The following is a 68632-nucleotide window of genomic DNA, read 5'->3' as shown; positions in this document are numbered from 1 at the left end:
AGGTCAGCTGGGGGCTTGTTCATCACACAGGCTCAGTCTCCTCGCTCTGGATGTCTTCTGGATCCTGCCTGTCCCCACAGCCTGCCATTGCCTAGTAAGTCCATTCCATCCCCTGAAGGAAGAAGGAATTATCCAAAGATAGTTTGGATTTGGCCCTCCTTCCTAGGCTGCAGCTCCCCTTGAAAAGCACTGAAGTGGCTACTTTAATCCTCTTTAGGGCCTGTTGGGATTCCATGAATAGGTTTCAGCTGGGTTCAGAACTTGGAAAAACAGTAGGATTAAGTAGCATCCCCGAAACAACACAGGCTGTGTTCCTTCACGTGTCAAGAAAATATAATACTTAACTCTGGAGTCCCACCACCATGGCTTCTGTCCTTGGAGAGAATGACCATCTTCCTCAGTTCCAGTTAGAAATCCTAGGGAAACCACCTCACACCCATTAGAATGGCTACTCTAACAAACCAACAAACTCCAGAAAGTACCAACAGTTGGTCAGGACGTGGAGAAAGAGGAAGCCTTGTGCCCTGTTCGTGGGAATGTGACATGGTGCAGCCACTACTAAAAACAGTATGGAGTTTGCCCCAAGATTACAAATAGAACTATTATATGACCCAGCAACTCTACTTCTGAATATATACCTCAAAGAACTGAAAGCTGGGTCTCAAATATGTACTTGCACACCCATGTTCATGGCAACATTAGTCACAGTAGCCAAAATGTGGAAGGCACCCAAGCATCCACTGATGGATGAATGGATAAACAGAATGTGGTATATACATATATGAGGTAATAGAAAATAGATATATTGGTCTCTAAAATACATATATTTAAAATCTATATACATGGGCTCCTGAATCCTGGCATCCTAAAACCCTTGTGATTTTCTAAGTGATAAGAGCACTAGAAGCATCTCTTGTTCTGAAGAGGGGACTCTGGGTGGGCTTCCAGATGGCCCCTGGTTGGGGGCTGGTCACCAAAGAAACAAGACATAATTAGTAGCTTGGAGTTTTCAGCTCGGCTCCTCCTTCTCTAAAGAGAAGAGAGGGGCTGGAAATGGAGTTAATAATTGATCATGCCTACGTGAGAAAACCTCAAAATAAGTTCCAGTAGTATAGGCTTCTGAGAACTTCTAGGTCGGTGAACACATCCATGTACCAGGAGGGGGTCACGGGCCATACAGGGGACAGGATCTCCTGCCCTTAGAACCCTCCCAGACCTCACCCTATGTATTTTTTTTTTAAAGATTTTATTTATTTATTTGACAGAGAGAGATTACAAGTAGGCAGAGAGGCAGGCAGAGAGAGAGAGGAGGAAGCAGGCTCCCTGCTGAGCAGAGAGCCCGATGCGGGACTCGATCCCAGGACCCTGAGATCATGACCTGAGCCGAAGGCAGCGGCTTAACCCACTGACCCACCCAGGCGCCCACCCTATGTATTTTTTTAACCTGGCTGTTCTTCCGTATCCTTTGTTATATCCTGGTAGATAGAAATAAGTGTCCCTGAGTTCTGTGAGCTGTTCCAGCAAACAATTGAATCCAGTGGGGGAGGTCATGCGAACCTCTAGCTGTAGCCAAGTCAGACAGAAGACGAGGGTAAACTGGGGACCTACTCCTTGCTGTTGGCATCGAAAGTCTTGAGGGACTGAGCCCTTGCCCTGTGGGATCTGACGCTAACATGAGGCAGAGAGGTCAGAAGCAAGTTAAATTGCAGGATTCTCAGCTGGTGTAGCAGAATTGCTTGGTGGGGGAAAGCGCTCACCCCTCCCGTGTCAGAAGTGTGGTGAGCGTGTTAGTCCTGTGGGAGTAAATACTGGTTTTTTTCTTATGCGATGTACAAGAGAGTAGTCACATGCACAGAGACAGGAAGCAGAATGACAGCAGCCAGAGCTGGGAGGAGGGGAAGTTGTTTAACGGGGTGAAGAGTTGCAGTTTTGCAAGCTGGACACCTTCTGGTGGTTGGTTGCACAACAGTATGAATGTACTTAATACTACTGAACTGTCCATATAAAAATGAGTAAGATGGTAGAGTTTTTGGTTATTTGTATTTTACCACAATTTTTTTAAAATCCTGGGGGAGATTGTGATGAACGCCCCTTGCATCGGGGGCTCACTCTCGAAGCCATCAATTGTGGCCAGTGGGCAGCGTCCGCGCAGAACATCTGAGCCTCCACTCCTATGAAGAAAGGAGTCCTGAGTGTCTGCTGCCGCTGCCGGCCTTCATATAATTTGAGACTAGTGAGATGCTGGAAAGTTCTGGAATCCTGTGGCTGAAAAATGTCTGTGGTAAAGAAAATCATAAATGAAATTGAAGAGTCATTGGAATTTTTGCAGAAGAAACAATTCTGTATATATATATATATATATATATATATATATATTTTTTTTTACCAGTAAAAGAAAGGGGTGAAGTATTTCTTCTCTCCGAGTTGTCTAAGCCGAGAAGAATGAAATTAATAAATCTCAGAAGTTCAATCTGAGATGCCAGGACAGGAAGGGCAAGAGAGGCAGTCTTTTTTTTTTCTTTCTTTCTTTGCTGAAGCCTTAGGATACAGTGTTCTTACACGATCAGTATTTCCCAATGATATATGATCTTCTGAGTTCATTTAAGGTCATGTGCAATTTGCAGCAATAAGGATTTAGTGGTTTTAAAATAAAAATGTCTTTCTTTTGTAATGTCACCTAGCACTTGGTTCAGGATAAAAATGTTAATCATTGATTTTCTGTTGAAACTTGGTTTTCCACTGGGCCAATACCTCATACTGAGTAGTCTTACCCGCATGGGTGATGAACTGGAACGTCTGACAGACAGTGCACATCAGCAAAACAGCTAAGAGTTCTGATTATTGACAGAATTTGAGATGAGGTCATCAAGCCAAACTAAGCAAAGGAGGGGAAGGACAGGGAATATATAGTGTTTGCTTTCTCAGCCCTCTGCCTTTCCTCTGTGAAGACTATCCCACTGTGGGATTAAGCTGATCCCACCTCACTTTAGTATTGGGGTGCTGCCAGTCCTACTGCTCCACACCCCTGGGTGCAGGAGTAGGTGTGTTACCCAAAGGCCCCAGAGTCCTTTCAAGGTGATTTTGAACTAGAAGCAAGGGAAGACAGTCCCTTCTCTCATGGCAAAGATGGGACAGTCCCTGGCCATGGTTTCAGGCCTGAGAAGAAAGCCAGTCTGAGAGAACAAAATGGTGTGAAAAGAAAATAAAAAATGGGGGACAAAGACATGTGCAAAATCACAGCTTACAGTGCGTGGGTGTTTTGTCCAGGTTGTCCATGAAGCAAAGCCTCCCCCTTGTCTACCGCCTTGAGGTTTGGCTCCCAGTTCCATGAATGGCTTCATTTCCCCACTGCCTGAGTTGGTCAGAGTTGAGTTTCTGTCATTTTTAGTGGAAAGAGTCCAGGGATGCAGCCCAGCGCAGATCTGCATGGGACACCCAGCACCATAGGACAAGCAGAGTCCCTCGAAGATAAGCCAGTGAAACATTAGGCTATGACTTCCCTTCCTGAGAAAACAAGGAGTCACAGGAAGTAGGCTTGAACACTGGACTCTGCCTTCTGCTCCATCACTAACTGCACCATCTTAGATGATTTCTCTTCTAGAATTCCATAAAACGAGGGAGCTAGACAATACCATCCAAAGGGCATTTCAGCTTATATTCTTTCAATTATCGAAATGTCAGTTTGATTTATGCTACTGAGTCTTCTCTTGGTTTTGACCCCAACTCTGCCTTTAATTCTTTGCCCGAGTCTTGCTCATTGTTTAAAAAGATTTTATTTATTTATTTGTCAGAGAGAAGGAGAGAGAGAGAGAGAGCACACAAGCAGGCAGAGAGGCAGGCAGAGGCAGAAAGAGAAGCAAGCTCCCTGCCGAGCAAGGAGCCCGAGGCGGGACTCAATCTCGCAGGACCCTGGGATCATAACCTGAGCCGAAGGCAGCAGCTTAACCCACTGAGCCACCCAGGCGTCCCAAGTCTTGCTCATTTTAACAGGGTTTAAACGTTAGTCCTTCCTGTGTTGGCTAGAGGGAGTAAGACATGAAGAGATGGTGCACCCTGTATCTCCCCAGCTGAGATATCAGATATTTACTAAAGAGAGGATACCTGTTATTGACATTATAGGGCATAAAAAGAAGGCAGAAGAAAGAAGAATCACCAACTGTGCTTGGCATTTTCTGCTCCTGAGGCTCAATGCTACTATGCACGGGCTGATGTTTTCTTGCAGGACAGAAGTGGCCGAAAATGCGGGGGATATGCAGACAGAGTTGAGTTCTGCTGTTTGGGCAGTGGTTAGAGTTGCTACTTTGGAAGGCTTGGAAAAACTCCCGGTGTAGGTGTGATTTCCCCCAGCCTAACTATGTAAGAGCCTCTCAACAGCCTGGGATTGTTGTTCTTAAACAAAACACTTTGGGATTTCTCTTATCTTTTCAGGAAATATCTTGTCTGTGTTGTGAGGAAGGGGAGTAGTGTCGTGTCTCTTGAATAGGGTATGTCCCTCTGCAAAATATGCTTGCTTGTTCCTTTGAAGCGTGTGTGTGTGTGTGTGTGTGTGTGTGTGTGTGTTTGTGTGTGCGCGCGCTCAAAAAGTTAAAGATTATCGTTGATTGACCCATGAAGTTTCAGTTTTTGTTTGTGCTGGGAGAAATTAAAAAATGGGTCAGAGGATTCCTTACAATAATTCTGCTTTCAGAGAGTTGGCTGAACTTCATAGCAAAAAGCCTTTGTTGGCTGCCTGCTAAGGAGTGAACTCTCCACCAGTTCCGGGCCCTGAGGCTATCTGGACTGTGGGGAAGTCTTATTCTCAGACAGATGGGGGAGGTCTGTATTTATATTGACATTGTATTTAATAAAGAGTAAAGAAGAAGAAACCCATTCTCTAGTTTCTCTCTCTTGGTGTACTCTAATTTTCGTTTCCTGGTGATAGAAAGAATCAAAGGGTAGAATGGTTCCAAGTAGAGAGACATCTACAAATTTGGTTGTCCCTAAAGTAGCTGGATCTCACAGTTTCTTCTGAGCAAGGAAGACAGGAACTGGAGCAGTTCTGGCCCCTCCATGGGCTCACCTACTCCCACTTTCTGCTACGACCCATCAAACAGAATCTTCTCGTCAGATCTTATCCCTGGTCTATTTCTTCCTCTGGCCCATGGAGAGGAGTAGGTTGAACAATCATCAGTTCAATTCATTTATCTTGCTTAGTTATACAAAAGAAAGAAAGAAAGGGAGAACAAAAGTGTGTGTGTGTGTGTGTGGCACACAGACCCGTGTGTATGCATGTGCACATATATGCATATGGCTTTTATTTCTGGTTTTTTTTTACATTCTGAATCAAAATTTGCTTAATATCTATTATGTAGAATAAAAAAGCAAGATATAAAACAGTGCTAACAGTTACCTTATGTGTAATAGAGAGAAAGGGAATAATTATATATTTATATTTGCCTGTATTTGCTGAAGAAACTTGAAAAGACACAAAAGGAAATGACAAAAGTATCTACTAGTGGAGTTGAGATAGGAGCTAGCTGGGTGGAGGATGAGGAAATGTTCACTGTACATCTTTTATATGTTTGATTTTTGAACCATCTGAATGTATTACCAATTCAAAAAATAGACTCAGTACCTAAAGTAAAAGTGTCTCAAAGTTGGACATTCTCTGCCTATGCTCTGAATTTCTATAATGTTTGAACACTTTATTTTTGTTTTTTAAAATATTTTATTTTTTTATTTGAGAGAAACAGAGAGAACATGAGCAGGGGTGGGGCAGAGGGAGAAGCAGGCTCCTCACTGGACAGGGAGCCCAAGACGGGGCTCAGTCCCAGAATCCTGGGATCCTGACCTGAGCGTAAGGCAGATGCTTAACTAAGCCACTCAGGCGCCCATGTTTGAACATTTTAAAAGCAATCATGTTTAAATAAGCCTCGGGAAAACTTCACATGCTGTTAACATTTTTCCTAGGTACAGAGATCCAAGAAGACAAAGGCAAAGTGCCAGATATTTCCCTGAGGATCAAGACTGTGTATAAATGCACCGAGTTCAAAAAGTAGGGAAGAAGAGGGACTCTTCCAGCCACTGGGTTTCTAACACAAATGTCTCTAAATTTAGATCACCGGTGCTTCTCCTCTGACTCACCCTCTGCCAACCTGCTCCTCTACTCCGCAATTCCAGAAGAACTGAAGATCAGCCTAACAGCAGCAGCTAACTTGCTGGTAAGTGGATGAAATCAGGTAATAATGAGCTTGGGATGGAAAGGGACCACAGATCTACAGAAAAAAATGGGGGAAGGGTAACCAAGGCTGTTGGGGATACCTTGGATGAGTTCCAGGGCTGGCAGAACAGGGGAGCAATGCCTGTCAAAAGGCATGGGAACACTCTATGAAGTTCTTGCCTGCACTTTGGAGAGGTCACAGCATTTTCCTGGAGGAGCGGAGGTGGGGCTAAGTGGGGTGAGCGCAACTCCCTCCCCAGCCCATGCCCTTTCCTTTCTAGATCTCAGATCGCCCAGGGTTCAGTTTGTATTTTCTGAGCTTGTGCTCTTCTGGAAGAATTTAAATAATCTTGCTGACACCTCGAAGTGATCTTTATTTATTTATTTTTAATTTTAACTTTTAAAAATTTACTTCTATTATCATATAATGTATTCTTTCAAGAGTACAGGCCTGTGATTCATCAGTCTTCTGTAATACCCAGTGCTTGTTAGAACACATACCCTCCCCAATGTCCATCACCCAGTATTTTTGAAGTTTTCCTTTATTTATTTGAGAGAGAGAGAGAGAGTGCACAAATAGGGGCAGCAGCAGGCAGAGGCAGAGGGAGAAGCAGATTCCCTGCTGAACAGGGAGCCCAAAATGGGGCTCGATCTCAGGACCCTGAGATCATGACCCGAACTGAAGTCAGACATTTCACCAACTGAGCCACCCAGGTGCCCCCTGAAGTCACTTTTGAAAGCAAGGAAATGTGTATAAGAGTAAGGGTATGTTCTGGGGCCTCAGAACGCAATGGTCTGTTATCTTCTTGGGTTGATTGACCAGATTCTTGGTGACCCTAGACAAATCCTTGATCTGGGTTTCGGTTCTCCTTCTGCCAGGTGGGACCAGGTGTTAGTCCTCAGCAAGAGGTAGCAGCCGTGGAGCCACAGAGGGCAGGACCAACCCCAACCATCCCTTTTCCTCATCAGAAGCTGGAGGAGTTGCAGTAAATGCCTGAGATCTACGATGTGAATGCTGTAAACAGTCCAAGACAGATGTAAGACACACCAGAAGTATCCCTTAATGTTTGAAAGAGGACAGGTGCTTTTCATTTTATTCTTCAGAAGCACACTTGGTCATTTTCTTCCATCTGTAACCTTCGCGTTTAGAGTGCAGACAGTTTCCTGCGACCCCTGAGTTCCAAAGGGTCAGTCTACCTGGTTAGTAATGCAAGGAAGTTTAGTCATGCTTAGAGATTGGAGACTCGGGGCCAGCCTGGCACCAGGCCATCCCGTGTAACCTGAGGATTTTTGGCGATATGAGTTCCAGGGATGCCAGAACCGACATCATCAATGTAAAGATGGTTATCAATGAAAAAGTCTTCAATTTTTCATCCCCTTCCTCAGTTCTGTAAACCTCCACCCCAATCCTCAGGCAGTCAAAGGGGAGGGACTTCATGGGATTAGAGGGGGAAGATCTTTTCCTCCCCGCTGCCCCAGGACAATGCTGGGAGAGGCCGGCTCTGAGAATGTGTGGGTGGATGATTCGAGATGACATTCCAAGATTCCTTGCGGCTCTGCAGGCACTCTGTCTCCACCCCCTGCCCCCTGCTCCTCTATCGACCCCTTCTTCCCTGACAAATGCATCGTTTCCACAACCTGCAACTCACCGAGGGCTGCCGTGAACTCTGGGGGTTGCGCCAGGTCAGGGTAGTGCGGACAGGTCCAGTGCCAGCGAGAGGTTTGCTGAATCCCCCTTGCAGCCTCCCTTACCAGTGAAAACACGTGCCTAGAGTTCTAATTGCACGGCGACGTGTTCATACTCGATGCAGAAGGAAGCCTTCCAGTCTTGGCACATGCCCTGGGCAGGACGGGCCCCAGCAGTCCCCATGTGGCAAAGTGGTAGGCCAGGATCACCAGACTTTCTCAGGGTCGAATGTCTGTCCCCACCTACTCTTTAAAAATAATCAACTTAAAAAAAATTAACTTATCTATTTGAGAGAGAGAGAGCGTACATAGGGGAGGGGTGGGGGGAGGGGCAGAGGCCAAAGCAGACTCCCCGCTGAGCAAGGAGCCCGATGTAGGACTTGATCCCAGGACCCTGAGATCATGACCTGAGCCAAAGGCAGATGCTTAACCAACTGAGCCACCCAGATACCCCTAAAAATAACCGACTTTTAAAAAATGATTATTGTTTTTAATATTCACTATAGAAAATTCTGGAGCATTAGGAGATGCAAGTTCTTTTTCCTAGCAACAAAGACTGTCAGCCTTGTTAATTCCTTCTTCCTGCCCTGGACATTCGCTCAAAAAGTATTACCAAGCGCGCACGGTGCTGATGCTCGGGGGACGGCGTGAATAGGGCAGGTGTGGTCTCAGTCCTCAGAGCACGCGTGTTCTAGTGAGAGGGTGGACAGTGACTAAGTATACGAGTATTTCAGAGACTGGCAGGTTCTGAGAGAAATAACGTAGGAAATATGGTAAGGAGCCGAAGTGTCTGCTGGGCCTCTGTGGCTGAGGTGACCAGGCAAGACGTGGGAGGTGGTGTGAACGGCAGACTGTGGGATGGGCAGAGCCAGCCTTGGGGAGGCCAGAGAATGCCAGGGAGGGAAAGAGCTTGAGAGGCTTCCAGGGCTGACAGAGTAAAAGGGAGCCAAGAGGGGGACCAAGGGCCAGACCAGGTATTATCCTGTGGGCCTGTTAGGAATTTGGGTCTTTTTCTAAAGGTAATGGCCCAATGTTAAAGGCTTTAAGCAACGTAGTTATAAGATCTACTTCATGTGTGTTTTTTCCTGTGTGTTTTTTAAACTGTTGCTCTGAAGAATGGATTCTAAGAGGGCAAAGTGAATGCAAGGGGGCCAGGTCTAGGAGTCTGGGAAGAGAGAGACCATGGGAGCTCGGCTAGGCAAGCAGAGACAGAGAGAAGTGATGGGGTGGAGAGAAGTTCTGAGGTTCAGTAGACTTGCTAAGAGATTAAATAGGATGGTGAGGGAAGGTGTGGTGTACCCTCCTCTGAAACCTTGCAGAAGGGGGTGGGGAATCATTTATTACTAAAGGCAAGCAGCAAGGCACCTGTGTGGTTCAGTCATTCGAGTGTCTGACTCTTGATTTCAGCTCAGGTCATGATCTCAGGGTCATGAGATCGAGTCTCTCATCAGGCTCCGCTCTCAGGGGGAGTCTGCTGGGGATTCTCCTGCTCCCTCTGCCCCTCCCCAGTGCTTGCACAAGAAGCAGACTCCCCATGGAGCTGGGAGCCCAATGCAGGATTCGATCCTGAGCCTCCGGGATCATGATCTGAGCCGAAGGTAGTTGTTTAACCAACTGAGCCACCCAGGCACCCAGATCTAGTATATATAATCTCAATCTTTCTCATTCAACAAATCCTTGTGAGCTTACCCTGGACTAGACATTCATCTAGGTGTACCAGCAAATCCACACAATTCTACTACACAGGCTATAGGTGGAGGGGCCAAGGACAGGTTTCCCCGAAATGTTCCACTTAGGCATATTGATTATTAAAAATAAAAGTTTCTTGTGCAAGAAGGACACTCAGCCCCTCCCCCATCCCCCTGAAAGCAGGAAATAACACTTTCCTCTGAAAAGTCCCCTCCCTCTACCAGGCCGTAAAGAGATATCCTTTTCACGAGAGATGGAAAATTTAGAGCAGAGCAGCCTGAATAAACAACCCTTGTTACTTTTTACTAATCTAATTTACTACCCTAGCCCAAACTCAGCTGAGAATTCCTTTGTAAGTGAAGCTCCCAGTTAACTTCTCTTTGTCCTGTCAATTTCTCATAGGTTTATTGTCTCTTTGTCTAAGAAGTATGAAATCTGCCTGCTTTGGTCATTTCTTAGGTCCCCATTTCATTACTGGACCTCCATGAGCATGTAATAAAACTCTGCTTTTTCCTCCTGGGAATGGGTCTCATGTCAGTTTAATTCTTAGTCCAGCTGGAAGACCCTGAAGGATAGAGAAGAATTTCTCCTTCCCTTCATACACATGAATAAATAATAAATGGACGAATTCTATTGCATGTGCAAGATGATTCATGCTTTGGAAAAAAAGAGAAATGTTAGCAGGGTAAGAGTAATCAGGAGCCCCAGGTGTTGAGGGCGAGGTTTTGATATTATCAGGTGATCATGGCAGGCCTCATTAAGCTGATGACATCTGCAAAATAGGAAAAGATTCTCCATAAACGTATCAAACCGCAGAAGCTGTGAGAGGGCAAGGACCATGCCTGCATTCTTTGAGGTACATGGTAGGAATGCAGTATTTGTGGAATGAATAAATGGGACTGAATGAATGCATTTGTTAATGTTCTGGTTTGGGACTATAAATTGTTGCCTAAGTTGTGAGTAGGAACTGTGACCCCAACGAGGGGACCCTTTTAATTTAAGTGGCTGAATCCTTGTTATGTTTGCAGAATGGAGCTGGTTCATGGTTGCAGTGGTGGAAAGCGGCTTTTGTTTTCATTTGATTTTTTCATACTGAGTATATTCCTATGTCATTAAAAGTCTTCGTAGGAGGGCGCCTGGGTGGTTCTTTCGGTTGAGAGTTTGACTCTTGATTTGGCTCAGGTCCTGATCCCAAGGTCCTGGGATCGAATCCTGTGTCTGGCTCCACGCTCAGCAGGGAGTCTGCTAGATTCTTTCTCCCTCTGACTCTCCTGCTCATGTTCTCCCTCTGTCTCTAGTAAATAAATCTTAAAAAAAATAATAAAGGTCTTCGCATGCATCACCCGTAAGAGCGGTACAGCAGTTCAGCCCGTGCATAGATCATGATGTATTGAGCTCGTCTCCCCATGCTTCTCAGTCACTGCCCTCCAGCCTCACTGCCCACCCTGCCTTTCCTCCATTTCATCCCTAGGATTGCAGAAATGGCTCTCATTTGCAGCTCTGAATTCTTGCTATTTTTTATTAATCTTCGCTGCCTTTCTGTACCAAACGTAAGCTAGTCAATCAGTTAGATAAAACCACCGTCTGTTTCTGAAGCAGTGTGTGTTGGAGTTGGGATTTAGTTTGGGGGATGAGAAAAAGAAGGAGCAGGAACGGGAAGTTCTGAGTCCTACATGGGCTCTGTCCCCATTTACCCTGGCTTTGCTCTATCTCCTTCCTTTGTCTGGTATTTGCTCTGGCCCCCAGAAAGAAAATAAAAGGAGAGGCACTTGGCTCAGTGGGTAGAGTGCATGACTCTTGATGTCGGGGTTGTGAGTTCGGGCCCCACGCTGGATGTAGAGATTACTTACAATAAAATCCTAAAAACAAGTAAATAAATAAAAGGAAAAAATAAAATCACCACCACATCACTAACACTACAGTAGTCATTCTGAGGCTTGATGATTTCTATAATAGGTACACGTAGACTTTGGGTTTTTGTTTTTTTTTTAATTTATTTGATATAGTGAGAGAGAGAGAGAGAGATTGACAGCGCACAAGCAGGGGGCGTGGCAGAGGGGGAAGCAGGCTTCCCGCTGAACACGGAGCCCAATTCAGGGCTTGATCCCAGGACCCTGAGATCATGACCTGAGCTGAAGGCAGACACTTAATCCACCGAGCCGCCCAGGCACTCTGACACATATAGACCCGGACAGGTGATTAAACAAGCGCTCTGCAGCCACCTTCATGCCTCTGTGGAACCCTGGCATGAGGTAGCCCAGGGGAAGAATGCTGATCCAAAAATGCACCTGTGAGTCCGGCTGGGTGTGGCGAACACCATGTCTACACACCAGACGGATGGTGGCAAGGAGTTTTGCTCCTTTCCTTAAAACAAGTACTGAAATAAGTACATTCTCGGATTAAAAAAAAAAATCCTTGATTCTGGTATGCCTTTACCAATACCAGAATCTTTTCAGGCTGTCGAAGATACAAGCAGTGCACAGTCCCCTGTGTAATTTTGCCCACTGGTCCACAGAGAATATTTCTCTTAAAATGATTCCCTTAGAGCTTTTACTTGTGCAAAGCTTGCAGTAGAATGCTCTCTATACTGATCATATAAAAAGGGAGACAGAGGACACCTGAGTGGCTCAGTCGGTTAAGCATCTGCCTTTGGCTCAGGTCATAATCCTGGGATCTTGGGATAAAGCCCCACTTTGGGCTCCCTGCTCAACAAGGAGCCTGCTTCTCCCTCTGCCTGTTGCTCCCCCTGCTTATGTAAGCATGCCCTCTCTCTGACAAATAAATAAATAAAATATTTAAAAGGGGAAGGGCACCTCATTGGCTCAGTTGGTAAAATATGTGACTCTTGATCTTGGGGATGTGAGTCTGAGCCCTAATCCTATAAGGATTACTTAAAAAAAAATTTTTTTTAAAGGGAGGGGCGTCTGTGTGGCACAGTTGGTTGAACATCCAACACTTGGTTTCAGCTCAGGTCAGGATCTCAGGATGGTGAGATAGAACCCAATGTCAGGTTCTGCACTCAGTGCAGTGTCTGCTTCGGAGTCTCTCTCCCTCTCCGTCTGCCTGTTCTGCTCATGCTCACTATCTCTTTCTCAAATAAATTAATTAATTTAAAAATAAAGAGGGGGAGACAGAGGGATGAATGGGAAGAGCACTGCACTACTCTATATGATACAATGATGGTGGATACACATCATTATATATTTGTCCAAACCCACAGTATGGGTGACAACAACATCGATCCCTAATGTAAACTCTGGTCTTTGGGTATTAATGACGTGTCAATATAGGTTCACTGATTTGTAACAAATGTACCACTCGGGTGAGGGATATTGATAATCAGGGAAGCTATCTATGTGTGTGTAGGGGCAGGGGGTAGATGAGAAATCTCTGTAATTTCCTCTCAGTTTTCCTCTGAACCTAAAACTGCTCTAAAAATAAAGTCTCCTAAAAGAAGTTTAAAAAAATAGAACAAAATGGATGCACCTTGAGGACATTGTGCTAAGTGACATAAGCCAGTCACAGAAGACAAGTTCTGTATGTTCCACTTACAGGAGATACTCGGAGCCATTGAGTGCATAGGGACAGAAAGCAGAATGGTGGTTTATAGGGGTTGGGGGAAGAGGAGGGGGGACCTACTGTTCAATAAGTACAGTCAGAGCTTCAGTGGGGAAGATGAAAAAGTCTGGAGGTGGAGGGTGGTGATGGTTGCCCAACACTGGATGTACTCATGCCACTGTACTACCCTTAAAAATGGTTAAAATGGGGGGCGCCTGGGTGGCTCAGTGGGTTAAAGCCTCTGCCTTCGGCTCAGGTCATGATTTCAGGGTCCTGGGATCGAGCCCCGCATCAGGCTCTCTGCTCAGCGGGGAGCCTGCTTCCCTTCCTGTCTCTCTGCCAGCCTCTCTGCCCACTTGTGATTTCTGTCTGTCAAAGAAAAAAATAAAATCTTAAAAAAAAGGAAATATATCTAAAAAATGGTTAAAATGGTAAATTTCATGTTATGTATATTTTATCACAATTTTTTAAAAATGAAGCAAAGTAGGGGACAAAAATAAACTGAGGTAAGCAAAATGAGTAGGATGAGTAACTTTTTCTGTCTTTTGGGGTCAGAATGAAGAATGTTATAGGATTTTGACTTTTTGTTTCTTTTTTGCTACTTAAACTACAATGACTCCCTTGTCCATCTCTCATTTCCTCTGGGAATAATGAATGATACAGAAGAAGGATCTTCAGCTCCAGCTACAAAAAGGGCAACAGAAATAATCTCACCTCATTCCAAATGGGATTCTTCTCTCTTCAGTTGCCTTCTCTCCTCATGCCTCTGGAAATGGAAAGGCCAATCTGACTGGAAACAGCGGCATTTTCACGTGTGTATAATAAGGGCCCAATAAAAACTCTTCTGGAAATTAACATTTACAACACATGTCTTTCAAAAAGAAGCTTCTTTTTACCTACTCAACACAGCCCACTAAAAGGGAATAGGGACCTTCCTGAAATGCAGGAATTCCCTGGGCTGTCCTTATACATCTGTATTGCAAAATCAGCAGGGGAGACTTAGAACCAGTTACCAAAGGCATTTGTGCACAGAGTGTGAGGAAGAAACAGAAAGAAGTGGATTCTCTCTAGGATGAAAAACAGGCTCCCGTGGGCTGGGAGGAAGAGAGACATTGAGGCAGAGGTCTACAAGTCTGTAGAGGGCAAAACGGAGTCTCTCACGTCAAGCAGGAGCCTGTGTCAAGCAAGGACCCGTGTTCAGCAAAGATGCAAACAGTTAAGGTACTACTGCTAGGAGATAGCACCAGGACCAATGTCAGCGGACACCCCAGAACTGAGAAGCAGCAGGACCAGAGGAGGTCTGCAGAGACCCCAAAACTGACTTAATCCCTTTGAAAAGGGGAGGATTTGGGAGTAAACTGTTAGAATCTTCAGACTTGACACCTCTATGTCTGACCACTTAAAAAATTGTTGCCAAAGGCTCTGCCTGATTGATCTCCGAACAGAACTGGAAGCCTTCCCTGCTTGAACATCAGAAGCAGTAAGTGCCAAGAATTGACCTGGACCAGGCTGTGGCCTTATCTCAGCTTCACACCCACAGACTGACTTCGCATTTGGTTCATTAACTTCCTGCTCCCTTCTGTTATCCTGTTTGTTGTGTGGTTTGTCTTCTGTCCTACTCTGTGCACTGTGTAAGAAGCCAAGTTGAATCACACGGTGAAATGTTACTGAGTTTGGAATCCTGAACCCACCTTCTAATTGTGATTTAACTTTGCTTTATGGTTGAATAAATCTGACATTGTGGAAAGACGCAAGTTGTGTGTGCGCCTTTATAGCAAGCACACTCACAACGACGTCCCTGAGTTGAGGGTCTGTATGCCTCACTTCCCTGTAATATCATCTCAGAAACTGCAAGGCCCTAGGTGGAATGACTGAATGTGACAGGTGTTGGCTGGTGAGATGACAGCCTCCCCAACCCCCCACCCAAATTTCCTGTGTCCCTTTGATGAGGGAAACAAAGGCAAGAGAAATCCAGCCTGAACTAAATCTCCTAATCGCTGACAGTCCACTGAGGGGACAGCCCACTGATGGATACCTGAGACATGCAGAGCCTGACCTCCCTCAAGGAACTCACGGCTGCCTTGGTGCCTTAATGTTTATGTTTTATGAAAGACTAAAAATAACCTTATCTTAATGGCACTGAGCCCCTCAAGGACCAGAAAGCCTTGTTTCCACATTCCTTGGAGACATACACTATCCCTAAACCCCACTATTAAAACGTGTGTGTGTGTGTATTATATATAATATATATATATAGATAAATTATATATATATATGTATATATAATCTCCTCATAATCCTGGTATAACTCTTTCTACCCATGGATTCTCTCTCTGTGCTATAAGACAATCACCTTTTTGGACCCAAAAAGCTCTCAAGAATTCATTCTTCACTCACAAACCCAAAAACATCCACATTTCATCACCTTGTGAGACACGGGAGTGGTAGAGAGCTAATTGGCTGAATCTGCACCCATATAAACCTAGATGGCGGACACAACTCAGCCATATATTCTGGGGATGGAGGACTAGATGGATGCCTGCTTTCCCCTCCATCCCAAACCCTAATTAGGACCACGTAAATCCCCGTGGTTAGGGACTCCAGGAAGGAGGAAGGCCAACTCCCCAGGGGACTAGCTGCTAAGGGTCTACAGATAAGTCATGATATAAAATAATGGATAAGTGACGATTCTTGCAATCATAGTTTATGGACTGAGATTCATATCCTCTGCTCATTTTGCAGTTTTTTAACAGAAGGTGCTATGGAAAGCAGTGACCTTGTTCACTTCAGCTTCTTCTAGAAACTTTGCCCTCCAACTCACAAATCCAAAGCAGGACCTCTGCCCCCTGCCCTATCCGACCCACATACCACAAAAAAACAAGCAAAAGTCCCCAACCCTGCTAGCTTACAAGCCTTTTCACACTGGGGTAATTGATGCTGTGAAGGGTGTTAAGAAAGTCCCAGGATGGGCACTGCTTATATTCCTGGAGCATCAATTTTGCTCAAAGATTTGGTACAATATTTTTATGTTCAAAGAAACTAGGTTACATGATGGAGTAGAAGGCAAACTTTGTAGTTTAAAAAATGATGAAATTACAGACTTCAAAGAAATGTCTTTCCTATAGGGAAGGGGGCCTCCTTGTTTCAGAATCCCATGGGGGTTCCTTTGAGAGGGATACATCTGTGTAAAAGTTTGAGCAGCTCTGGCCCTGCGCCCGGCCTGGCTCAGGGCCTCTCCCCAGGCTTGCGCTGAGTCCCTAGGGATATTGCATTGCAGTTAATACCTCCTCACGTTACTAAACTCACAGCTTGTCGGCGGTGGCGCAAACTGAGAGCTAAAGTCTAGTTCTAGCTCGCTCTTTTCACAGGAGTAAACGGAGAATCAGCAACCTACAAGGACTCCCGGGGGGGGGGGTGCAATCCAGGTGTCCCAGGCTAGTGCCCCTCCCAGAGTCCTTGGCTGCCTCCATCCTTTCATCCTGCTGGAACTCCTGGCCGCCGGGCACGTGCGGAGAACCTTATTCCCCACCCACCACTCCCGGCCCATCCTTCATACGCCAGTTCCTTTCTTGGGAGCCCTGCCTCTCCACTGGAGTATCTGGAGTCCGCGGGGGAGCTCAGAAAAGCTTGGTGAATTAATAACTACTGGCTCTGAAATATGCATCAGAACCCAGGGGTTGGTGAAGGAGAGGTGGTTGGATTGGGGAGCGATTTCCTCCACATCTTCCGGTGCGACCGAGAGAGAGGGGCTGGGGTCAAGGTTGGAAGGCGGAAACAGATTTGATCCAGGATGCAGAGGCACTAACTCACGTTGGCAGGGGCAGCCTTTTCCCGCCGCCCACGATGCTAGGGCGGGCACTCTGCGGAGTCCCAAGGCTGGCGCAATCTCCCGCGCGCCTTGCATTCATCAGAAAAGAGTTGAAACAGTACACGAGAGGAGGAGCAACTGCTCCTGGGCCTTAGCTGTTGAGCACGACCAATGGGGATGCGAGCCCCGTAGCGCGAACCAATTAGCGCAGGGCCTGCTACTGCGCGGGCCAATGGTGGCGCCGGCTGGGCGCTGGGAGAAGACAGATGGTCTGCGCTCGCAGCAGACTCGCGCCGCGCACGCTTCTCTCCGTTGTCCTGGTCGCCCTCTCTGCCGCACCATGAGCGCCCCGACGCAGGTGGTCAACTTCGGGCCCGGGCCTGCCAAGCTACCGCGCTCGGTAAGTCCCCACGGGCGCGCGCCGGGAGTGTGGTCCGAGCGGGAGCCCGTGCTCGGGTGGCTGTGCATCTTTGCACGGGGTCTTAGATCCCTTCTCCCGGGTCGGAGCCCTCCGAACCCTCTGCGCCAGCGTGCACGCCCAGTTCGGGACCCCTCGCAAGTGGGTTTCTGGGAGAATGCACTTGGGAGAAGGAAACTGGGCAACATGATTGTGCAGCTGCCCCTGGCGCCGACTGCCGGCGAGCGGCTTGCACGACGTGGCTCGCCGGCGCCGCGCACCTGCAGACTCCGGGGCTGTGCCTTCTCCGGTCCTGGGCCCGGGCGCGGCGCAAAGCAAAAAGCTCTCATCGCTGGGTTCGCCTTGCGAGCCAGGCAGTATTGAGTGGATCCGTGAATGGACACTGAGTGAATGGTGAATGGGGATCGCGCGTTAAACTGGAGGGGATGGCAGACTGGAGTCCCGCGCCTGACCTCCTGTTTCTTACTGGTTTAGCCAGCACCTGGGAACATTGCTTTTCAGAAATGTAAACTTGAAAGCCTTCAGTCCTGGCTTTCCTTCCTTGTTTCCCAAGAGAACCTTCCCCTCCCCCGCCTTTTTCAGTCGTGGTTTTTTATTTTGTTTTTATTATTATTTTTTTAAATTTTAACTGGCTTGACTCCTAAAGGCATTCGTGTATTCAAATTCTGGTAGGCAGTGGGCTGCCAACCCAGTTTGCTTCACTTTGTTTCGGAGGAAATGGAATGATTAAATTCTCCCCGGGGCCACAACCAGACTTTTCAAGTGCAAGTGGAACTCACTCCCTGCCTTCCTAGGCCCCTAGCCAGGTTTCAGCTCCTCCCCGCAAACGCCCATTCTCCTTCCCGCAGCATCTTCAGTCCGCCCCCGCCCCCACCAACTGTGAAGAAGGCAGTTTGTGGTGTGCCTTGATTGACAAGCTGCTATCTCTGTTGTTATATTTTTATTTTTCTAACCACATTGACTCTGATACTATGTTGTAGCAACATGGGGCTCAGCCAAGTGCTTTACAATTATCTATTGTTGAACAGAGTAGAAATCTCCCTGTAATAGAGCCTCTTCTGTGTTGTAAGAACAGAGAATCTTAATTTTAGAAGGGAAAGGACTTCGTGCTTTCCTAGGGGCAGAGCTCATAGTAGTGGAAAGAGCAAGGCTTGGTTTTTCCCACTTACTGAAGCCTGTTTGAGGTGAAATTCCTTCCCTGCTTAGAGCTGTGCAAGTGTTTTTTGTACCCTCCTCAACTTTGTCTTGTCTCCGTGGTTTGGGGCCTTCTGAGTATTTGTTCCTGTGCAATTTCTTTTTCTTTTCTTTCTTTCTTTCTTTCTTTTTTTTTTTTTTTTCTTTAAAAGTACTCTCTCCCCCGTGGGGCTTGAACTCAGGACCTGGGGATCAAGAATCTCAACTAAGCCAGCCAGGTGTCCCTCCCTGTGCAATTTCTTCTGCCTTTCTTATAATGGAAGTTGACAGTTATTTCTTATTTTCTTGGGAGGATTTTTCTCCTCAGATGACTTCTCTGAGGGGTGAAGGGGTGGGAAGAAGTGGCAGATGTTGCTTTTTATGAGTTTTGATTGTAAGGATTAGAGAAGTTTTTCAAACTTTATTGCTGACCGTGACCACAATGAGAAATATATTTTACAAAATGACAAAGTGTATGTATAATTAAAGCCTTATGAAATATTTAGCCTAAATAACTATGATGTACATACTTTTTGTACTGTGTTCCATGCTAGTCTGTTCTATTTTAAAAAATGTGTTGTGACCCATAAGAGTGATTGCAGTTTGAAAAAATAAACTCCACTGCAGTAGAGGGGCATGCTTTTTGGGTAGAAGTCTTTAAAACTCTTTGTAATGATTTGGATCATAAACTCATTTCAAGGGACACTGCCTGTAAGAGAAATCCCGTCTTAAACGGGTTCAAAGATGCTTTTACTATCTGTTTGTGTTCACTAAAGAAATGATTAAGTGTGTTTAATCGGCCAGTGCTAATAATAATAATCATCATCAATAATAATAATCATCCCATAGTTTGCAAAACCAGTGACAAATACTTTTTTAAAATGCTAGCTTTTAATATTATTATTGTTTTTAAAGATTTTGTGTATTTATTTGAGAGAGAGTGAGAGCATGAGAGAGGTAAGGGTCAAAGGGAGAAGCAGACTCCCTGCTGAGCGGGGAGACCCATGCAGGACTCCATCCTGGGACGCCAGGATCATGACCTGCACCAAAGGCAGTCGCTTAAATAACTGAGCCACCCAGGTGCCCTATTATTATTTTTAATTAATTTCTACACCCAACATGGGGCTTGAACTCACTACCCCAAGGTCAAGAGTCACATGCTCCACAGACTGAGCTCACCAGGTCCCCCAACAATGACAAATTCTTAAACTAACCACCCTTGCCAGGAAATCTTTTGTCTAATTCTTTATTGTTAAATGTTGTATTTCAGACAAGTTGCCATCCAGTTTAGATTGTTTTATGACATCTGATGTAGTCTCTGTCTTTCAAGGAAATTTGATGGCAGGATGCTTCTACAGAGAGCTTGTCTCACCTGTTTCATGTACATTTTTAGAGCTTTCCCCCCTCTCTTTGCATGTTACGGCAGTTCTCACAGACACAAAGGTAGGCAGGGGAATCCGTGCACACGTCTCTGAGGGTTTTACCTTGCAGCACCTATCTGCCCCTGGATTTTTTTTTTTTTTTTTTTGAGGGAGAGGGAGAAGCAGATTCCCTGCTGAGCAGGGAGCCAGACCCTGAGATCATGACCTGAGCCTAGGGCAGATGCTTAGTCGACTGAGCCACCCAGGCGCCCCTGGATTATTTTAAAGCCAATCCCAGATATCATGTCATTTCACAAAAACACTTTAGCATTCATCTCTGATAAGACTTTCTATCTGTCTTCTTTAAAAATAAATAAATAGGGCGCCTGGGTGGCTCAGTGGGTTAAGCCGCTGCCTTCGGCTCAGGTCATGATCTCAGAGTCCTGGAATCGAGTCCCACATGGGGCTCTCTGCTCAGCGGGGAGCCTGCTTCCCTCTCTCTCTCTGCGTGCCTCTCTGCCTACTTGTGATCTCTCTCTGTCAAATAAATAAATAAAATGTTTTAAATAAATAAATAAATAAAGGATTGGTGTTGTTTTTTGTTTTTTTCCCCATCACGTAGTTACTTGCGTTCTTCACACTTTGGGGGAGAAAACGGCCATGGGTCTCCTCCCAGGTCAGCTGTGTTTTGCAAGGGATGGTGAGCCGTTCCCCTGTTTTCTGACTCTTTGGGATTGCCAGTATACTGGGTCCCACCTGCCCATGTGTCCCTGTAAGGCAGAACGTGCTTGAGAGGCTGCAGTCATCTTAGTAGAGGGGTCAAGAGACTGGCTAGGTGCCTACCCTTCAGAGCCTCTGCTGATCTCTCTCTTCTGCAAACTGGGGACAGGAGTATCACCCGCATGGCTCTGTTGGCAAAGGGATCAGTATGTCATTATTCCTGGACTGATGTTATTCAAGGCCAAGCTTCCTAATTTCTATACACCCAACCTGTCCCAATTGAGCACCTTAGACTGGCAAGATGGGAAATTGATTTATCTGTTTAATTTCAGCCCAATCGATCTTTTTGTTGTTCCCTGAACCCAGGACTCAATGCATTTTGTTGCACTTTTGCTTTCAGAGAGTGGTAAGTGTAACTGTGGAGCAGACTTGTCTGGGGAATCTGGTTTTTCCCAAAGGTCTTATCTTGATAGTTAAGGGTCGTCATCAGAAAAATTCTCTATTTGAATTTTTTTTTTTTTGAATCTAGGTGAATTTTTTTTTTTTATCTAAGTAAATTCATTTTGGGAAAATTATAATTTTAATATCAATCACATGACATAATTTCACACTTAACTTGTGTGTAAGTTGCATCAGAGGGCTCTGTGGACTGGCTGGAAGAAAGGGGATTGGCCGTGGGTGGTACAGAAGTTTCCAGACCTCACAGGCTCTGTGGGTAGACTCCCTCCCTGGTCTCATGTCCAGAGGCAGAGCTCTGGGCCGAATATTCAAATCATTTTATTTTCTCTTATTTCTTCTAGGTATTGTTAGAGATCCAGAAAGAACTATTAGACTACAAAGGAATTGGGATTAGTGTTCTTGGTAAGATTCACTTCTTTATTCTAAATATCTAGGTTCCAAAGAGAACTGATGAAAATGCATCTGCCTTGAATTTTCACCTCTGTCTTCTTTAGGCCTTTGTAAATATATTTTTAAATATTAGTAACTGTGGTGGCATGTTTGATAGAAACCTTTTAAAATTGTTTTCTAAAGGTTTTATTTATTTATTTGAGTGAGAGAGAGCATGGGGGCGGGCAGCAGAAGAGGGAGAGAGAGAAGCAGGCCCTCCACTGAGCTGAGCAGGGAGCCTGATATGGGGCTTGATCCCAGGACCCCAGGATCATGACCTGAGCTGAAGGCAGACATTCAACTGACTGAGCCAACCATGTCCTCTTCGAAGCAAGTCCTCTTGAAATCAGCATATGTGCTGGTGAGGGGTTCTTGCATGTCCATTTACCACTTCATGATTACTTTTGCTATTTATAGCCTCTAAGATCAGAGGATGCTGAACATCCACATCCCAGGACTCCTGCTCTCTTTTATTGAACTTGAAAATGAACCTAGTAAAAGTTTAAAAGGCTATAAGCCTTTGCTCAGATCTTGCACCTTAATAATTGCATTAAGTTTCTTCTTTATCATTGAGGAAGGGGCCCTTTGAATTTTAAAAATTTTAAATTTTAATTAGCTTTTTTTTGGGGGGGGGAGGGTAATTCCCAAGGCTGCACAATATGGAGAGATTATAGGGTTAACTGTAGGATCACTGCTATTAAATTTTGTTCCTGTGGGTTTGGTCCCAGCCACGCTGGGATTTCTGTGCAGTGAGAGCCACAGAGTGGAATTTTGTGCTATTATTTCTATGGGGCAGTCCTTGCACATGGATTCATATTTGTGAGAAGGATGTTGAGAAATCACAGGGACAGAAGGATGAATTAGTAAATGGCTCATTCAATGAGTATGCCGCTTGAAAATCATTCTTCTGTGACTAGAAGTCCCCAATGTTTGCAATTTGAAAATTAGTTTGGATTTTCCCCATAGACGAAGTGAACCTTGGCCCACAATTTGAGTGCAAAATAACTGAGTTTTCCCTTTATCATCTTATTTGCAAAGTGTGTAGCTACTTCTTTTTTTTTTTTTTTTTAAAGATTTTATTTATTTATTTGACAGACAGAGATCACAAGTAGGCAGAGAGGCAGGCAGAGAGAGGAGGAAGCAGGCTCCATGCTGAGCAAAGAGCCCGATGCGGGGCTTGATCCCAGGACCCTGGGATATGACCTGAGCCGAAGGCAGAGCCTTTAACCCACTGAGCCACTGAGGCGCCCTGTGTAGCTACTTCTAACGTTACTTCTGTGTGATTGGTTTTCAACAGAAACTTTTTTTTCTTGTTATTTATCTTTCCTTCCACAGAAATGAGCCACAGGTCGTCAGATTTTGCCAAGATTATTAACAACGCAGAGAATCTTGTGCGGGAATTGTTGTAAGTTTAAAATTGTAAACAGAGTCATTACTCTTGGTTGATAATCTATATATGTGAATATCTGTTAACAGTATTTACTTGGCTGTGGGTTAAGAATATTTCATAGTTAAAAATAATCTTTTGGGGCACCTGGGTGGCTCAGTGGGTTAAGCCGCTGCCTTCAGCTCAGGTCATGATCTCAGAGTCCTGGGATCGAGTCCCGCATCGGGCCTCTGCTCGGCAGGGAGCCTGCTTCCTCCTCTCTCTCTCTGCCTGCCTCTCTGCCTACTTGTGATCTGTCTCTGTCAAATAAATAAATAAAATCTTTAAAAAAAAAAATAATCTTTTGAAGAGTTTTCCCAAATTCACTGAATTAGTATATGCTTTTTACTTGTTTCCCATCCTGCACTTGTGTTTTTATTTTAATTTGTTTGTTTGTTTATTTATTTATTTATTTTTAGAGGGAGAGAGGTGGAGGGAGAATCCTAAGCAGGCTCCATGCCCAGTACAGGCTCCCCGCCAAGCAGAGAGCCCGATGTGGGGCTCGATCCCATAACCCTGAGATCATGACCTAAGTGGAAATCAAGAGTCAGATGATTAACTGACTGAGCCACCCAGGCACCCCTGTGTGTTTTTATTTTAAATGGTGTCTCCAATGATTTGAAATCATTATATCTAAAAAAGATTTTTCAGGCTTAAAAGGGATTTAAATAACAGAGAAATGGTCATCTTGGTCAGTGTACTGGTTCTTAAAGCAAGGGCCTCATAGTACCTGTTCAGTCACCTGCCTGTGGGCAGGTATTAAAAAATTCAAGTACAGGGCCGACCATGCCCAGCTGAATCAGAATCTCTGTAGAAACTTCAACTTTAACAGACTCTTTGGGTAGTTTTAAGAGCTCTTCACTCCAGGAACTTCTCAAATGATCCCTCTTAGCTTATCTGCTCTACTCTCCTTACCCAGAGGAAACCTTACTCTTAAATAGATTGCTGTTGAAGGGATAGATTTATATACTAAGTATAGTCACATAAATGTTACAAATGCGGTAATCTTTAAAAACAAAACAAAACAAAACAGGGGTGCCTGGGTGACTCAGTGGGTTAAAGCCTCTGCCTTTGGCTCAGGTCATGATCTCAGGGTCCTGGGATCGAGCCCCACATCAGGCTGTCTGCTTGGCGGGAAGCTTGTTTCCCCTCTCTCTTTGCCTGCCTCTCTGCCTACTTGTGATCTCTGTCTGTCAAATAAACAAATAAAATCTTAAAAAAAAACAAACAAACAATAAACGTTTCCTAATCATAAAACTAGTGTATATTCATGGTAGAAAGTTTAGGAAAACTGAATGTCACAAACTAAACTGAAATTTTCCGTAACCCCATCCGTCAGAAGTAATTATTGTTAACATTTTAAGGGTGCAAGTTTGCATGATTTCATTAACCCAATTGGAATTGTACTGACTATTACTTTCCTTTTGAACTGCCTTGATAAAAGTCTTCAGGTGGGGTGGGCTGGTGCCTTTTTTTTTTTTTTTTTAAGATTTTATTTATTTGACAGAGAGATCACAAGTAGGCAGAGAGGCAGGCAGAGGGAGAGAGGGAAGCAGGCTCCCTGCCGAGCAGAGAGCCCGATGCGGGGCTCGATCCCAGGACCCTGATATCATGACCTGAGCTGAAGGCAGCGGCTTAACCCACTGAGCCACCCAGGCGCCCCGGCTGGTGCCATTTTTGTGAGGAGCACTAGAGCCCATTGCATTGTGGGTGGCCAGAACTGGTCATCATTTGCTTGGCGCCTCACATGGGTTGTGCCTGTTGGGTTCCATGTCATGTTCACAGCTCAAGGCCATCCGTCATGGAACAGGTATTTGGAGCCCCGGCCCAGAAGATGTGGCATTTGACCCGTATGGCTGCAAGCCTCTTGGGGCCCGATTTCCAGTTCACTTTCTGGGCTTATCTTTTATTTTCCTAACCAAGAGCCTGTCTTCTGTCCCTGTACCTGGGCCTGTGTCTCATGTCCTTCCATCCAGGTGTTGGCCTGCTTATCTATCTGGCGTCTCAATAACATAAACCTGGAACGGTGCCTTGGGCTGCCAGTCCTCAAGGCTGCCGAGAACCTCGTGTTTAGAGCCTCCCAGTGCGAGCTGCCTGCTAGCCTACATGATCGCGGGCAGATGGGGTTCAGGACCAGATACTTACTTGCACACCACCCATTCAAACCCTCTCACATTGCCCTGCCCTTTGGTACTCAGGCCTCTGTGCTGGACCTCTGTCCCCAGCCATCTGCCTTTGTTCCTAAGCTCTGAGCTTCCTCAAAGGCTGGGGTCCAGTTTCCATGGCCTAGTCCCTCTGGGGCTGGCCTTCTACTGCCTGCAGCTATTCCAGAAAATATCTTAATTTTGTACGCTGGAGTAAAAAAATTTTCACTGGTAATCTCGATGTTCATCAATATGTGATGATGTGCTTAAGCCTAACACGTTATCTCAGATCCTTTGCTAGGGTCCACTTGGTTCCTGTAAGGGACCAGCACATGTCTGTTTTTAGGACTTATGGTTGCAGAAGCCCAGCTCTCAGCGGAAGAGGAAATGTATTACCTCGTGTAACTAGACAGTGCAGGAGCGATTAAGGAGGAGCTCAGGTGATGTCCAGGAAGGTCTTTTCCTCCATCTCCTGGCTTTGCTTTTGGATGTGTCGGCCTCACCAGATGGCCACCAGTGGTTGCAGGATTAGCTAGTTTATTCGTTCCCTCAATAGAGACCATTCATCTTTTCCAGAAGTTTGAGCGAAGATCTCAGAACTGAACTCCGCTGGCCATCTTGACTTGTGGGCTCATCCTCTGGAGTCAGGGTTGGCCACCCTAGAACCGTGGGGACTGAGAGTGATAGCAAGGTGATTCCCTAAAGGAACAGCAGGCTGTGACTAGCTTCCCTCCAAAAAGTACCCATAGGCTTCCACAGGGAGCCCAAGGAAGGGCTTTGGGGAAGGCAAAGCAGGGCTGGGACTTGACCACATTTCTTGTAGTATATCCACCCAAAGTAAAGTGCTGGTAGAGCCTCGCTCATTCTTTCTTTGACCTTGTGTGTCTCTGTTTACTGTCTTCCACGCTTCTGCCCAGAGCCATTCCAGATAACTACAAGGTGATTTTTGTGCAAGGAGGTGGGTCTGGCCAGTTCAGTGCTGTCCCCTTAAACCTGATTGGCCGGAAAGCAGGAAGGTGTGCTGACTACGTGGTAACGGGCTCTTGGTCAGCTAAGGCCGCAGAAGAAGCCAAGAAGTTCGGGACTGTGAATATCGTCCACCCCAAACTTGGGAGTTACACGAGTAAGTGCTGGGATCTGAGCTCTACAGTGATAATAGAATGTGGACAAATGCTGCCGAGTGGGTGGTCCCTTTTCAGATACCTGGTTATCCCTGCCCAGGGCAACCTGCAGTTTTTAATTCCTTCTGGTTGGTAGCTGATTTGATACCATTTAGAGTGGATAGTCTCCCTTGTTAAGATTACTAACTGGCTGCTACAGAATGAATATTCTTTTTTTTTTTTTTTTTAATATTTTATTTATTTATTTGACAGAGAGAGATCACAAGTAGACAGAGAGGCAGGCAGAGAGAGAGAGAGAGAGGGAGGGAAGCAGGCTCCCCGCTGAGCGGAGAGCCCGATTCGGGACTCCATCCCAGGACCCTGAGATCATGACCTGAGCCGAAGGCAGCTGCTTAACCCACTGAGCCACCCAGGCGCCCCAGAATGAATATTCTTTGATTTACTCAGCTGAAAAGCCTATGGCTGATTTGGCTTTAGGTATGGCTTGATCAAGGGCCCCAGTAATGTCTGCAGGTCCTGATGTCTCTCCCGGTCTCCTCTGCGATGGCTCCACAGTCCCTTCCCTTTTAGAGGATGCTCCTGACCTTATATTCTCCCAAGTTTCAACGCCTTCACGAGCATTCCCAGTCATAGACTCACATGTCCTGTGCCCCATTCCCATTCAGTCATGTGGCTGCGGGTGAAACTGACTGCACCGGAATTACATGGACTGAGTTGGGGCGACTGGAGCCCCAAGAAGGAACTCAGTGGACATAGGGTGGATGGATACTGGGTAATAGGAAAAATTTCTACCATATCATTCTTGAAGATTAGTTGCCCCCAACAACCGTCAAGAGGATGGGATGAATCATCCTTTTAGGTTGTTGATGGGGATTATTATATAAGATGGATAGGATGGTTTCCCTTGGGAGGACTTTGGAATCAGCTTTTCACAGCTAGGGGAGGGCTGTCCTGCCTGGCCATTCCCATCTACATGAGCAAAGAGGAATGAAAGCACAGACTCTCCACCTCTTCTTCTGTGATAGAAATCCCAGATCCAAGCACCTGGAACCTCAGCCCAGAAGCTTCCTATGTGTATTACTGCGCCAACGAGACCGTGCACGGAGTGGAGTTTGACTTTATCCCTGATGTCAAGGGGGCAGTGCTGGTTTGCGACATGTCCTCAAACTTCCTCTCCAAGCCAGTGGACGTTTCCAAGGTAGAGTGTAAAGGGGCCAGGTGGGGAAACTCCTGTTTCTTGGATTTCATGAGGGCATTTTAAGAAATAGGAGAACAAGGAAAGGCCCAGAATGTCTTAGGCCAACAGAGACCCTGAAGCCAAGACAACTCACGATGCCCTGGCTGAAAGTTCCTTGTTTATAGTAGTTTGTCGGGACGTGTGAGTCTTGATGGGTTCCACCTTGTGTTAATGATGGCCTCACAGAGTCACACGGAGTCCTTGGGAACTTCATCCGCCTTTGAGGGTGCCTCTTAGGAAATGTTTTGGTCAATACATTGGGAGTAGCTCGCTGACTTCTGGGGAAGCTGCAGATGATCCAAGCTCGGGGGATCTGGAAAGGGGCTCCCCCTTACCTTGAGCCCACCTCAACTCCAAGAGCATCCACAGGACACGTGGGCTTTCCAGGCGGCACGTCAAGGCGGGCAGGGGAGCAGTGCCCTCAGGTGCGTGCCGTGAGGGCGTGTAATAACTGTAAAGCATTTAGAAACAAACACACTCAATGGTAGCCTGCCTTTTTAAAAAAAAAATATTGTGGTATAATACATAGAACATAAAATACACCGTTTTAACCATTTTTGCATGTACAGTTCAGGGGAATTAGGTACATGAACTCTGTTGTGCAAATATCACCTCCATCTGTCTCCAGAACTGTTTATCTTCCCAAACTGGGACTCTTTTTTTTTTTAAGGGATTTTATTTATTTATTTGACAGAGAGAGATCACAAGTAGGCTGAGAGGCAGGCAGAGAGAGAGAGAGGAGGAAGCAGGCTCCCAGCTGAGCAGAGAGCCCGATGCGGGACTCGATCCCAGGACCCTGAGTACATGACCTGAGCCGAAGGCAGCGGCTTAACCCACTGAGCCACCCAGGTGCCCCCAAACTGGGACTCTTGCCCCTAAAACAGTAAGTCCTCAGGGCTCCCCTGAGGAAGGCCCCGGGAGCCTTCCCTCTCCACAGTGGACTTTTCCAGCTCCCTCATAAAATGGGACTCATGCAGTATTTGTCCTTCTGTGTCAAGTTCATTTCACTTAGAGTATGCCTCAGGGATAGCCATGCAGTGGCTGGTGTCAGAACATCATTCCTTTTTAAGGCTGAATAATATTCCATGGGGTGGTTCTCCCACGTTCTCTTTGTAGCTTGCTTTTTATTACCAGATCTGTGCATTGGCAATTCTCAACAATGCTAACTGTGACATACTCCCTTCCGGGCCAGACCCTCTTCCCTCGGACTTGGGATGCCATTCGCTGTTTAGAAGGATTTCATGGGGGGAGGTGGGAGAGGGCTGTGTGTCTTATAGGACAACATTTTCTGAAGTTCCTTTAAGCTAGAGGTTCATTTAGCTTAATTTCTGTTTGCTAAAATTTCTTCTCAGGTAGCTTGTCTATTATTTCTCAGCATCTTCTGAGTGTCCTTTTATGCAAATGTGAATACGTTAAGAATGGTTTCTTTTGGTTACCAGGAGCAGTTAGCAGCCTCATTTTATTTTGTTTTAAATTTTTAAAAAGATTTTATTTGTTTATTTGAGTGAGAGAGAGCGAGCGAGTATGCACACACTAGCAGGGGGAGGGCCAGAGGCAGAGGGAGAAGCAGGCTCCCCGATGCGCAGGGAGCCCCATGTGGACTCGATCCCAGGACACAAGGATCATGACCTGAGTTGAAGGCAGATGCTTCACTGACGGAGCCACCCAGGTGCCCCAGCAGCCTCATTTTAAATACTGGTTTGGGTGTAGAAAGGAGGTATACAGAGCGAAGGTGAGTATGTATAAGATCTTTATAGAGATGCTCAGACTAGCCGCTTGCTGGTGAGAAGGACCAGGCACACACTTAACCTGCAGGCCCCAGACCTGGGGAGGACAGATGTGCTGTCTCAGATGGAGATGCCAGTAGAGAACGGAATGCACTTTGAGCAGAACTGGAATAAAATTGGTTCCTCGTGCTTTGGAAAGAGACCAGGAAATGGGGCTTCATGTGTGAAAAATGGCCGTGTGTATCTACAATAGCATGTCTTCTCTTGCTCAGTTCGGCGTGATCTTTGCCGGTGCGCAGAAGAACGTGGGCTCTGCTGGGGTCACTGTAGTCATCATCCGCGAGGACCTGCTGGGGTTCGCGCTCCGAGACTGCCCCTCGATCCTGGAATACAAAGTACAGGCTGCAAACGGCTCCTTGTACAACACGCCCCCATGCTTCAGGTGAACTCTGGTGGGGGGTTGGGGGGCGGCAGGGGGCAGGGGACTGATGGAAGGGGTCTCACTGTTTCTCATCAAAGAGGAGACAGATAGCTTTTTAAGGTAGAGAGTGTTTTCATGAACCAGTGACCTCGTAGTTCAGACATCCTATCAGTCTTCTCTGCCTAGCTCGCCTCTCTCTCTCTGTTAACCTTCTGTGCACTGTAGATCAGTTTTTCTTGCCCTTTCTTTTTGGGGGTGGTGTTTTGTTTGATCTCCATAGCGTTAGTGGTTCACCATTAACCCAGACGCTCTCTGCAGATGAAGTGGCAGGCTTGTATCTCAAACAACCAGTGAAGCTTTGGAAAAGGACTTTGAAAGGCCAGGCCTCCCCCGCTTTCTTTTCTTGCCCTGCTGGGCCTGCCCGAAGCTGGCCGCCGTGGCAGCAAACATACTGGCTTGGAAAAAACACCATTCTGGTTTTTCACCCAGTCTGCAGGTGCCCTGTAAGCTTGGCTTCCCGTTAGCCAAGTGAGAAAAGGGTGTTGAAACACATTCAGGAAGAGCAAGGCTTGCCCCCCCATGCCCCCCATGATCTTTGAACAGCTGGCCTCCGATATTTTGTGAAAATCTTGTGACACCTAGGATTTAACAGTTGCCTGGGGGATTGTAGTGCTCTCTGGCTGTGTGACCTTGAGCAAGTCACTTAACCTCTCTGTGCAGCCAGTTCCTCCAGGAGTAATAACAGTACCCTGCCAACTGGGTTGCTGTGAGGAGAGAACATATATGAAAAGCACTTCATGGTTGGCACTGGTGATTATGCAAGCTAGCTGCTGTATTACTATTATTGCTGTTTGTCTCGGTGTTAGTTCCCAGAGGCTTGGCAGGGGAGGGGAGAGCCACAGGGCAGATAATGGTGTAGAATGCCGACACTTTATGTGTGTCACCCTTTTCATCCTCCCAAGCACCCTAGGAAGTTGCATCCATTTTGCAAGCAAAGAAGCAGAGGCCATACTTGGAGGACACGGCAGAGCTGGGGTTTGAACCCAGGTAGCCTGGCTCCAGATCTGGGGCCTGTATACACTGTACCTTCATGCTTGCCACAAGCGCAGTTATCAGTGTATCAGTGTGCATTTATTTGTGTCTGAAGGATCCCATGTTAGGAGACTAAGTCACCGTTAGAGTCTAGCTCTTCCCACTCATGGATTTTTCTGTGGCGGGTGGAAGTGTGGGCTCAGGCTGAGTCAGGCAGTGGTTCCATCCAGGTTGGGATTTTATCAGAGCTCTCCCCCACGGGGCTGCCTCTAGAAAAATCTCCCACCTACTTGGCTATAGCAAAGAAAGGTGTTGTTTTTTAAAGTTAGATTTCTGATGGAACTTTCTGCTGGATTTCTGCACAGCGGACGGGGATGCACAGCAGCTCATTTGTGTCTCCTGCTTTCCTCAGGGAATGGGGTGTTCTGGTGCTTACTCTCTCGGTCAGCTGTAAACCCCACTCTGTTTCATCGTGGTTGAAAGGGTTTCTGAAATGCCTATTAAAGGTGGGGCAGCGGCACCTGGGTGGCTCAGAGGGTTAAAGCCTCTGCCTTCTGCTTAGGTCATGATCCCAGGGTCCTGGGATCAAGCCCCGCATCGGGCTCTCTGCTCAGCAGGGAGCCTGCTTCCTCCTCTCTCTGCCTGCTTCTCTGCCTACTTGTGATCTCTGTCTGTGAAATAAGTAAAACTTTAAAAAAAGGAGGGGGGCAGTGGAGCTGAATCGTGACCCCATCTGTCCTGTCTCTGGGGGTTCCAGCCAGTGAAACAACCAGGGATCACTGGCCAGCTTGGACACGGGAACTGGTTGTGCTGAGCTGTGAAGGCACAAGAGCAGGGACCCTGGGGAAGCGGCTTAGATGCCAGGTTGCACAGTGACGTGTTTGTCCCCACCCTGGGGCCAGGGCCTGGCTCGTAGTTAGGCGAGTCCTTCAGGGCAAGGCAGGGGCCACCATGGGCTCCAGGAGGAGGCAAGGAGAATGTTGTCCCTGAAATGTGTCTTGAAAGCTGGCAAGTTCAGATTGGAGGAAGGCCCGGAGGAGCTGGGGGAGGGCACACCCTCTGCTACCTTCTCTGGTAACTTCGGAGTTTCTGGGAAGCAAATTCTGAGCAAGGCAGTGAATATGTTAAAATGCTGTTTGTTAATATTAGAGTGAAAAGTCAGCGGTGAAAAGTCAGTGAGAAAGCAGGTCAGTCTGTCTAATAAATATGACAGTGATAAGAGGTAACAAGGTCTGGAGTCAGACCTAGACACGCAGAGAGAAAGGGCTCCTTTCTCTCTGCTCTCAGCTCCGTGAGGTGGCTCTCACGGAGGGACACTGCCCTCCCAGCCCCTCGCAGGCATCAGCCCCAGGCCTGGACCAGTCAGGTCAGCTGGTCACCTGGTCGCCCGGGGGAGGGTGGTGTGGTGGGCGGTAGGGGAGGGGGAGGGGAGGGGAGGAGGAGGGGAGGGGAGGGGAGGGCAGGCGGACTCCCCAGAGCTTTCCTGCCCTAAGGGGGTTGCTGAGCCAGAAACAAAGGCAGAAAAGGGGCAAACGTTTTCCCCTAGGCAGATCAGAATAGTGTTAACTGAGACCACCCCAGGGCAGGATTGTTAATGTTGATTAGAATGGTCGAAATGGAGCTTATGAGAGTCTGGGTTCAATGCATGCTGACCAAGACCCCCACTGGGTGTCGCTTTGCTTTCTTTCACGCTGAAAGAAAAATAAAAGTGTGTACAATTGAACAATTACCCTAAATCTATGATTCGAAAAACTTCAGGTTCATTTGTAGTACTTAAACACTCAACATTAGAAAATTACAGCTTGTCCAGTGAGAATAAGCTCCAAGGTAGAGAGGAGAAGATTCGTGCCACATTCTCTCCCCGAGTTCATGACGGTGAGCTGGTAAGGCAGCCCAAAGGCTTCTGAACTTTGTGTGACACAGAAGTCCTTGAAAAGTCCCCATATTTGAAAAGAAGCCTTGATTTACTTATGTATTTTCTTTTAAAACCAGAGCTGAATGACCACAGGCTCTGGGCATTTTGTGCGAACTGGGCTGGGTTAACAGGCCTTCACGTAATGGGCCTTAGCCCTGAGCAGTGAATTGGGGTGGAAGAAAGGATCACGTGGTCATTCTGTTTTCCCCCTTTAGTGGATCACACTGGAGCCCATGAATGAACAGGCAATAAGATGCCTAAGCTTCCCTTCTGTCCCCACAAAACAGTTATTTACCACAACTAACTGAACCTGTGAGTATTAATTTGTTTTTGCTCTAGTAGGAGGTAAGTAAAGTAACCAAGAAGAAACAAAATAACCCCATCATCTATCAAGCCCACGTTTCTCAGCAGAGTAGGATCATGGGGCTGCCTCAGGGCCTTAACCTCACTCTCCATGAACCCCAGAGGCAGATATGCCTCTGCAGTTAGATTCTTCAGAACAAACAGCTAGGAAGAGTTTTTCCCAAGGACTTCCTGGTATGCTTTTCTTTTTTTTTTTTTCTTTTTTTTCCTGGTATGCTTTTCTTTCTTTTCTTTCCTTTCCTTTTCTTTTCTTTTTTTAAGATTTATTTATTTGAGAGAGAGAGAGTGTGCACACTTGTGGAGTGTGTGTGAGTGCGGGAGGGGCAGATGGAGAGGGGAAGCAGACTCCCCGCTGAGCATGGAGCCCCACGGGGGGCCCAAGATCATGACCATGAGTCCGTTGCCTAACCGACTGAGCACCCCCGGGCACCCCTCTGCTCTGCTTCTGTAAGCCTCAGCACACAGAGTACATTGTATTACTTAAGAAAATGAACGTGTTCTTAACAAAGGTTTCTGGAGCGAGCAGGAACTGCTGGGGTAGCCGCTGTTAACTGCTGTGTGTCTGGGCCTCTGCAAGTACCCAGAGCCATGTCTTCGGCGAGTGGGAATTTACCATATGGACTGTTCTGTGGATTCCTTGTTTTCTCCCCAGCAATATGCCACGTGCGGTACACTCTTACCCTCTTATGCAGCTTAAATGTCTGCCTTTTTTCTTTCTTCCCCTTTGAGGTGCTGTATGGTATTCTGTGGATCTCCTGTGATTTATTGAGTTACTTAGCAGTAGGTGGCTTTAGATGGTCAGCTTGCTGCTGTGTGAAGCCGGTGGCGTTTCAGAAGTAAAGGCAGACATCAGGCATGTTCCACTGACGTGTGGGGAGAACTGAGGTGAAGTTGCAGAGCTGCGTACGCATCGAGGTCCCCTGGGTTTTGAAGAGTTTGGATTGTGTGGGGGTAGCAATCTGAGCTAATCGTGAATGAGAAGCCTCAGGGAGAACCTGCTTCCTTCTTAGGGGTCAGCCTCAGGCTGAGGCCTCACAGGAGGCTGGGGCACAGGCTCAGGGCAGCCAGCTTGTGAAGCAGGGTGGGGGCAGGGGTGTGCTTTCTGCTCATCGGCTGCTCAGATCCCATTAAGATCAGCAGGGCCGGGGGCGCCTGGGTGGCTCAGTAGGTTAAAGCCTCTGCCTTCGGCTCAGGTCATGATCCCAGAGTCCTGGGATCAAGCCCTGCTTCGGGGCTCTCTGCTCAGCGGGGAGCCTGCTTCCTCCTCTCTCCCTGCTTGCCTCTCTGCCTACCTGTGATCTCTGTCTGTCAAATAAATAAATAAAATCTTAAAAAAAAAAAAAAATCAGCAGGGCGTGTGGGCGTGAGTCTGAGCTCAACAGCCACAGAGAGGGAGGTGTGTTGGGGCTGAGGACTGGGTTTGGGGGCCTGCCCTGGGCCTTGCTGCAGCCTTGGACTTGAGTAGCGAGAAAGCAGTAAGGGAATTCCAGGGTCACAGGGCTATGGGTAGAAGCACAGTGTGGCCTCTGAAGAGTAGTGAACAGGCACACATGGCTCTGCTTGGATCACGGGGCAGGGTTTGTGGGGGAGTGAGCAGTTTGTGTTTAGATGGGAATTCCAGAGCATCTTCCTGAACAGAGCGGTGGGCGGGCAGCATCCTGTCTGGAACACACATGCACACACGTGTGCCATGAAGCTGTTGTAGCCCCTGCACTTGGCAGCTGTTTCTGGGAGGTTTGGTGCCAGCCGGGCTGCCCCACGAGCAGGGGAGGTAGTGGTGGGGGGTCCTGGAGCCCCTCCTGAACCAGATGCCTTGGTTACTGTGGAAGGAGTTTGGGTTTTGGAGTCAGGGCAACCCGGTTGTAATCTTGGCCAAATTAAGCTCCCCAAAGCTCAGTTTCCTCATCTGTAAAATGGGCTGATGGTAGCTCTGACCTCAGGATTAGTGAGTGAAAAGGAGAGAACAGCTAGCAGGGCGCCTGGCCCCATAACAGATGTTGGGAAATACTCTGGCCTCTTTCTTCTTTCTCATTGTCTCTCTGATTCTCAGTCTCGATCCAGAGAGCTACAGCTGTGGCCCTAAATTACTCAGGGATTCTTCTCTGCTTCCTTCCTTCCTTTTCTGCCACTAGCTACTGTTTCTCATTCCTCAAGCAGGGAAGCCTCCGGAAAGCCTTCTTTTTTTTTAAAGATTTTATTTATTTATTTAACAGACAGAGATCACAGGTGGGCAGAGAGGCAGGCAGAGAGAGGGAGAGGAGGAAGCAGGCTCCCTGCAGAACAGAGAGCCCGATTCGGGACTTGATCCCAGGACCCTGAGATCATGGCTTGAGCCGAAGGCAGCGGCTTAACCCACTGAGCCACCCAGGCAACCTCCGGAAAGCCTTTTACATGGCTTTGGGTGCCCATTGCCTACCGAGCAGCCTGGCATTGACTTCTGCTTAACTTCTGGGTGTGGAAACACCAGGATCATCTACCTACCAGGTTGAGACAGTGAATGAACTGGCCAGAACCTCAGACTTCCCCTGGCACCAACTTCTGGCTGTTAGAGTGTTTTCCAGATCCAGTGATCTCCTGCTTCAACTTGTCATGGTGGAAGGAGACCCGTGGTGTTAATAAACAAGGTAGCTCTTGTCCAGGGGTTAGCATCCTGGATCGTCGCTGGGCATTGACTCCTGGCAACTCAGTTTGCACAGATTCCCATGAGGGGACTGGCTTTGTCCCACCTCTGGAGAGTGCCTAGCTGAGAGCTGGTCTTCATATTCCCAGCTCAAGAGGATGGAGTCTCTTCCCTTGGACACCTGTGCTCCTGCCCCTACAGACTTTCAGGCAGGTGCACTCGGAGCCCTTGGTACCTTTTTAAGAGACGAGCTTTCAGAAGACTATTGGGAATCCACTCACCGCGCTTCAACCTTGTGTGTGCTTGGTTCATCTTCGTAATGAAGATGGCACTATCTACCCTTGTGTGACCTAGCTACCAGGTGCTGGACCCTGCACTAAGCACTTTCCCCAACCCATTTCCTAGTCTCTCTTCTCTAGTCCTCTCGGGCCCCGAGGTCTTACAGCTGGCAGAGTTGACATTCTGGCTCAGCAAGGAACCCTCCCAAGTTTCACGAGCAGCTGAGGGGCCGTGGCTCCTAGAACCAGGGACCCAGATTCCCCCCCCACCCCTTTTCCCATCTGCTCTCTGTTTCTTTTTTTCTTTTCTTTTTTTTTTTTAAAAGATTTTATTTATTTATTTGACAGAGAGAGATTACAAGTAGGCAGAGAGGCAGGCAGAGAGAGAGAGGAGGAAGCAGGCTCCCTGCTGAGCAGAGAGCCGGATGCGGGACTCGATCCCAGGACCCTGACCTGAGCCGAAGGCAGCGGCTTAATCCACTGAGCCACCCAGGTGCCCTGCTCTCTGTTTCTGATCATTGCTTCTTTCTGCTGGAATATTGACTTCATTTTCTCAGATGAGTCTCCTTCAGAGACTCACACTGTCACCAACACACAGGTCTGCCTCTCTGTCCTCACTCCCAAGTCAGAGAGTCCCAGGGAGGGCTCTAATTGTCCCAGTTAGGTCCCCAGCCCTGCTGTGAGACCAGGGGACAAGGGACCCAGCTGGCTCTGCCTGTTGGGTGGGGATGGGGTTAGGAGGATCAGGGCAGCTAAAATGCCAGATGTCCCCCATAGGGTGGTAGGCCTCCCTCTTTCCAGGTGGGAAAGCCGAGGTTGGGATTCCCAAGGTGAATAACCCTGAGTGGTCTTCTTAGTTAGTGGCAGCAGCCGTGGGACTAGAGTCAGGACTGACTCTGAGCCTGGGCTTCTAGCGTCTTGCCGCACTGCCTCCTGCCAAGTAGAGGGCCGCATGGGAGGGCTCAGGGGTAGAAAAGCTGAACGCTGCTTCAGGTCTCCCACAGCCATGGAGTCCAAGTCATGGACACAGAGAAATAGAAAGTAAGTGAGTGAATGGTACAAACTATGGGATGGATGGGCAGAGGGCTCTGTGAGTGCAGGAAGTGAAGGGGTTAACTGGGTGGGGATGGGGAGCCAGGGTCCTGAGGACACCTGGTGCAAGGATAGAGGAGGATTTGCATTAGGGCTGGGGCTGGACAGGTAGGGATTGGTGTGAGCTCGAGAGGAGTCTATAATTAAACCTTTTTTCTGAATGTCTTTGCCCTTTTGCAAAGCAGAACTAGATGGATTTTTAATCTTTATTTCAGCATCTACGTCATGGGCTTGGTCCTGGAGTGGATTAAGAACAATGGTGGTGCAGCAGCCATGGAGAAGCTCAGCGCCATCAAATCGCAGATGCTTTATGATATTATTGATAATTCTCAAGGATTCTATGTGTAAGTTGATGCGCTTTCATCTCACAGTTTGCCTCTTGTGCATTTGAAAATGTGTATATGTTGTGTGCCTTTGAGGAGTGGACATCGTCCCTTTCCTTCAGCTCTTAGAAGTGCGGTGATCTGGGAAGTCCGGGGCCCCAGGAATACGGGCCAGGTGAGCTCTTCCCTTGTGCATCCCCACCTGGGGAACCCCAGGGGTGGTGATGTGTCTCACACCAAAGATCTCACCTTCCTCCCAGCCTAGACCCCTTCTCCCACTGTCTGCTTCCTCTGTAGGGCTCCTGGGAAAAAACACGTGTACTTGCTAAAAGCTCTCAGCATTACTCAGGGACTCCGCTGGAGAACCTTGTATAAATACCCATTCCTGGGCCCCTTAGCCGGGTCACTTCACTTTTTTTTTAAGTGTTATTTGTTTGAGAGAGAGAGAGAATCTAAAGCAGACTCCACTTTGAGCTCAGAGCCCTACCCGGGGCTCGATCCCACAACCCTGGGATCATGACCGGAGCTGAAATCAAGAATTGGACACTCAAGCAACTGAGCCGCCTAGGCACCCCTAGGTCACTTACCTTTTTTAGGAAAGTCCACTGCTTCCCTTCTAGGACGGATGTTACCATCCCAGGCCTGCCATCTGTGAATGGTATTGGCTATGGTATGAGGAGAGTTCTAGTTAAACATTGTTGTGACCAGATGGATCATGAATGTATATTGACCGCTGGACAAGAGTGTATGGGTCTTGCATTAGCCTCGTAAGACTGCTGGAACAAAGATGCAGTAACTTGGTGGCTTAAAACAACAGAAACCTCCTCTGGAGGTTCACACTCCTCTGGAGGCCGGAAGGGCAGGGCGTTGGCAAGACTCTGCTCCCTCCAGAGGCTCTAGGGAGGAATCCCTTCTTGGTCTCTTCCAGTTTCCGGTGGCTCCAGGTGGCTCTTGGCTTGTTGGTGTTGTCAGCTTGGTCTCTGGCTTCGCCTTTGTTGGGTGTCTTCATTTCTGGTTGTTGGATTTAGGGCCTCCCCAGATATCCAGGATGATTGATCACAGCTAGAGGCCTGTAACTTAATGACATCTGCAAAGACCCTTTTTCCAAATAGGTCACATCCACAAGTTCTGGGGGTTGTCCAGTCCCCTAATAGAGACCTCTCACCAAAATGCTGGGTGTGACGCACCCAGTACAGTGCCTGGCACACGGGGAGCTTGATAGATGGCTCTTTTCATTAACGTTTCCCTGCCTTCAAAGTGTCAGATGTATGAGGCTTTATGCTGTGTGTGTGTGTGTGTGTGCGCATGCGCATGCTACACATAGGTGTTTGTACACATTTGCACGCATATATGTAAACACATACTCATTTTCCAAGCCTGGGACCTCCTCCTCAAGGACCACTACTCTTTTGGGTTCAATGATAGTATCTGACCAATAGTAACAGGAGAGTGTACACTCTTCTTTGAGAATTCATGTGTCACACGGGATGGATAAAATGGTGCTTTAACCCTGACTTCTAATATGTCCCTGTGACCACCCAAGGGTGGGGGTTGGGGGGTTATTTTCGGAGCAGATAGGATAAAGCAGCATGTTTCTGCTACCTCTGCCCTTAAAATGCTTGTTGCCTGTTCCCCTGAGTTCTTGGCGTGCAGTGACCCTCCAGCCATAGGCCCTGGGGGAGTTGAGTTTGGCTGCATGCCTTAGCCTCTAGGCTCCTTTCCCGGCGTAGGGAAGGGGTGCACACTGTGCTTTCTGCCTGCTCCGGGTCTGTGCCACAGCCAAGTGCAGACTGGGGGCTTGGCAGATGGTCTAAGAAGTTCCCAGCCAAGGGCTAAATAGTAGTTAGAAGCTTGGAGCAGTAAGAGGATACGAGGACTTTGCCTGTAGGGGGTGTAGGCTTGTTGTTGGTTTTTTGTTTTTTTTGTTGTTGTTGTTGCTGTTTGTTTGTTTGTTTTTAATGCGTTTTACTAGAGTTAGTCAGAGGAGGGCAAAACTACTGTTAGGGATTTTTTGGAAGGCAGGGAATGATCCCTGCAAAGGTACTGAGGGAAGAAAGGATATTGTGCTTGGGGAGCAAAGAGTGGGTTTTCTGGAGGTGATGATTATGCTGACTTAGAAGGAAGGTAGGGAAAGGTCTGAAGACATGTTTCGTCCACCTGTTCAGTCCTCTGTTCACCTTTCTCCCTGTCTACCCACCATCCACATTTCCATCTGTGATCTATCCAGCCACCCAGGATATCGCCCATCTCTCCGGCAGCCCCCCACACCCCTGTGCACCCATGCATCCACCCATCCATCATCCTCTCACACACCCATCCGTCCGTTCATCTGTCCACCGTCTGACCATCCAGCCCATGTTCCTGAGCACCTACTCTCGGCTAACTATTCTAGGCCCTGGGATGCCCAGAAGAACAGGCATCTCTCCCGACTCCCCAAAAGTGCTCAGAACCCGAACGTAGGAAAAGCACTTGGTTATTGTGGAGGCCAAATTTTCTAGTAGCTTTTGATTCCATTTATTTCTCAGGAGATTGTAGGAACAAAATGGGGAGACAGAAAGAAATAATGATGCCTCTGGAAAAATCCAGGAATTAGAAACAAAACAGAACATAGGAGGAAGCCCGGGAATCCCTGGAATTCCTTTCCCCCAAGCTTTAAACTCCAAGCACCCAATCCGGCATTTCTCAGAAGGTAGCCTGCTGTAGCCAGCACGGCCGGTGGGTTGTCTCCTGGGCAATCAGGTCACTTCCCTCCCACCCCCCCAAACTTCTCATTTACTTATGTACAGCCTTGACCCAGAATTTTCATCTTCTTCAGAATAAACCTCTTTCTGGGAACTTCCATCCGCCCTGGGCTGCCGGCCCAGAAAATGTCAGCCTGGTGCCTGAGTTCACGCGGGACGCTGTTACTGGAGTCCGCAGGCCTTCGCTTGCTCCCTCCTCCACGCTCCCTGTGGAGTGCTTGATAGCTGTTTCTGGGATCATTGGATTTTTCAGGAAATGCTCCACTTCTCTTTCGAACTATAGAAATACAGCGCCAAAAGGGAGGTGAACAGTTTTTTTTTTTTTTTTTAAAGTTTTATTTATTTGAGAGAGAGAGGGAGAGCACAAGCAGGGGGAGCTGCAGGCAGAGGGAGAGGGAGAAGCAGGCTCCCCGATGAGCAAGGATACTGATGTCCAGCTGGATGCCAGGACCCTGGGGTCATGACCTGAGCCGAAGGAAGACCGTTAACGACTGAGCCACCCAGGCACTCTGGAGGTGAACAGTTTTAAAGAGGAATACCAAGTAACCTAGAAATATGAGACTGAACCCAGTTCTGGGCAGTTTCCTGGGGGCTGTGAGCCTGGTAGAGATGCCGAGACTGGATGAAACAGCCGTCGAAGTCCCTCTCTTCATCATACGGCCTAACTACCCTCGTGGTGCTGGTCGACCCTGACTTAAGCCCACGTGGACAGTGTAGCATTCTGGGTAGAGAACCCCCTCTTTGCCATTTATTAGCATGTGACCTTGAGCCAATGACCTAACTGCTCCAGACTCGGATACAATGGGCATACTTCTTATGACTGCCTTGAGGACTTAAGTGAAAATCCATGTGAATAAAGAATATACAACAGGGCTTAAGAACATGGGCTCCCATGTGGGTTAATTTGCATAAAGCACTAGAAGCAGTACTTGGCATCTAAGGAGCATTCCTTAAGAGTTAGTTCCTAATATTATTTTGGGTTACAATGGAAAGCACTCAGAATGCGGACTTTTGATATTCAAAAGATGTCCAAGTGATAGTGTCCATATCCAGACCCGAGGTCACCTTTCTCGCAACCTTCATGTGGGGACCAGACCCTGGGAAAGAGAGGAGTGTGTCTAGCTTTAACCCTAACATAAAGGGAAGCAGGCAGAGCCCTAGTGCTTTACAGATACTAACCCTTTGTCAGCACAGCCCTGGGAAGCAGACACTGAAGGCTTTTTTCCAGAGGCACAGAGAGGTGAAGGGGCAGCTGGGAAATGGGAACAAGCCAAGATATGCACATGAGGGGTGTGAGGGGTGACACAGGGGGCTGCTTCCAGGGTCCTTTTTTTTTTTTTTTAAGATTTTATTTCTTTACTTGCCGGAGACAGAGAAACAGTATAAGCAGGGGGAGTGGCAGGCAGAGGGAGAAGCAAGCAGGCTCCCTGCTGAACAAGGAGCTGGATGTGGGACTCGATCCCAGGACCCTGAGATCATGACCTAAGCTCAAGGCAGAGGCTTAACCCACTGAGCCACCCAGATGCTCCCTGACCAGGACACTTCTTTCTAAGAGCTTTCTAGCAGGTCTCTCCACCTTTTGGTGTTCCACACTCCATTCTCTCCTCTGTGTGCTAGTGTTCCTTTTCTAAAATTCACATTTCATGTTGTTGCAACCTGATTGCTCCTCGTGGCTCAAGGACCCAGTCTAGTTCCCCTCAGTGTATCTGCAGGGCCCCCCCACCGTCCGGGCCCATCCCCTGGCCAGGAAGCCTAACCCTGCAGTTCCCGGAGTTCTTGCTGGGGGTCCCCCAGGGCTTCGTAGATGCAGTTTTGCCAGAATGGCCTTCCTTCTGGCTTACTCATCCTAACCTTGCCATGTCGCTCTGAAACATTTCAGCTTTCTCTTGGGCAGAATTCCTTGCTTGGCTGTGTGTTTCTTGACCTCTCACGTGGCATGTTAATTCCCTACACAGCCATCTCACTAGATCGGGAGCAGTGAATCCCCTAGAATCCTTCTTTCCCTTCCTGATCCTTCTCCCAGAGACCGTCTCAGGCACCATGTAAATAATTTGTTGTGTGCTGACTCATGGCTCCCGTGATACCATCCACTTTCATGTTAGGATGGGTCCATTTAGGGTGCTGGACTATAAATAAGTCTTCCTCCTTTTAATTTTTTTCCCCTTAAATTAGACGTGCTCTTTGCCTGGTACTTCTATAATTAGACCTTCCTTAGGGGAGCGGGAGGCAGCAGGATATCAGGAGGGTAGCCAGAATTTTTAATTTAAATGTCAGCCACGAAACCTACAACCTCGTGGAAGGGTGGTGCGCAGAATTCAGGCTCAAAGACCATTCCAGATACTTGTTTTCCCTGCTTGGCATCTCTTTTGCCTGTAGGTGCGCACTTGACTCCTATTAACTTTAGCAGGAATTATGTATGTGCCCTTAGGGGAGAGCGTGACTTTTCACGGGGCGGGGGGGGGGGGGCTTCCTCACACTGCTTTTATTTGCTGTTTAATTTTAATGAATCACATCCTGTACAAGTATAAAAATAAAAACAGGGTGAGCTTAAAAATGGAAAAGGGGTGATTACATGTTCTCCTCCTATTTTTATTCTGGAGTGGATGCCCACTCCTCCCTTTATCTCCTTTGACTGTCAATGGACCATAATTTTGGCTGCCAGTTTTTCAAATCAGAAACTGAAGTCAAAATACTAACCTCTCCTAGATAAAAACTCACACATCCTTCATTTTTGAGAGTTTGGAGAAGCCTTCTGCAAAATGCTGGGACCAAAAAGATGAATTTGTTGAATTTAACTGATACTTAGCTTGTTTTACTATGTTCTAGACACTGTTTATTTTTATTTTTATTTAAAAAAATTTTTTAAACATTTTAATTGTTTAAAATGGGGGAGCAGCAGAGGGAGAGGAAGAAGCAGACTCCCCCACTAGGCAGGGAGTCTGAAGCAGGGCTCGATCCCAGGACCCCAAGATCATGACCTGAACTGAAAGCAGACGCTTAACTGACTTAGCCATCCAGGCACCCCCTCAGACACTGTTTTTGCATCACAGAACACACAAGCCAGTTTTTGTTAAAGCAACAACTTAGTAATAATTTTTTTGCTTTTGACTTTGGGTCAGCAGGCTGGGCTGGGCTTCGCTGGGTGGTTCTTCGGCCCTTCTCACCTGGAATATGTATTCAGAGTCCACGGTAATTCACCTGCGGCCAGCAATCTACAGTGACCTCGCTCACATGTCTGGGAGTTGGTGCTGGCTGTTGCTGGTCTTCTGTTTCCAGCAGGCTAGCTCAGGCTTGCCCACATGGCAGCCATGTTTTAAGAGGACAGATATAGAGGCTGTATTCCCCTTGAGGCTTGGGCTTGGAGGTTGCATAGCAACCCTGATGGTGCAGTTTCTTGGTTAAAGCAAGTCACAAGGCCAGCTGGATTTAAAAGGTGTGGAGAGGAGTGCCTGGGTTTCTTAGTCAGTTAAGCGGCTGCCTTTGGCTCAGGTCATAATCTCAGGGTCCTGGGATCAGCAGGGAATCTGCTTCTCTTTCTCCCTTTGCCCCTCTCCCTGCTCATGCTCACTCTCTCTAATCAACCAACCAATCAATCAATCAATCTTTAAAAAAAAGGGGGGGGTGAAGAACTAGACCCCACTTCTTGCCTGGAGGGCTGTAGCGAATTTGTGGCCACTTAGAAGACACAAACTCCCCCTATAAATACTGGCTCACTTAAACCTTACATCAACCTTAGTAGGTAGGTTCCATTAATCTTCCCAGTATTTATGAGGAAAGTGAGACACAACAGAGAGGTTTAGTAAGTTGCTCGGGGTCACACAGCTTGGGGCAGTGCAGTGTGACAAGGGCTTTGAAAGCTGTTAATGGCTGAGTCCCTCAGCCACTGTTAGGACCAGCGTATATGTATTTTTTTCTCTAGCCTTGTACAGAGAGGGTCACTCACGTCGCTGTGTGGTTGCCACGTATTGAAAGCTTCCTATACGTTGTGCCTCTGAGCTCTCACAGCTGGTCTGAAATGAAGGTATTATTTCCATTATTCAGGTGAGGGAACTGAGGCTCATGGAAATTAAGTACAAGTCATACAAGAGAATGCTAACTCACTGTTCCATATGCAAGAGAGGTCTCCCTAAAAATTATTGATGTCCTGGGGCAGATTTTTTTTTTTTAAACTTCTGTTTGTATTGACAAAATGTTTAAAGCAGTGTTTCTGTTGATTTGTTAGTGGCTGTTGCACATTTCAGAAAAGTAGCTGGAACAATCATGTTTTTCAGATGTCCAGTGGAGCCCAAGTATAGAAGCAAGATGAATATTCCATTCCGCATTGGCAATGCCAAAGGAGACGATGCTTTAGAAAAAAGATTTCTCGATAAAGCTCTTGAACTCAATATGATCTCCTTGAAAGGACATAGGTGAGTACACATCAATCCAAAAACTCACCAAAGAATTGGTTTAGTGGGTTTTTTTTTTCTTTTCTTTTCTCTTTTCCTCTTTTTTTTGAGAGATAGAGCACCCACATAAGGGAGTGGGGCTCGATCTCTGACCCTGAGATCATGATCTGAGCAGGATTCAGGGGTTGGATGCTTAAGCGACTGAGCCACCCAGGTGCCCCCATAGTTTTTCAAACGTAGAACAAAACCTATCTACCCATCTAGGAGTCTCCCAGCTTGGAGTAGCAGCTGTTGTAACTATTGGAAAGACCAGTTGTCACAGAATAATCCTTTTCTTTTTTCAAAAGATTTTATTATTTATTTATTTGAGAGAGAGAATATGTGAGTGAGAATGGGGGTAAGGGAAGAAGGAGAAGGAGAGAGTCTCTTAGGCCGGCTCCATGCCAAGTACAGAGCCCAACATGGGGCTTGATTTCATGACCCTGAGATCATAACTTGAGCTGAAATCAAGAGCTGGGTTCTCTAACAATGGAGCCACCCAGCTGCCCCTTGGATTTTATTTTTAAGTGATCTCCACACCCAACAGGGGGCTTGAACTTACAACCCCGAGACCGGGAGTCACATGCTCTACCAGCTGAGCCAGGCAGGCGCCCTTCTCCTTTTGCCTGCAAAACCCTTAGCATGATTCCCTGGCTGAGTGTGCAGTGGGGCCACCTCTGCAGGCTTTTGTCATAATTCCCTTTGACAAATCTTTGAAATGGCTTTTACGGCCCTGAGGCTTCCATCCCTTGACTGGAGAGAACAGATCACTGTTGCTCTGGCTGAACATCAAATAGTTAATCCTGCATGCTCTATGAAAAGTGTGTGTCCTTACCACAGGGGAGGCGAGACACCGGCCCCCAGTGGTTGCCTGCTCCCGCCTTCCTCCCAGGCCGGCCCATCAGATACGTGACTGAGTTAATCCAGGTTATGTGAGGGCGTGATGGTCTGTCACTACGTCAGGGAGAATTTTCTTGTGATGAGAACGTTTGAAACTGCTGGCCACCTGGGGGCTTTCAGGTGACAGGTTGGACATGATGGCCTCAGGTGCTGTGTCTCTCTTAGGAGCGGGTGACTGGAAAGACCGTCGTCTCGATGCTCAGTTAGATGCTTTTGTTCTCACTGGCTGCATCTTTGGTCGCTCTAGGTCTGTGGGAGGCATCCGGGCCTCTCTGTATAATGCGGTCACGATTGAGGATGTTCAAAAGCTGGCGGCCTTCATGAAGAACTTTCTGGAGATGCATCAGCTATGAACACATCTTGACCAGTATATACTCTTGCCCTTGAACAGTGTATAAAATCTAAAGTAACTTGGGAATGAGGACAGAAACCTAGCAAACATGGTATTTTTCTCGAGTGAACGTGCTTATTACAGATCTCAGTTTTTTTTTTTAAAAAACGACAGTAAAACATCCACAGCTCTGCAAAGCTGGTGGGTTTAACGGCCTCCACCTTAATTCTCACGTGAACTGGAAGCATTTTTTTTTTTTTTTTTTTAAATCTCCCTTTAGCTTTTCTAGCAATTCTGGCTAACTTTGTCTTTGCTGCTACTTTTTCTAGTTAGATCTCAATATTCAAACCTGCCTGTGGACTTAATTATGCAAATTGAAGTTACTGATTTCTGGAGACACTCAGACGTGGCACGGAGGCTGGGTGGGGACCGGGATTCAACAGGTGCTGAATCTTGATCCTTTACAAAATGACATGGTGGAGTCTCCTGGGTTCTGCACCTGGTAATTCGGGTCCACACTGCCTGTGTGGTGATGTTTAGGGGTTCCAGGCTCAAGGGCAAGCTGGGGAATCTTTCTTTATCCTGTTACTCTCATTAAAGAGATAAAAGTGACATACTATATGTTCACATAGCAAAGTCTGTTTTTAATACCAAATAGTTTATATCTCTATGCAGTCTGTTTCTAATAATACGGTTCTTGGGGATGCACATAGAGACTTAAGAGAATTTGTTAGAATCCTTAACCTCACATATTACGGGTTAACGCTTACAACGGTGTGTCGCTTCCCTCCCTCTTCCCTCTCCAAAAAACCTGCTTCACAGGATTTAGAAGTTCTCTGATTTCCTTTTATGTTCCTTTTAGTGGATAGAAGAGAAGGTTGGTTGGTTGCTGTGTTCTTTTTTTTTTGGTTAAGCTGTTAAATTAAAATTCTCTGTTAAGCTCCCTTCTCGTTGGTTCACTTGACAGTTTTTTATAGTGTTTGACCAGTGATGCTGTGAGTTCTGGAGAACCTTTGCTGAAGAGTTTTTTCCCTGTTGTTTGTCCATTGTCAGTATTTCTCTTGACTGTGTGGAGGACATGGAAGTCCTAAAACATCTAAATGTTTGTCAATAAATTTCCTCACCTGCTATTTATTAATGTATGTGTGTATGTTAAGAAACCTCTACACCCAGTGTGGGGCTTGAACTTACAACCTGGAGAGATCAAGAATCATGTGCTCTACTGACTGAACTAGCCAGGCACCCCACTTTACCTGCTTTTAAACAGATTGTTCTGTTAAAAACTTTGTGATGGAAAAACTTGAGTCTAAAAGTAGGATCTGATAAGGGTAATTTAGTTCCACCAAAGGTGTAAGTCTAGAGTCCTGTGTATCCATTTTTTTTTTTTTTTAATGACTTGGTATACCATGGTGGCTTTCCATTGGCTCTTGGAATGGACATTATCAAGAAACCACCTTCTAGCACAGCTTATGGTATAAAGGTCTATGAACTCTGTCCCACATAGGCCAGAAACATGCCCATAGGACACTTCTGAGCTATCTATTTTGTTGGATTACGTAACAAAGACTGTGCTGATCTCTTATTCTAGCTCAGCATCAATTAATTGGGTTATTTACATTCCCCTGGTCAGTGCTACACTTCCCTTGTCTTCGTTCTCATCTGTAAAAAGAAGGATTGAAGTAACTCCCCCACTTGTCCCAGAGATGTTTAAGAGCTTCAAACAAGGAGTCAAGGCAGGATATGAATAATAACTACAATAAATGTTTATATAGCAAAGCCAGCCAGTCCATGGTCTCCTCCTCAGTGTTTACATGAAACAGTGCTCAGAGTCAACCTCACTTTTCTCATCCTTTCTTGGTGGTTGCAAACCCCTGTGCTTTGTACCAACCCAAAGTCTCAAACTTCCACTTACTTCCATTCCTATCTCCAGGGTCTGCTCTGATGTTGGCCCTTGGCGGCGGATAAGGTCCCCTCCCTTGCACAGCTAGTAGACCTGGAGTTCCCGCCTCATTTGTGCCTCCATTGGAATAGTGTTCTTTTTTTTTTTTCTTTTAAGATCTTATTTATTTGACAGAGATCACAAGTAGGGGGAGAAGCAGGCAGAGAGAGGAGGAAGCAGGCTCCCTCTTGAGTAGAGAGCCTGATGCGGGGCTCAATCCCCGGACCCTGAGACCATGACCCGAGCCGAAGGCAGAGGCTTTAACCCACTGAACCATCCAGGTGCCCCTGGAATGGTGTTCTTATGGGTTGACCCTTTCGCCCCTCACAGGCCTGCATTCCCTACCAAGGTGTCTGCTTCTCTGCCCCTCCCTTTAGAGCATCGTGGAAGGAGCCTTGTTTCTCCACTTCTGGTACCCGGCATCCTTGCCCTTCAGGGGTACTCAATAGTCGTCTGTTCGAGGAATGAGGAGTCTTATGCAGGTCGTATTGGTCTTCCTGAGTTTTACGAACTGAACCTGGAATAGAGACAGACGCACAATCTTAAAACAGATATGGATTTTTTTTTTTTTTAATTTTTAAAACCTTAGTGTACGATACAATTTCACTTTCCACTACAATGGACAACTAGGACTCTGTGGTTGAACAGGGATATTTAAAGTCTTGGAGAGCTACCTGACTCATCGTTATAAATCTGTGAAAATGGTCAGTGGACAGCATCCATACAAGTACAAAGGGGAGTCACTTGTTGGGACACAGATTCCTGGAAGATGCTTGTCAAGTGAAAACCTTGGCCTTTGTGTGTCTCAGGTGAATGAACTGATGCCAGTCTGCTGACCACAGGGAGAGAAGTGTGAGGGAAGATAAGGGTACAGTCTCCCGGGTCAGCAGGCTGCGAGAGCCAGAACCAGCCAGCCTTCCCTTGAAGATAAGCAGAGCAGACAAAATCAGTGTCTTTCAGGCCTCGGGGAGTCTAAGGCACAACGGCCTCACGTTCCTCCAGATACTCCCAAAGCCCCCGCCAACCCCCGCAAGCTGAATTTGAGGTTTTATTTTTCTCCTTCAAAATTGTTCCCAGTACATAGTCATTCTAATGCTGCTTGAGTGAGAAAAAACAAAATTGTTTCCATATTCCTTCTTTTTTTTTTTTTTTTAAGATTTTATTTATTCATTTGACAGAGATCACAAGTAGGTAGAGAGGCAGACAGAGAGAGAGGAGGAAGCAGTCTCCCTGCTAAGCAGAAAGCCCGATGTGGGACTTGATCCCAGGACCCTGAGATTATGACCTGAGCCAAAGGCGGTGGCTTAACCCACTGAGCCACCCAGGCGCCCCCATATTCCTTACGTTTACCTCCATACGCTACTTGGTCTCCCAGCACAGTGGTTCTGTTCTTTGCACAAGAAACAAATCGTGTTCTGTCTCCAAGTCTTCATTCCCCACTGGTCCGTGTTTATCTGTCCAATGAGGCTTCATCACCATTTAGCCGACGCTGGAAGGTTTGACAAGCCCTTTGGTGAACTAGGTGATGTAACAAATAATTATGCCTTTTCCCCCAGTTCCGAGCTGAAGGAACCACTAAGACCCATAAAAGGGACAAGACCCACTGATAGATTAGATGTTCATTTCCGCTGAAGGCATTAGCAGGTCTGGCCTTGTATCACTTCATGATTAATGTTTGTTGTAACATGTTCTTTGAAGGAAAATAAAATGAGGAAGAATTTTCTCACATTTGATCAGAATGAACATAATTAAAAAGTGAAATGCTACTGGGTTTGGGAAGAAATCAATCACTGTAATTGGAAAGAAGATTCCTTGCCTCCGTCGGTAATTGGACTCTTGGTAATTTAGATTCGGAATTCATGACAGTTTGTGATAAATTGGCTCCTGTTGGGCTAAAGAAGGTAAGAAGTTCTAATTACCCCTGGATTATTCCAGAGTGGATGGAAAAGCTTAATCACAGAAGGAGGTGCTGGGCAAGAGATAGAAAAGCCAACAGCGAGCAAAGATTTATTGAATTTCTTTTTAAGAAGGGTAAAGAATAAAATGGTTCATTTGATGTGACAAAAACAAGAGCATGGTATTTTTGGTATCTGGCATCCTGGGGATGTAAATTGGATTTTCTCGGAAAGTAGGGAACTGGGCATAATAGAAAAAGTTTATGTACACAGAAGTTCTACATTTGGGTTATACCAAGTAGCCTTGCTTACTTGTTAGGGCGTGAGAATATTGACAACCTTGGGCCTCACTGCGGGGAAAAGTATGGAATTTGTATTTTGAGTGTTTAAGCGTGTAAGTCATCAGTACTAAGTTTAAGGAAGTCTGATACATTTTATTCAAATGGAACATAATTTAAGCTAGTAGAAATGTAGACAGACTAATTCGTGAGCCTGCTGACCTGGTCGTGGGTATCCTAGCCTTGGTTCTGTACAGATTGCTTGAGAACACCCGAGGAATAGGCTGGATTCTGGGTTGATGCCCTGGGTGATGAATGTATTTTGAATTTGTGTGGTTTATTTTATTTATCTATCTAGTTGTTGATGTATAGATGTAGATAGATCTGATTTCAAACTTACAGGGAAGTCGCAAGATTAGTACAAAGAGCTCTTTTATTTGCTTGACTTACATTCATCAATTATTAACATTTAGCTTCACATGGTATGGTAGTCACTCTCTCTATCTATACCCTTTTTTTCCCCCAGAACCATTTAAGGATAAGCTGGAGACACTGTGCTCCTTTACCTCCAAATAGTGACAATTTCCAGAGAATAAGGGCATTTTCCTGTGTAACCACAGTGATGATCTAAATCAAAAATGTAATGTTGACTCATCCGCAGTCCATATTCAAATTTTGCCGATTATTATAGTAATATCCTTCATAGCTATTTATTTTAGTCCAAGAACCAGTCTACAAGCATGTACGGTACTTAGTTCTTATGTCTCCTTTTTTTAAAAAATTTTATTTATTTGAGAGAGAGAGAGCACGGGCAGGGGGAGGCTCAGAGGGAGAAGCAGATTCCCTGATGAGCAGGGAGCCCGATGCGGGACTTGATCCTGGGACTCTGGGATCATGACCTGAGCTGAAGGCAGACATTTAATTGACGGAGCCACCCATGTGCCTGGCTCTCATGTCTCCTTAAGTTAAATATGAAACAGTTCTTCAACCTTTTAGTCTTTCACGTCATTGACCATGGCAGAACACAGGCTGCTTGTAGTAGAAAATCATGGAGTGGGTTTGAGTTGGTCCGTTTCCTGTTTTGGCAGGGGTACCACAGAAGTGATGTCCTTCTCTGTGTACCCTGACAGGAGGCACCTGATGTCCGTCTGTCTGACTGGTGTCTTTTTTTTTTTTTTTTTTTAAGATTTTATTTATTTATTTGACAGACAGAGATCACAAGTAGGCAGAGAGGCAGGCAGAGAGAGAGAGGAGGAAGCAGGCTCCCCGCTGAGCAGAGAGCCCGATGTGGGGCTCGATCCCAGGACCCTGGGATCATGACCTGAGCCGAAGGCAGAGGCTTTAACCCACTGAGCCACCCAGGCGCCCCTGTCTGACTGGTGTCTTAAGGTGGTGTCGGTGAGGATTCTCCACTGTCAAGTTATTATTTGTCCCTTTGTAGTTAATAAGTATTTTATGGAGAGAGATTTCAAGGTTCCGACTATTCTGTTCTTCATCATGAGAAGGTAAAGTGATTTATGGCTAATTTTCCACCAATATTTCTACAACCTGCTCCTCTCTCTCCCAGAGGGAAAAGAAACCCTAACATATAAGCAAAGGTGTGTAAAAAAAAAAAAAAATACATTGGGACGTCAGAAGTCAACAGTTGGGGTTATAGATCCCAGGAGCCCTGAGAGCAACAAATGTGTTTTGAGAACGTGAATATTATGAGCAAGTGTGCTTTTTGGTGAAACAGGAAAGAAGGAAAAGAATCTTCTGATCAGGATATAGGGACCAACTTGTAGAATTTTCCATCCCTGTCCAGTCAGGTTTCTTTAATTCTCAATATTTTTAAAAGAACATCCCCTTGGCAACACAGACCCTTAATCTAATAGCTGGATTGTGAACCACACAGCCTGATTATACTTTGAAAAATGTCCTATAAAAACCTAAAGTTAAGGTTGCTTCTGATGTTTCTAGCCAGCAGAATAGCCCCCAAGAGAAAAATAAAATCTCGGCTTCCGCCTAGCCAGGTAAAGAGCTGAAAGCATCTTAAATGTCTGAAGTTGAAATGTAAGAAACATAAGAGGTTATAGGGCATTCTGGGGGGACAAATAATGATCTTACCCAGCAGAGTAAAAGTTTTCCTGCTGGCTCGGTATTCCTTCCTGCTCCCTTCCCCCACTTTAAAACCATATTTTCTTTAGGGTGAAAGTCCAGGGGTTGAAGCAGAAATCCTCAGAAGTTGTTAGGAAATGACAGGTGAGCAGGTTAATAACCTCAGGTAGCAAGCATTCTGCTATAAACTATACACTGCGGAAAACATTTCTGAATTTTTGATGCATTTAAATCTTGGGTAATCTTACAGTTTCCAAAGAAATACACTCAAATTAATGCTCCACCTGGCTTTCACCCAGTCATTTCTCCCATTAAGCCATTTCTGATCTCCCAGTCGCATTGTTCAGCGGATATTTTATTTATTTGAGACAGAGAGTGTGCACGCGAGTGCAACGGGCCGAAGGAGAAGGATGAACAGACTCTCCAATGACTGGGGAGCCCCACTCCCGAGATCATGACCCGAGCTGAAGGCAGACCCTTAATGAACTGAGCCACTCAGGCATCCCCGTTTAGCAGCTTTTTAAAATTAAGGGTCTTCCACGAGCAAGGTTCTTGTAGCCACAGGGGCAAGCAAAGTAACCAAAGCAAAATTCTATCACTTAGGATTTTGTTGGTCACAGTAGATAGAAAACTTGATCTAAACTGACTAAAGCAAAACCACACTAACAAAAGCAGAGGAAGGAATCCATTGGCTGATAGAACTGAACAATTCAAAGGTAGTTCCGGCCCAGATCTGGTTTGCTCCAGAGGCCCAAGACATGTGGCCTTTGGGTTCATCTTTCTAGGACATTTTGCCCTTCATCCCTGGCTTCACAATAACCGTGGAGGCAGCGGTCAACCAGACACTGGCTCTGAATACTTCGGTTGACCAGGGGATGACAAGAGGTCTGTACTTGTGCCTCCCCAATGAGAGAGTCCAGGCTCACTCTGCTTGGGTTGCCCTAGTCAGGTTCTTTCTCCTGAACCAAATATTAGGGCTTGGAAGAGGGGATATGCTCAGTGGCTACAATACATCAGAGTTTGTCCTTGGGGCTGGGTGGGCAGCCAACCCCACATACACCCTATGGAAGCCTACACGGTTTGCCAAATAAATTCTGCTTTCCGTTGCCATTATAGAGCTCACAGCCTACTAAGGGGAGGCAGACAGTAAACAAATTGGATCCAAGTTAGGAAGTAAAGGAACGGATGTGTGAGACTGCCAGGGGGATGCAGTCTGGACTAAGACGTGGGAAGTGATGTTTTAGTTGATATCTGAATGGTAGAAAAGAGATTAGGGAGAGACAAGAGCAATTTGGGCATTTGGGGGGACATTTTTCATTTTATTTTCTGTTTGAAGAATTGATCTATAATGCCACAGTTTGTACAAATGGCCACAGGAGGGCAACTGCAGGAAAGGGCCACCTGGCTACATGTGGCCACAGCCACAGGGGGTGAGATGAGCACCCAGCATTGGCCATTGTGGTGCCTGGGGCCCTCTCCTTCTTGCAGGGATCTGAGGGCCAACAGGGCTGGAGTTCGGATGGGGACAATTAACCAAGTAGGTTGGACATAGATAAATAGGTAAACAGCTGGTAGGGCAACAGAGGTATGTACCCACTGGATTTCAGCCCTGAGTGTATCTTGTTCTTTTCAGCCTCTTCCCACAGCCCGAGGACCACCAAACCTTCTGTAGGTGATAATTCAGTAAATGTTGACTGAGCATATCGACGACTATATTGATAGCCATGGGAAAATAATCTATGTTCATATTGATTGATATTGGTAAGATTTCACAAATGCTTTCTTATATTCTCTGAAGTGTCTTAGGCATTGATTCTCTACTAAAGGCTTCTGGAAGTTGGGATCAACATCTGCCAGAGCTTTGCCAAGTGAGGGGATCTCCGCCTGGAGATACACTTTGATTCTGTTGGGCAGTTTTGGAAGCCCGTACTGCATGATCAGTTCAGCTGTGTTTTGGTTGAACCATCTACTACTTATTATTAAATTAATGGCCATATTAAAAGATCATGAGATGAAGCCTTAATATCTTGATTCTTGTCTTTTCTTAAAGGGATAGAACATTTGGGCCTGCATTCCGGTGTGGTGACATGTGTCTGGAACCAGTAGGTGCTGCTCTTTAGATGGCGAGAAAGGCTCTAACTTGCCTTTTTCCACCTCGCCCACTTTTTTTTTTTTTTTTTAAGATTTTATTCATGAAAGAGAGAGCCAGCACGAGTGGAGGGAGGGGCAGAGAGAGAAGCAGACTCCCCACTGCTCAGGGAACCTGATGATGTGGGGCTCAATTCCAGGATCTTGAGGTCATGACCTGAGCTGAAGGCAGACACTTTACTGACTGAGCCACCCAGGTGCCCCGACCTTGCTCACTTTTTTGGTTATACTTTTTACCTACCTGACCCTTGGGTACGGGGTCTGCAAAGAGCAGAATCTGAGCTTTCTATTAGAAAACCATCCCAAGGCAAAAAGTATAAGAGATTTTATCCTTGGTACCATCTTTCCAGCCTCTTCTGCCATTTTCAGCCCTGCAGAAGCACAGACAAGCTTTAGAGCTGGGCGATGGACTCTCAGAACAGGCCGGGCAAGTCCTCCATCCATCCACCCAACGCACTCACACTAATCTATTCATTTAATGAAATGGGGAACAGTGTTGACAAGATCAATATCCTGAAAGGATTGGAGCCTGGTAGGGAAAGGAAAATATTAACATGCAATTGTCATACTCTGGGACAAGTAAACCAGGTCAGGCTGCCAGATAAAACAAGCTGTCCAGTTAAACTTGCATGGTTTATTTGTTAAATCTGGTAACCCCACCACCTGCGGAAGGGTCAGGCACAAGGGAACACACACACAGGGGGACAGGGCAAGCCTTCCTAGGAGAATTCCCATGGAGACCCACGAGACAGGGATCAGGAGGGAGAGGATCTGGGTGGTGGGGGGTGGGGAGTGTTCCATGAAGAACGTGCTATTCTGCACACGTAAAGACCAGGAGTCAAGCTGCCCCCAGGGAACTCAAGAGCAAACATGAAGTTCAGGATGTGGGTGGAGTTTTGTCACCACAAGAAGACGAAGAGGCAGCCAAGTCCTACCTTGGAATCTGGACTTGATCCTAAGCACAGTGGGTAGCTGCTGTAGGACATGAAGCAGCAGAAGATGTGCACTTGAGAAGAGTCCTGGCGGGTGCAGTGGCTGATGGGAGACGGGGAGTCTGCAGACAGGAGACAGTGAGTGATGGCGGTGGCTGTGGGGAGGAGAGGGGGATGAATGAGCTCCTTACAGGGTGAATGACCAGATGTGAGAGGTGAGGGGAAGGGAAAGGTCACGTGTGGTGCAAGTGATGAGTAAAAGATGCTTCCACTCAACGGGGTCAGGGACACAGGGAGACACGTGTACTGTGCTGTCATTTGCCCGTTTGCTACCCGCCTTTCCATGGCTCTGCTGAGAGCCCCTGCAACCCCTGTTGCTCTGATTTCCTTGCCAACTCTTGTCCGGGTAGGCTCAGCCAGTGGAAAGCACTGGCAAGAGTTTGGAGAGTGGGAGGAAGGTCAAAGCCAGGTTTGTCTCCTGCCTCCCTCTCTTCGCTTCAGGCACCTGCAGCTGGGCCTCTGAGTTCCCGTCCCGTCCCAACCAGGCAGGCTTTCCCAGCTCGCGCCTGGCAGCCTGGCTTTGGCCATGGCAACATCATCCCTTTCTCAGTCCCTCCAGCCATGGGGCAGCTATGGCTTCTGCTGCTGTGACTCTCTGGGCTGTCTCGCCATCCTGTCCCGCCTTTTAGATTTCTGTCACCATATGAAATTTGCGGTATTTTCCTGAGTGGGCCTTGAGTAATATGGACGTGTTGCGTTTGTGGTGCCTGTATGAGACATTGGAATGAGGGTGTTCAACGGGCAGTCACGTGCATAGGTGGAAAGCCACAGTGAGTGGGGTGGCGTGGAGAAGGGGGAGTGGGTGAGATCCTCTGATAGACAGCAGGGGGGAAGGAGAGCAGAGACGGTCCAAAGACGTCCAAAGACGAAGTCTCAGAAAGACACCGGCAAGAGAGAACGACTTTGGGAGGATTGGCCAGCACAGAAACTGAAGACAAGATACTGCCACGTTAGAAACTGTGTGAGTTGGTGACTTTGCTTAGAAGTCACATAGATGAGGGGGAGTCTGGGTACTCCGATGGTTAGGTATAGGATTCTCCAGGGTTGTGATTTTGAGCCCCACGTTGGGCTTGGGCATGGCGTCTTCTTTAAATGAATGAGTGAGAGGCGCCTGGGTGGCTCAGTGGGTTAAAGCCTTTGCCTTCGGCTCAGGTCATGCTGGGATCGAGCCCCGCATCGGGCTCTCTGCTCGGCGGGGTCCTCCTCTCTCTCTCTGCCTGCTTCTCTGCCTGCTTGATCTCTGCCTGTCAAATAAATAAATAAAATCTTTTAAAAAAAAATAAATGAATGAGTGAGTGAATGAATGAATGAATGAATGAGGCTTGAGAAGCACTTCTTTGAACTCATCAGCAGAGAAAGCCCCGGGGCGTCAAGGAGACTGCTTTCATGAGGGTCATGGGGCAGAAACCAGCTCTGGTGAGTATTTGCTTGAAAAACGCAAAAGGACAGCAGTGCTGGGATGGCCCAGTTGGTTGAGTGTCTGCTGTCAGCGCAGGTCCTGATCCCGGAGTCATGGGATAGAGCCCCATTGTGGGCTTCCTGCTCAGTCGGGAGTCCGCTTCTCCCTCTCCCTTTGCCCCTTCCCCTAGCTTGTGCTCTCTCGTTCTCAAATAAACAAATAAATAAATACGACATTTAAAAGAAAAATACAAAAGGAGAGACACTTTGCAAGGACAAGCCTCCGATCCCTGAGGCTTCCTGAGAGGACCGAGCGCAGACTCACACCCCCCCATTTCCCTCTCTCTCTGGCTGGGAGCTCATGGAGCGCAGTGGGAGGTACAATCACCGACATGGTTTAAAAGATCCTGTTTTCCCCCTTTGGTATTCAGAACGGTTTTAATGGAATTCATATAAAATATAATATGTAAATTAACAGTGTTGTCAGGATCCCCCTTCCATTTGTCGCCCCCCGCCCATTAGAAGGGGAGTTCACTGAACGCTGCTTCTTCCACCCCACCTGGTCCTTGTCGACAACCTGTTTCCTCTCCCGACTCCTGGTGGCCTCACTCCTCCCCGGCAGCTCTTGGGTCCCCAAGCTGGTTCACTGCGGGAGGGAACTGCCACCCACACTGGTGGGCAGAGGTGAGGAGGCCACCGCGTAAGCCAAGCCTGAGGCTGAGCGCGGAGGGGTGGGGATCCAGCGGACGCGGAGAGATCGCAGGTCCGGGGGCTCCGGTTCCGAGACATGCGCCCTCCGATCCACAGATCACTGCACACCCGAACTTGCCTTTCCTTGTTTGCCTTTTTGACCCCATCCAGCTTCCTGCCATCCTTGTCCCTGAGGGGAGGGAGGTCGGTACCAGCCTAGGGCTCGTCCCCGGATGCTTCCTATTTCCAAGCCCGAATTAGACTTGTGTATCTATCTACCCCTTTGTGTTGCCCTGGTGTTCGCGTAAAGTGGAGAGCGGTTTCTGCCGTGGGCTCTCTTTTCTGGTATCTCTCCTCGTTCTTACTGATAACATTGGCAGAGGTCATTGAAAGGTCCTGACCCCCAGTTGACCCACAAGCCGGATGTGGGCAAGCGGGGGCTCCCCACTCCCTCTTGCCTGCTGTTCCCACAGCGGGAGCTGCTTTCAAGGACACAACCCTGGCAGAGCAGTGGGTCCTCGGGATCGTCTGAAACCATTTAGGGCTTCTGTCCGAACTCCGAAGGTTCTGGTGGGTGTAGAGACGCTCTGTCTTCGCGTCTACCCAAGACAAGCCTGGTAAGTTCCCTGGCTTAACATTGCCGCCTGCCCCTCTGCAGGACCTGCCTCTCTCTGCCCTCTTCCCCCGCCCTCCGGCGGCCGCCAGTTTGCAAACCCATAGGTAATCTTAATGCTTGTTTTTCTTCTAAGACGGTACAATCTGATAATGCTTCGGTGATCCGAACAATAGAAGAACCAAAAACACACTTTCCATGACGCCCTTGAGGCCTAGCTGGTGTCACACTGATGTGTTTCCTCACCCTCCTTGTTCTTTGGACCGTTTTCTCATTCGAGTCTGCTTTCCCTCAGACGATTTGTCCGCTCATTTATAAACATCTTCGGTGAATTTGGGCATGCTAATATATTTTCCTCTTAGTTTCAGTGTGCCTTCTTTACTCTCCGTTGTCACTGACCGGAGGGGTGTTTTCAAGATGGCCGTGCAGGGATTCACCACTGCAGCAAAATGCTTTGGAAAAGTAGTATCTTACGGATGGGGAGCACTTTATACAGCCTACTATATGCTGTTTCTTCTTCCTCAAAACCCAGTTTATCACAGTGGGGTCAGCTCAGGGCTGGCTGTCCGCGGGGCGGGGGCCGCAGGTTGGTCATCCCTCACACCCCCCACCTCCAGCCACCAGAGAGCGAGGGCTTCTTCTCATGGTGGTGACAGGGCTCCTGGGTGACAGAGAAGGGTAGACGCTGTGTCTTGAGGCCTGGCTCCGAAGTGAGACACTGTCATCCTTGCTCCATTCCACCGGCTGAGGCCTGTTAACCGGTGAACCCAGATTCCAGGGTTCTGGAAACTGAGTCTGCCTCTCCGTGGGAGAGGCTGTGAAAGTCACCTCACCAAGGGTGAGGAGATTATGTGGACGACAACTTTCTTGCCATGTTGGAATACAGCAAAGAGGTCTTCGGGAACCTTCATTTTTCAAACGTCTCAGATTTCTATAATTCTCCATCTCTGGTTTGGTGGTCCCTAGAAATTCCCAGTCACTTTTGGTGAGGAGCCATTTTGGGACCCGTGCTGTCATTCCAAATGAGGAGTTCTAGGATTGACAGTCTATGGCTCCTCATACATATTTATAAGGTTTCCTCTATGCATGTGCAATTATATTTCTGTGTATATTTTGAGAAATAAATTGTGCAGTCCTCTTTTCTTTCACACCCCCTAGAGATGTTATAGAGGTAGTAAAAGTGTCCAAATTTGTGAGAAATTGGAATAATCAAGAGTTACCTGTATGGAATGCTATTAACGATAGCAATTCACGCTAGAGTACCTTTCATCTGAGACACTCAGGGTCTGTTAACAGATTAAAAGTAGTAAAAGACACCGATCTAGAGAATTTTCATTATCTTGTGCTCTGAAAACTCAGATTTTCATTGGTTTGAATGGGCCTGAAAATACATTTTTATTACTAGGAGCATAGAAGCCTCTAGCAGTGTTCTTAATAAAGCAAGGTGACTTATAAGCAATCATCTGATGAAGGGTAAATGTACCATACTCCATTTTAAGAAAAATACAATATAAAAGTCTTACCATGGAAGAAAATCTTTATATGGTCTTTTAAGAAAACTTCAAGAAAAATAAAGACATGACACTATATTAAATTTAAAGCCGATGACTTATAAGCAAAGAAAAGCAAAGACAGTCTGATTAAGGCTGTTGTATTGTTCTGCCATTTTTTATGTCTCCCCCATTTCTGTGGCCTTTTTAGATCATAAGCTTTTAGGGCACCGAGAACAACTCCATTTTGATGTAGTGCTGAGCAAATGCACCGAGAGGTTCTCAATAAATAGGCATTAAATTCTAAGTCCGAAAGGGGCCTGGAGACACCCTCTCTTTACTCCCTGGTAATACTGTTTTAACCAGCCCAGAAAAAGAATTTTTCTTCTCTAAATCTCAAAAGTCAGAGACTCCACAAAAAGAAGTCATGTCTCACCTTTGCTCTGTGCTCTGCTGAGGACCTCCTTGACCCACAGCTTGCGCTGCTGGGCTGAGGCACCGTGGGGAGGGGCTCTTCTGATGGGGGCTCTGGACTCCAGGGGGCCCTCTTCACTTTGGGTGCTTAACCACTCTGACCCTCAGGATCATTTGCAGTCCTGGGGAGGATGCGATGAGCTTGTGCTATCTCTGGGTGACTGAGGCATAGTAGGCGTGGAAGGCATAGAATGAATCTTGGCTTCCTTTTCATTAGTTGCAGAGAAGAACTTGGCCCTGGGATGGGATACTTGGACTCCAGCTTCATGCTTCTTGAACTTTAAGATGTGTATGACTCTCCTGTAGATCTTATTAGAACGGGGGACCTGATCGTTCTCCTGTGGGTCTGCATCTGTTTCCAGTGAGCTCCAAGGTGGTGGTCGGGGGCCGCTCTTGAAATACCCAGGGTGTAGCTCTTGCCTTTGCAGCTGCCTCCTGGGAGGGCCAGATGTCTGCTGCTGAAGGAGAAAACTTCTGTAACGGGAATTCTATAACCCACCTCCCTCACAAGCCTGTACCACCAGGTCAAGGGGAGCAGAGGTAACCTGTAGGCTGTGGGTCTGGTTCCCCACACCTGGAACTGGAGGCAGGTAGTCTGGGTTTAAAAACTGGCTCTCTTGCCCTCTGGCTGTTTGCTCTCGGGTAAATTATTTAAACTTCTGTGTCTGTTTCTCCATCATCGTAATCTCTCAGGGGCCATTATGGGGATTGAATGAGTTAAATAGCCCAGGTACATAGTAACCCTCCAGTCTGTGTTACATTAGCTCTGATTTCTACCAGGAGACAAGTATTGTTAGAAGATAAGGTGTCAACAGAACTAAGTATTCTCTAGAACAAAATCTAGAACAACATGTGAGCCTTTTTTTAGGGGGAGTAAATAAGCCCATAGAGAGGTGCCCCTTGCCTCCAGCTACCAGGCCCAAAGGATTGCTTTCAGGGTCAGAATGTCAGTCCCCAGGGCACCTGGGTGGCTCAGTCAAGCTAAGCATCTGCCTTTGGCTCAGGTCATGGTCCCGGTGCTCTGGGATCGAGCCCCGAGTCAGGCTCCCTGCACAGAGGAGAGATCCTGCTTTTCCCTCTCCCTCTGCTGCTCCCCCTGCTTGGTCTCCCTCTCTCTCTCTCTCAGATAAATAAAAAAGGGGTGCCTGCGTGGCTCAGATGATTCAGCATCTGCCTTTGACTCAGGACATGCATGATCCCAGGGTCCTGGGATCGACCCCCGCACTGGGCTCCCTGCTCTGTAGAGAGCCTGCTTCTCCCTCTTCCTCTGTCTGTTGCTCCCCTTGCTTGTGCTTTCTCTATCTCTGTCAAACAAATAAATAAAATCTTTAAAATAAATAAATAAAACATTAAAAAAAAAAAAATCAGCCCCCGTCATTCCTGTTCTTTCTTGCACTTCTTCCTTCCCCTGATCCCCAGTGGGTAGATTCACCTTTTATTGCAAGACGAGAAAAGGAACATGCATTAAAGCAAACGCATGTTTACTTGGAAACTTCATCACTTTTTTAAATGGAAAAAACTCCTGACCAAGAGAAAGGAGCCGACTTAGGATAGACTTTAATTGGCTATTAGTGTGCGTACTGGGCGGTGGAAATTGCCTGGCCTTTGGCTCCAGACCGTGCAGGGCACCCATGGCAGGCATTAATAGCCCATTAATGCACACCCTGTCACTGCTTTATTTCCTAATTAATACTTCCTGCTTTAGGGATAGAGGAACACAGCTCCAAAATTGTTTTATCTATCGCTGCAGCAATGAGGGAGAAAAAGGATTATTAGCGCCTCGTGCCTGTCACGTTAATGGCTGGACTAGAAAATCAGAAGGATTAGTATAGGTTTTATTTTCTTCATCTTTACCTCAGGGTAGAGAAAGGTCAGTCCCAAACCCAGCCCCGAGCTTAGGTCAGGAAGCAAGGATTTTGACAGTATAGTCAGCCCTTGGGTTCCTTGTTGTATCTCAGAGTCTAGGAAGTGGAGAGGAATGATCAAGTGTATGGCAGATTAGTCTCATTCTCCTGAGAATGACTTGAGAGGGAGGATTGCCATGGGCATTTGGGTAGGTTGTGCACTATACAATATCAAAGATGTAGAACATTTGCATGTATTATTATGAAAGCTTTCTAATAGATGGAAGTAAGTGTCTTGAGGAAGTATCTTTTTCTGTTTCTCTTCAAGGATAGAAAATTCTTCTATCCTGGTGTGCTACTGGGATCTAGTTGGTAGGGACCAGGGGTGCTGATAAATACCCTATAGTGTACATGACAACTGTCCCTCCTCTCCCACCCACCCCAGCTCAACAAATAAAGATGTTGAGAGCAAGCAAAAGCTTGGAGCATGACTAGATCCAGGGCTGAGAAAATCTGGTCTGGAGGATGAAGGCAATCCTCCCTGCCTCTCAATCTGGCATCTTGTCCCTGCTCGTTCTGGAGAAAGAGCTGCTGGAGAGGGAATGAGCCATTTCTGACTCCACCTCTTGTGCCTGTCGGGATCAGTGTGCCTGAAGGAAGGCGGGGCTCAGGGCCGTATTCCTGCAGGGCTGTGGGTTGGGATGACAGCCATTGTGGGGAAAACCTCTTGGCCCTCAGTTGACCAGGCCCACGGATCTCCTTCCATCCCATGGGTCTTTTAGAGGAACCAACTTTCCTTGTCTCTCCAAAGCTTTCCAAGTGGGGATTCCTTGCTTCTAAAGAGAAGGGCACAGTATCCTCAGATTTGCCTTCTTTGCTGCTTCCTAAACCAGTCTTGGAAGGTATTTGGATTTTCTGGAAGGTTTTATAGATGATCATTTGGGGGATACCAGCAGGAATTTGAGGAAAAACAGAACTCCCAGGCTGGTAACTGGGTTCAAATTCCGGTGTTGCCACATACCAGATGTATTGCCTTGGGCAATTCACCGATCCTCTCTGTGCCTCAGTTTCCACATCTGTAAAATGGGGATGAGAATGATGACGCTCCCTGCACAGCACATGTGTTCAGAACAGAGCTTGTCACATGCCAGATGCTCTGGACCTTCTTCCATGTTCATTTTTGGGGCACTGTATTGGTTTGCTAGGGTTACCATAACAAAACACCTCAGTCCGGGGTAGGATAAATAACACATTTATTTTCTCTCAGTTCTGGAGGCTGGAAGTCCAAGATGAAGGTGTCAGCGGGGTTGGTTTCTTCTGATGGCTGTAAGAAGGAACTTTCCAGACCCCCCACCTTGGCTATCAGACAACCACCTTCTCCCCATGTCCTCACAGGGCCTTTCATCTGTGGGTGTCTGTGGTTCCTCTGGGTCCTGATCTCCTCTTCGTAGAGAGACATTAGTCAGATTGGAGCAGGACCCACCCTAATGGCCTAATTTTAACTTAATTACCACCTTAAAGTCCCTAACTCTGAATACAGTTCCATTCTGAGGACCTGGGTTTAGGGCTTAGTATGAATTTGGGGGAGACACGGTTCAGCCCCCCCACACCTGACAAGGGCCTGGTAATAACATGAACATGGTCCTGAAATGTTTGACTATGATACCGATTGAAAAAGTCAGGATGGACCTTGAGAGCATGATGCTAAGTGAAATAACCCAGAGAAGAAAAAGTCTATGTGTTTTCACCTAAATGCGAAATCTCAAAAAAACAGAACTACTCTATACAGAGAACAGACTGGTGGTTGTCAGAGGTGTGTGTGTGTGTGTGTGTGTGTGTTGGGGGGGGTCCACTTATAAAACAAGTCCCAGGGATGTAACGTACATCCTGATAGCTGTAATTAATACTGTATTGTTTCTTTGAAATTTGTTAAGAGATTAGATCTTAAAAGTTCTCATCCCAAGGAAAGAAAATTGCAGCAATGTGAGGTGATGGATTTTTTAAAGTTAATTAATTTATTTAAGCAATCTCTACACCCAGTGTGGGGCTTGAACTCCTCATCCAAGATCAAGAGCAGCAAACTCCTCCAGCTGAGCCAGCCAGGTGCCCCGAGGTGATGGGTATTAACTAGACTTAGTGTGGTGGTCACTTTACAAATATACATATATCAAGTTGTTATGCTGTGTAACTTGAACTAACGCTATGCATTAGTTATATCTTAACACTGGGAAAAAAGCCAACAGCTCAGGGATAAAGCCTCTTCCCTTCTCCCCCTTATGTTTCAGGTAAGACCTCAGACCCAGGTTTTATGCCTGCTTTAAAGATATTCCTGACTTGGGGCACCTGCGGTGGTGCATTGGATTCTTGGTTTCTGCTCAGATCATGATCTCAGGATCGTGAGACTGAGCCCCTCAGTGTTCAGTCTGCTGGTGATTCTCTCTCCCTCTCCCCCTCCTGCTCATGCTCTCTTTCTCTCTCAAATAAATAAATACATCTTTTAAAAAAACTATTCGTATGTCAATAAGGGCAGGTGCTTCCCTCCCACATCTTCTTTTGGTAACCTTTCGGGGTTATGTTAGAACCTCACGATTAGAGTGATCACATATCTTAGATTTTTCTGGAGAGTGATGATTTCAAAAATTCTGTCTCCTTGTTCCTCTAAGAACACTTGTATATTCCACACAACAGTTTCCAAAATTTGGTTCAGGAATTATGGCCACGGTGCCTACCGTGCCAAGGTGGCAGCTTGGAGGTTAAGGAGGGAGGGGTTGGTAACAAGGGGACAAGGCGAGACAGAAGGGGGAGAGAAAAAAAGAGCCAGAAAATCCATAACCCTAGAACCAATCCCCAAATAATAATGCTTTTCTAAGGCATCAAGTATTAGCCTCTAGCTTATTCCTTAAATACTGTACTAGTAGGAACGTTTAAGACAAAATTTCCTGGCTAAAGTGGAAATAGAAATACTTGTTTGTTTGAAGGTTATTTCAAGGAGTAATGCTAATATCAATAAATCCCTTCAAAAATGAACAAAAGGAACTTAGAAAATGTTCCTTTTCCTCTCCATCACTCTTCATAGCTCACCGAGCAAGGGTTCTATTTGTACTGACGGGGGAAGGATGCCTGAATCCTGGGTCAGTTGCAATGATCGTCTTCCTGCCTGTGCAATATTCATGTACGAGGCAGGCAAACGATGGCTCAGCTCTTGGGCCTCATCCAATAGCTGCTGCAGGAGGGAATCCAATCGATATACATTAGGGCATCCTCAAGCGTCTTTGGCAAGGGCCTATAGATTATTTTGCTGAAGGCATTTGTTAATTTGACAGCAGACCCGGAGTGGCAAGAACAATGCACTTGTCAGTCAGGAAAAAGCCCCTGAAAAAATCAGCACCTCCAAGCAAAGCGATCTCAGTGTGAAGGCTGATGAGAACATGGCTTGTGTTTTGGACAATAAACTCTATCTAGGCTGGGCTCCCGGTCGTTAAGTGTCTCTGCTCTAAGAGAAAACAGGGGCTATTAAGTCCTCCAGATAGAACCAGGGGGGAGAGCGATTCTTTCTTTTATAAGCAGAAGGGAAGGTTCTGCTCGATAAAGATCAATTAAACATCTCTGTTAAAAGGTTGCTCGGGAGCCGGTGCCAAGAGAAATTCCAGTGTATTAAGCCACATGCCCTCATTTCCTTCTCCTCTCTCACCTCTGTATCTTGCACTAGGGACATTGAGAGGACATTGGCTATTGGAAGTGGGATGAGGTGACAGTGGCTCTCACCCTCGTGGCTGAATGATCTGTGATGTTGAGTGACTTTTCATGCCTTTAGGCAGGGGCATCCCCAGAGGACCCCAGACAGATCAAATTCTCCTTTAGATTCAGCTGAGCATCAGTCATTGTGACGGAAAAGTACAAATAAATAAATAAATAAAAATAAAGGCTATGACAACAGGTGTCCTGAAAGATTATGTGGTGGTCAGAGCTACTAAATCCCAGGATGCAGGAAGAGATTTGGGGGGTCCTTGGGGTCCCTTACAGGAAGAACATAATCTAAAGCCCACCCCCACCACCGGTCCCTTTACACGTACAACAAGCTTCTACTTCTTTAAAATACTGTGCACTTCTGTTCGGTGGCTTAGACAGTGCCCTCTCATGTAAATTCCATTTTTGGGGGATCAGAATGAACTGTCCTGCTTTCTAAACGCCTGTAATTGAGTTTAAATAAATAGATTTCAATTATAACGCCTGCCTCACAGTTAATTTTTCAAACATCTGTCCCTCACCCAGCATGTAAACTCCTTATTTACCTTGTCATCCCTTATCACCCACCCACGGCCCAATATCTGATTTGATGCTTTGCATAGGACAGGTGTGTTGAAATAAGCCTGCAAGTTGATCTTGGATAAACATCACTGCAGGAGTCATCTTTAACTATATTCCTTTTTCTTTTTTTTTTTTAAGATTTTATTTCTTTATTTATTTATCAGAGAGAGAGAGAGAGAGAGAGAAAGAAAGAGAATGCAAGCAAGGGGAGCAGTAGGCAGAGGGAGAAGCAGGCTCTCCACTGAACAAGGAGCTTAACCCACTGAGCCACCCAGGCGCCCTGAACAAGGAGCTTAATGTGGGACTCGAACCCAGGATCCTGGGATCACCGCCCAAGCCAAAGGCAGATGCTTAGCCAACTGAACCACCCAGGCAGCCCTAACTATATTTCTGAAAGGCGGGCAGTGCACATAGGCCTGGGTCATAGGAGGATCTGGGCACAATGAATGAATGTGGCTGTAAAAAGACACCTCCACCTATATTTAAATCCAGAAATGTTTGGACTTAAAAATCTCCAGCAGTAGTGGAGACATGAAAGCCCTGGGCCTCTCTATAAGGTTTCTACTGCTGTGTAACAAATGAGCCTGAACTCAGCAGCCTGCTGTGCCTTCCTTAATTCTCTTGTGGTTCCTGTAGGTCTCAAGCCCAGCCAGGCACGGCACGGCTGGATCTCCGCTCTGCTGCAGTCTCACCTAGGTGATGTCAAGGTGTTGGCCAGGGCTCTGCGCTCATTTGGGGATTTGTGTTCTCTGCCAAGCTCATGAGTCATTGGAAGAATTCATTTCCTTGAGGTCATAGAGCGGGAGGACCCCTTTTCTGGCTGGCTGTCAGGCAGGTCCTCTCAGTTTCTAGAGGTCACCCACTGGTCCTGCCTCGTGGCCCTCTCTCTATCAACATTGGAGACTCTTCCCTCAAGCTGTTTCTTCCTCTCAGGTTGATTCTGACTCCTCTGTGACTTCTGGACTCAGGTTTAAAGAGCTTCATTGATTTGATCAGGCCCACTAGGATGATGTCCCTATCCCAAGGTCACCTGGTTTGGTGCCTTAAAAACTTCTGCAAAATCCCTGCAGAGTGGCCCTGGAATGCATGCATGATTGGATAATTGGAAGAAGGGGTGAATCCAAAGGGGTTGGAAAACTTGGAGACCATCTCAGAATTCTGCCTGCCACACATCCCGCTAGGCGGAAGCGAAAGCTTTGTTTGTGGGCCTGTGCCTGACCCCGAATGTCCTCCCCTACTGTCTTGAGTTGTGGCGACAGAGTTAGTCGCTAACCCACCTCCAACATTAAAAGTACAGCTCCCTGAAGAGGGAGAGAAGACCAAACCCTGTCTTCATGCCTTGCCGTAGGTGATGTGTTACGGCGTTGGGGAGATTTCCATTGGATCAGCTGCCATTTGAGAAACAACCTTAGTAAGGTGACAGATAGCAAGCATTCATGTGACTTTTTAATGGTATTATGAAGGGTCTATGTTAGGGGACAGCAAACTAGATCCAGCCATCTGCTTTGGGCAAATAAAATACTGCACCCCAGCCATGCCCTTCATTGATGACGTTTCTCTGGTTACTTTGATTACGGTGACAGAACCAAAGTATTGTGACAGAGACCATGGGTTCAACAGAACCAGAAATACTCTCTCGCCCTCTAACTTGTTGACCACTGGTCTAAGGCCACTCCCATAGTTCTCTGAGGATAAGAATCACCTGGCTCATTTGTTCAAAGCACAATTTCTGGGCTGAACACAGACTTCCTGAGCCAGAATCTCTAGGGTAGGGAGTTTGGGGAGGTAGAGCAAACAAGCTTCCCAGGTGATTGTTATCTCTGGAGAAATACTGGTCTCGGGTAGGCCTTCCTGCCGCGTCAGAGCTTTTAAAAGGCCGTAGGTGTTGCCGTCGAGAGCTTAGATGTTGAGTTTCTGTTGATTGGCGTTGTGGCTCTGCCTCTCCCCTAATCTGCCACCTCAGGTAACTTCCTTTACTTATTTATTTATTAAAAGATTTTATTTATTTATTTGAGAGAGAGAGAGAGAGAGAGTACGAGAAGGGGAGGGTCAAAGGGAGAAGCAGACTCCCTGCTGAGCAGGGAGCCTGATGCAGGACTAGTTCCCTGGACTCCAGGATCATGACCAGAGCTGAAGACAGTCGTTTAACCAACTGAACCATCCACATGCCCTGGTAAGTTCCTTTATATTCTATTTCCTAACCCGAGAAACAAAGATAATCATAACTCGTTGTATATATGCACAGTGCCTAACACAATGCTCGCTAATGGTCCTTCTTTTGGGGGACCCCACCGTGGATATAGCTCATCATTAAGTGGCAGGGGCCCCCGCAGAATCTTCTAGTAGTCCATGGTGTACTGGCATCTTCCCCAGAAAGAAAAACTCCCTTAAACGAATCTGCCATTACGTTCTGGAAAGTAGGAGGCCCTTTATAAAGTCAGGCTTCCCTGTATATCACTGAATATCTTAAGAGGTTGTAATTGATTATTTTAGGATATAACGGAGTTTGCAAAAGAATTAATTCATTACTGAGATTTCTCGTACTCAGCAGGAAACTTGAATCTTTTTTACCCCCTATTTGTGAGGTTAATGCTTTTAAAAATCATTGCCTGATGAGATCATGCAAATTCAGCCCTTGGTAGAGCTGTTGAAAGAATGCTATGCCTTTGCCACGTAAATTCCTACAATATACTGGGCTCCAGTAGTACATTGGGTTACCAGGGAGTTTTGTATTTTCCTAAAAGGGGGAGAAAAATCAATCTTGAACCTTTTAGTCCAGTGATCAAGGAGTCTCTGCATCGATTTTGTTCAATGACTCAGGTAGTGTGCCATTTATCCTAATTTGATCTGATTTAAAGGTTATTTTTT

General features: G+C 46.7%; 1 protein-coding gene across 1 annotated transcript; it reads left to right on the top strand.

Moving 5' to 3' along the window:
• Nucleotides 1–17188: 17188 nt before the first annotated feature.
• PSAT1 (phosphoserine aminotransferase 1) lies at nt 17189–46732 on the top strand. The gene is made up of 9 exons (XM_044265842.1): nt 17189–17340; nt 21413–21473; nt 22836–22905; nt 25988–26193; nt 27217–27389; nt 29428–29597; nt 37092–37220; nt 44212–44349; nt 45515–46732. The coding sequence occupies exons 1-9, from the start codon at nt 17281–17283 to the stop codon at nt 45618–45620; spliced, it is 1113 nt and encodes a 370-aa protein (XP_044121777.1). The 5' UTR covers nt 17189–17280; the 3' UTR covers nt 45621–46732.
• Nucleotides 46733–68632: the final 21900 nt, after the last annotated feature.

Source organism: Neovison vison, chromosome 9 (genome assembly GCF_020171115.1).
Source record: "Neovison vison isolate M4711 chromosome 9, ASM_NN_V1, whole genome shotgun sequence".
In the NCBI taxonomy this organism is placed as follows: domain Eukaryota; kingdom Metazoa; phylum Chordata; class Mammalia; order Carnivora; family Mustelidae; genus Neogale; species Neogale vison.
The sequence above is the reverse complement of the archived record's forward strand: the minus strand, read 5'-3'. Positions and strand labels throughout refer to the sequence as shown.

Coding starts and splice junctions, on each gene's coding strand:
- PSAT1 (XM_044265842.1), top strand. CDS start 17,281: ATGAGCGCCCCGACGCAGGTGGTCAACTTCGGGCCCGGGCCTGCCAAG. Junction 26,194..27,216: donor CAAACTTGGGAGTTACACGA/GTAAGTGCTGGG, acceptor CTTCTGTGATAG/AAATCCCAGATCCAAGCACC. Junction 37,221..44,211: donor AATTCTCAAGGATTCTATGT/GTAAGTTGATGC, acceptor CATGTTTTTCAG/ATGTCCAGTGGAGCCCAAGT.